The sequence below is a fragment of the Diadema antillarum genome, unplaced genomic scaffold, assembly GCF_040938485.1.
Source record: "Diadema antillarum isolate AM-2024a unplaced genomic scaffold, OU_Dant_1.0 scf00000166, whole genome shotgun sequence".
NCBI classification, from domain to species: Eukaryota; Metazoa; Echinodermata; class Echinoidea; order Diadematoida; family Diadematidae; genus Diadema; species Diadema antillarum.
This window is the reverse complement of record NW_027271055.1, coordinates 1,102,628-1,174,716: the sequence shown is the minus strand read 5'-3', so window position 1 is coordinate 1,174,716 and position 72,089 is coordinate 1,102,628. Positions and strand designations below refer to the sequence as shown.

General features: G+C 39.2%; 1 protein-coding gene across 1 annotated transcript; it reads left to right on the top strand.

The window, feature by feature from the left end:
* The first annotated feature begins 15,168 nt into the window (after nucleotides 1–15,168).
* LOC139722487 (tuberin-like) lies at nucleotides 15,169–70,728 on the top strand. Its single transcript, XM_071633777.1, has 36 exons — nucleotides 15,169–15,184; nucleotides 17,537–17,692; nucleotides 18,899–18,985; nucleotides 20,494–20,604; nucleotides 22,194–22,273; nucleotides 24,006–24,116; nucleotides 24,764–24,850; nucleotides 25,397–25,571; nucleotides 28,433–28,506; nucleotides 29,731–29,857; nucleotides 30,878–31,021; nucleotides 31,645–31,788; nucleotides 32,638–32,823; nucleotides 33,441–33,596; nucleotides 34,655–34,801; nucleotides 38,030–38,152; nucleotides 38,673–38,779; nucleotides 39,488–39,620; nucleotides 40,234–40,356; nucleotides 41,527–41,658; nucleotides 42,998–43,187; nucleotides 44,267–44,360; nucleotides 45,051–45,153; nucleotides 45,861–45,970; nucleotides 48,705–48,854; nucleotides 50,136–51,220; nucleotides 52,451–52,507; nucleotides 57,693–57,814; nucleotides 58,353–59,110; nucleotides 59,730–59,808; nucleotides 60,248–60,334; nucleotides 61,960–62,146; nucleotides 62,721–62,860; nucleotides 63,815–63,893; nucleotides 69,577–69,668; nucleotides 70,420–70,728. The coding sequence occupies exons 2-36, from the start codon at nucleotides 17,558–17,560 to the stop codon at nucleotides 70,645–70,647; spliced, it is 5,943 nt and encodes a 1,980-aa protein (XP_071489878.1). The 5' UTR covers nucleotides 15,169–15,184; nucleotides 17,537–17,557; the 3' UTR covers nucleotides 70,648–70,728.
* The last annotated feature ends 1,361 nt before the right edge of the window (nucleotides 70,729–72,089 follow it).

The window sequence follows — 72,089 nt, the reverse complement described above, 5'->3', positions numbered from 1 at the left end:
TATCAATTAGTTCGTTCCGAACTATATCAATTAGTCCGTTCCGTTCCGAACTATATCAATTAGTTCGTTTCGATGTACATTATAATATTATGTTATGCTATGGGGGCTGCACGCGAATCAAGCTACGCTTATGCTGTAGCCCCTCTGTATTATTCATTGTAGTATGTTTTGTTGTACTTTTGCTGTACACTGTACACAGGCAATGAACAAGAAAACGCTTATATATATTATCATATTTATGTTTGTACATGAATGTGTATATGTACAATGATGATACAGAAACCAATAAATCAAATCAAATCAAATCAAAATTTTAAAAAAAATACATAAATAAAGAGGAAGCGCCCCCTGCATCCGCCACTGGACATCACTATTTTAATGGCAGAAAAGAGAAAATAAATCAAATGATGAGATGCATAATATGCACGAGTGTGTGAATGTTCATTTACTTGTTGCTCATTTACTTGTAAATGACTATGATTGTGATCTGACACAAGCTAGAAGTAACTCGTCTCACCTCCCTAATGGTCAAACATTATACACACACACTCACACACACACACACACACACACACACACACACATACACACAGAGTACATTATGTGTATGTATGTGATTTTTTAAAATCTATTATGGAAGTTGCTGGAACACGCCAAAACTACCGCTAAAGACCTAGAGGACTTGAAGCAGTATTCCAGACGTAACTCTTCACGCATTATTGGTATTCCTGAAACCAAGGATGAGCATATCGATGATCTGGTGTTGGATTTCGCTAAAAGTAAGCTTATAGGTATCACCCTACAGAAGAATGAAATTGACAGAGCCTACCGTGTCGGTAAGCCCCGAGATGATCAGCAAGAGCAACGAAAATCTAGGCCCAGACCGGTCCTTGTTAAGTTTTGCTCCTATTGCACCAAAGCAGTAATGATGCGGAACAAGTCCCGACTGAAAGGAACAGGCCTTGGTCTGGTGAAGGATCTAACGGCACGCAATTTTCAACTGCTTAAAGATGCAAACACTTGCAGCAAGGTGGAATCCGCATGGACCATTGACGGTAGAATCTTTGTCGCCCTGAAATCAGTAGGTCCAAATGGCACTAAGATAAAAAAGATGATCACTTCAAAGGATCAGTTAGCTTCCCTGTAACATGCTGTGAAATTTGATCTTCCCTTCAAAGGATCAGTTAGCTTTCCTATATAAACATGCTGTGAAGTTTGTTCTTCCCTTGAATTTGCTCTAAAATGTTTCTCTTTTAATAAAAAGAGCGATTTTCAATTTGCCAGCTTATTTGAATTTCAATATTCCAACATCTGGAATCTTATTTTGGTAACGTTAGTGATGTTTGAACCCGCTTTGCCCAGCTTTGGGTAGTTTCTTTACAATCATAGTGTACATATCTTCAACAGAAAAGTACATTGTTAGTAAAATAAAATGATTTGTAGTTCATGTAGAACTATTGGATCTAGATTTAGTTACACGTACAGTAATTCTGCAACAAAAGTACAATGTATAGAATCTACTCCTATATCCATAGTGTAGAATGCTAATCTTCTTTAGCATACCATACAAGGTTGTACTTGTACATTATATGGTGTGTTTTTCTTGTTGTTTTTCCCTCTCCTCTCTTAGTAATAATATGAGGCCTTGAGTCCCTCCTAACCATGGGCGTAAATCCCGGGGGGGGGGGGGGGGGGGGGGGATATATCCCCCCTGAAATGGAGGAGGGGGGATGGCCTGTACAATCATTCCCCCCCCCCCCCCTGAAATTTGAGGAAAAAAATGGACGAAGCAGAAATGTGATTGTATCAATTTTGGCATATTGCATGACGTTCGTACGCCCGCCTTCAAACAGGTAACAGAGCTGAACAGTATTCTATCTTATAGGATCCTCAAGCGCTCGCTCACTTCGCTCGCTCGCGAAGAAAGTAATATCAACATAACGTATGGTCCAGACGTTGACAACGTCAAATAGCATAGGCTTACATGTAAACATGCTATGAAGCGAGCAACTCGGGACCATCTGCAAATTATATACGAAACAAACAATAACAAAAACTCTACCGCCATAATTGAATCCCCCCCCCCCTCCATTTCCTGAATAATTCCTGAAACGATGATGACTCTGATACATCTATGGGCATACCCAGGGATGATCAGGGGCGTCGTCAAATTTATCTCGGGGGGCAAAGGGGCATTTGCCCCGCCCCTACGGAAATGTTTGGGGCAGACAAATCATTTGTCCCCCAAGCAATTCCCGAGATGAGGACAAGTCTCGAACTTTCTTTATGGAAAATTGTACAACTACCGCCAGAATTATGCACCGGATCGCTGAATTGCAATCATGAGAATATGCAAAAGCTCCGCTACTGGGTCCCTTTCGAGAGACTTTGTACACTTTTGAGATTGACGTTTTATTTCCTGATACTTATCAAAGAGTGTGCAGCAGATCTTTCACTTACAAAAGGTCCCTCATAATATGCAGAGGAGTCGATGGAGGGGGGGGGGGGGATGGTTCCCACATAAAAGTATTGGTGACAAACAGATCATTTTGCTCTTCCTCGTAACTCCCGATATGTGGAAATGTTCTTACTTTTTTGATAGACATGATAGAAAACTGTCTAAATATTTCACCTAAAGATGGCTGAATTTAAATTCTGAAAATACAAAATCTCCCTCGCGTAAGAGGGGGATAGGCCTAACCCCTCCCATACCCTCCCCGTTCAGTCATTTCTACTTAATACACTTTAGATTGACAGATTTCAAAATGTTTCATCTAAAGTGTGCACCAGGTCTGTTACTTCAGTTTAAAGAAATGCAAATTTTCCTTGGGTGGGAGGAGATTATCTAGATACTTTCAATTAACGGAGGGTTCCCCCCCCCCCCTAAAAAAATAGTATACACTTCTGGGATTTAAATTTCCCCAGATTACATCATAAATGTGTTTACGAGATATTTTCATCTGAATTCTAAAAATGCAAAAGCACCCTCGTATGCAGGGGCATGCAGTGGCGTAATTACGGGGGGGGGGGGCATGTACCCCCCCCCCATCCGCTGTTTAAAAAAAAAAAGACTTACCAAAATGGTAATTCAAGGGTTTAGTAAACTGCTTTTCAAATCGACATGAAAGGGTGATCAAGAAATAAGATATTTTCTGAGATTTCTTTTAACCATAATTAAAGAGGTATATACTGTGAAACATTGTTCAAAAAGCCCGGAGCCGACAAAAGATTGTGATTCAGCGTGATTCCTGGTTGGCATTTGGAATATAAGCAGGATGTGCGCAGTGTACTCAGAACATCCGAACGGCAAAAAGAGTCGCTGCAATGTTGCGCAATGCAGAATGTAAACCTTTGTACCTTACGCTTCGTTATATCAAAGCTAGATCATTGATTTTGCAGTGTTGCTTTACATACTTATCTATATCAAAATGCCTTGCATTGTCAACAATACTTGACTTGACCTGGGCTATTTCCTAACTTTTCCATGCATATAAAACACACACACACAAACACAAACAATAAGGGTATGCTCTAAAGGGCAGATTTTCGACATCCTTTCCCCGCTTGGTCACTTCGACGCCACCTCGCTGGACATACCTCCCCCAATCATGAACATAAACCGACACCCTTGACTACCAGTGGCAGATCCAGGGGAGGGGGGGGGGGGGAGCGCTCCGGGCTCCCCCCTTAATTTCCAAAGTGAAAAAATGTAGCTACAAACGGCAGTTTTAGGACTGTAAAATTTTAAAGCTAGATCGCTCTCCTGATGTTGCTGCCAGTAATTGCCAGCAATTGCGCCCAGTGCGCCCTCCAAAGCGAAAAAAGTATAGCTATACAAACGGCAGTTTTGGGACTGTAAAATGTCAAAATTTTCAAGTTCACTCGCTCCGCTCTCTCACATTTAATCGTTATGTCATTCTCCTGATGTTGCTGCCAGCAAATGTCAGCAGTTGCGCCCGGTGCGCCCCACCCCCCTTAATTTCCTAAGCGAAAAAAATATAGCTACAAACGGTCGTTTTTGGACTGTACAATGCCAAATTTTCAAGCCTCCTTGCTTCGCTCGCTCGCATTCAATCGTCATGCCATTCTCCTGATGTTGCTGCGGGTAATTGCCAGCAGTTGCGCCCGGTGCGCCCCACCCCCCCCTTAATTTCTAAAGCGAAAAAAGTATAGCTACAAACGGCAGTTTTTGGACTGTAAAATGTCAAAAATTTCAAGCTCCGCTCGCTCGCATTTAATCGTTATGTCATTCTTCCTGATGTTGCTGCCGGATAATTTCCAGCAGTTGCGCCCGGTGCGCCCCCATCCCTTAATTTCCAAAGCGAAAAAAGTATAGCTTCAAACGGCAGTTTTGGGACTGTAAAATGTCAAAATTTTCAAGCTCGTTCGCTCCGCTCGCTCGCATTTAATCGTTGTATCATTCTCCTGAATTTGCTGCCAGTAATTGCCAGCAGTTGCCCCCGGTGCGCCTACCCCCTTAATTTCCTAAGCGAAAAAAATATAGCTACAAACGGCCGTTTGGGGACTGTAATGTCTAAATTTTCAAGCTCGCTTGCTTCGCTCGCTCGCATTATTTTAATCGTTATGCCATTCTCCTGATATTGCTGCCAGTAATTGCCAGCAGTTGCGCCCGGTGCGCCCCCACCCCCCTCAATTTCCAAAGCGAAAAACTATAGCTACAAACAGCCGTTTTGGGACTATACAATGTCCAAATTTTCAAGCTCGCTTGCTTCGCTCGCTCGCATTTAATCGTCATGCCATTCTCCTGATGTTGCTGCCAGTAATTGCCAGCAGTTGCGCCCGGTGCGCCCCCCCCTTAATTTTCAAAGCGAAAAACTATAGCTACAAACTGCAGTTTTAGGACTGTAAAATTTCAACATTTTCAAGCTCGCTCGCTCCGCTCGCTCGCATTTAATCGTTGTATCATTCTCCTGAATTTGCTGCCAGTAATTGCCAGCAGTTGCGCCCGGTGCGCCCCCACCCCCCTCAATTTCCAAAGCGAAAAAGTATAGCTACAAACAGCCGTTTGGGGACTATACAATGTCCAAATTTTCAAGCTCGCTTGCTTCGCTCGCTCGCATTTAATCGTTATGCCATTCTCCTGATGCTGCTGCCAGTAATATTGCCAGCTTGCGCCCGGTGCGCCCCACCCCCCTTAATTTCCTAAGCGAAAAAATATAGCTACAAACGGCCTTTTTTGGACTGTACAATGTCAAAATTTATGATCGCGTTCATGATTTTCAGTGTAAGAATTAATACAAGAAGTTTATCTAAATGATTATAGGCAAAATTGTTCAATAATAATCTACATGAAATGTACTGCTACCTTAAACATGTTGGACCGTTTCAAGTCGATAAAACAAGCAAAAAATGCATCAAATTGCACCATTTACAACATCAATATGCAAAAAGTTCTCACTGCGGGAGGGGGAAACCCCCCTCCCACACCCTCCCTCCTCGCTCGCATCGCTCCCTCGCATCTAACCGCTCCCCCTAAGATCAAATTCATGCCTACGCCGGTGATAGGCCCCACTATTTTGTAGGCCTTCACAGTGATGTCGCACAGGCGGAGCAAGAGCTGAAATACCACGATGTAGTCATTCAATTATCTATGAATATTTCTTTTTCTTACTTGTTTTTTGATAGGAAAAAGATCCCAAATTTCACCAAAAGTGTGCACCAGATCGCTGAATTTCAGGTCTGAAAATGCCAAATTTTCCTCGTGTGGGAGGGGGATACCCCCCCTCCCACGCCCCCCCCCCCCGTTAGGCCGCTCCGCTCCCTCGCACAGATATTCAAACTCCAAGTCCCCTCCCCCACCCCATCATTAAAACGGAACGATGCCCCTGGGATGATTGCTTTATTGACTTACATGTAAATCAAGAAAAGTGAAGAATACAACAGCTACAGATTATCTACTACGTTATTACATACAAAGAAATGGATATCCATTCTAGCATTTTATTGAATTTATTTGGCCATTATTCAGGACTGCGCTACGTTTTTGAAAGGGGGGGGGGGTGTCAAAATTGCCTGTCAGTCAAGAAGAAAGAACATCAAAAGACAAGAGAAACAACAACAAAAAAGTCTTCATACTTTTAAAGTCTGATTTTCGGCCGAAAGTCGGCTGACAACCAAAAAACAAACAAACAAACAAACAAACAAACAAACAAACAAACAAACAAACAAACAACAAAAACAAGAACAAAAAGTCTTCCTATTTTTGCTGCCACTTCCCTCCCACTTTGCATGGAAAAGAATGGGACATTTGATCCCTGTAAAGTATGTGTGTGTGTGTGGGGGGGGGGGGGGGGCCGTCGGTCCGGTTATGGGCTTGTAATCGTGGTGATGGTGACTATCGCCGATCATCCCCCCCCCCCCCCCCCCCACACTCCTCAGTACGGATTTACGCCGTTGCTCCTAACCCTAGATTTTGGTACTGGCTACCATGATGCCTAACTTACATTGCATCTGTTCATACTTGTACTGTATTTTGGTTATGTTATATTGTGTATATTTGCACAATAGAGGTGTGTATGTGTGTTTGAATGTATATGTGTTTGTGATTCTATAGTGTGTGTACATGTATCTGTACATTTATGTGTGGTAAGCTTATATGTTACGATTGTATTATGTGTATTCAATTCTATGCTAAATCCAGTGGCTCATGACTTAAGTTCTATTGAAATGTTATACTATGTCTCAGATCATTGATGCTCAAGTAAATAACACTCAGTCAGAAGACGACATTAGTGTTACTAGGTTAAATTTAAACTCGGCACATTTTGATTATATAATGTACATGAAGATAATGAATTACTGGTAGGCGATTCAAAATATTTCACTGAAAAACACTTTTGTGATGTTATGACTACTCACCCCCATAGTAACAAAGACCTATCCCTCATTCATTCTAATGTTCGCAGCATGAATACAAATTTTGATAGACTAGTTATGCTCCTTAAGAATCTACATGACACATGCTCTGTAATCGGAATATCAGAAACTTGGTTTTCTAGCCCTCCTAGTACAGTTTATGATCTTCCCGGCTATCAACTGCTATTTAACAATCGACATAGCAAACCGGGAGGAGGAGCAATGTACATTCCTATATCATTGAAGTTCAGTTTGTATCTGAACTGTCAGTCATGAATGAAGTACTAGAAACTTTGTTTGTTAATATTGTAATTCCTGGGGTAAAGAGCATGCTAGTTGGAGTAGTATACAGGCCACCTGGTGGCAAAGTAAATGATTTTGTGGAAGAAATGTCAAGAATTTTGTCAAACCCAATTGTTAACAATAAAAATATTTTTGTTATGGGTGATTTCAATGTGAATTTATTACATTATGGTAATGAAAACTCTGTAAATGAATTCTATAATTTCTTAAGTACTTTTTCTTTAGTGCCACTGATCAATAGGCCAACCAGAATAGTAGAGAACTCACAAACTTTAAAGGACAAGTTCACCTTCATGAACATAAGGATTGAGCGATTGTAGCAATATTAGTAGAACACATCATTGAAAGTTTGAGGAAAATCGGACAATCCGTTCAAAAGTTATGAATTTTTGAAGGTTTTGTGCAGTAACCGCTGGATAAGAAGACTACTGCAGTGTATGAATAACTCAGATGTCACATGCGTACGACAATATAAGGAAAATATAAAGAGAATTTCACAAAATTTCATCTTTTGAAAAAAAGTACACATTCCCTTGACTCGTTACCGACATATGTTATGGGTAATATTATTCCCCCTGCCTTTAGAAAGAGACAAGTCAAGTGGTCTTTTATTATGCGAAAAAAGTGAAAATATGTTGAATTTTCTTTACATTTTCTTTATACTGTTCTACGCATATGACTCACAAGCTGCAGTAGTCTCCTCATCCAGCGGTTCCAACACAAAAATTTTAAAAATGCATAACTTTTGCATCGATTGTCCAATTTTCCTCAAACTGTCACTGATGTGTTCTACTTATATTGCTGCATTTTCTCAATCCTTATGTTTATGAAGGTGAACCTGTCCTTTAATTGATAATGTATTTACAAATATGTACCCTCTCCTATATGCTGGTATTGTAGTTTCTGACTTATCAGACCATTTCTCAGTTTTTGCCAAAATGCCCATGACATTAAAGCATATCTATGATGCTCCAGGTGATCAATATGTGAGAAAATTTAATCAGGAGAGTATATCAAAGTTTAAGAGAGAACTTGAATCTACTGACTGGAATGAAGTCTTGAGTGAGACAGATGTTAATAAGTCATTTGAAAAATGTATGGAAATGTTTACGTTATCATATACGATCATTGTTTTCTATTTGAGAAAAAGCGTAAACAAAATTATAAAACAAAACCCCGTTTGCCATGGATTACAAAATCATTATTGAGGTCAATAAATAAGAAAAATCGGTTGTTTTATAAGTATAAAACAAATCAGACTTTTGAATCTAAACAAAAATATATTGTTTATAGAAATATACTGACATCACTACTGCGCAGGGCAAAGAAAGATTACTATCTTTTTCAATTCAATTCTGTATGCAGTAATGTAAAGGGAACATGGAAAGTTATTCGGAATGTTTTGAATGTAAACCCCAAAACTTCGGGTATTCCAAAGCTTGTAGTGAATGAAGAAGAAATTGAAGACAAAAAAGATATATGCGAAGCTTTTAATTAATATTCTTCTAATGTAGGTGTTAATTTATCACATGCCATTCCAGACATGCAGGACACATTAAAGATTTTCTGGATAATCGAAACCCCAAAACATTGTTTTTAATTCCTGTAGTAGAAACAGATGTGCTTGATATTGTAAGTAGCCTAAAGAGGAAAAAGAGTCCCGGGTATGATGGAATTAGCAATGATTTGTTAAAAGAAAGTATACAATATATAGTAAGACCCTTTACTCACATTTATAATTTGTCCATCGTTTATGGTATTGTGCCCGATAAAATGAAAATCTTAAAAGTTGTTCCTATTTTCAAAAAAGGAAATCGTACAGAAATAGGTAACTATCGACCTATATCTTTATTTACAGTTTTTTCTAAAATTCTTTAAAAACTTGTATATTCTAGACTTATTGCATTTCTTAAATCATGTAATATTTTTTCCACTTCTCAATTTGGTTTTCGTGAAAGGCACACAACATCTCATGCTATCTTGTGTTTAGTAGAGAAAATAGCATCTGCCCTAGATAATCATCTTCATACTGTTGGTATATATTTAGACTATTCCAAAGCGTTCGACACTGTCGATCATGATATCTTGTTGCATAAGCTCTATTACTATGGTATAAGAGGATCAGCACTTGAATGGTTTAAAAGTTATCTTAGAAACAGACAACAGTTTGTACAACTAAATGGTACTGGTTCTAGTATGCAGTCTGTCACCTGTGGAGTACCCCAGGGGTCTCTTCTAGGACCGCTATTATTTATTCTCTATGTAAATGACTTTCCAAAATCATCAAGTGTCTTTTCTTTCTTGTTATTTGCAGATGACACTAGTATTTTTTTGCTCTAACAAAGACCTGCGTGTCCTGTTGGAGACAGTAAATATGGAATTACATGGATTAACTAATTGGATTCATGCCAATAAGTTATCCTTGAATCTGCTTAAAACAAAATACATGTTATTTAGTAATAGAGACACCTTAATGCCTGGTCCTGTAATTTTTGATAATGTTCAGATTGAAAGAGTTAGATCAACCAAATTTCTTGGTATCCATATTGATGACAAGTTGAACTGGAAAATGCATACAACTCACCTTTGTAATCTTCTCTCTAGAAATGTAGGTATGATGAACAAACTAAAGTCTTTTCTTCCAAATAGCATTTGGCCATGCTATATTCATCTCTGATTTTGCCTTACTTAAACTATGGTGTATTAGCTTGGGGTGCTGCAGCCAAAATTCGCTTAGAAAAAATTTTGCTCCTTCAAAAGAGAGCTGTTAGGATAATGTCAGCAGCAAATGCACATGTTCATACTGATACGCTGTTTTATGGGAATAATGTTTTGAAAATGCAAGATATTTATTCATTGTATTTGGCATCCCTCATGTATCAGATCAATAATGGTAATGTGCCACACGCAATAGCGTCCATGTTTGTTAAGAATGATAGAATACACAATTATTGTATATATATTACAATTTCTGCAATTTATTTTCTTGGTGGAATTGAACAAATAAAATTGAATTGAATTGAATTATTTTGGGGAAGGGGGCCAGGGTTGGGGCGCAGGTAGGCCTATACTAACTAAGGCCTATCGCACAGTCCTCCCCCTCCCCCCCCCCCTCGCCCCCCCCCCCCACACACACACACACACAATCGGGAAATCATTGGTGTTGTTAATTTGCTCCTGATCCTCCCCCTCCCCCGTCCCCACCTCATTTAGGCCGCTCTTTCACCTCCCCTCGCCTCTCCCCCACCCCCACCCCCCCCCTCCTCCCCCTTCCGCCAGCTGACTAGCTAGCTTTGTGTGTGCGCAGCCACCTAACCGGAGGGCCAAACCCCAAAAAGTCGCTTACTTAACGAGTGAGTTGCACTCTCTCTACAAACTAAGTAGACCATGCTTATTTTCAAGTTTTTATTGTAACAAAAAACATTCCACTGGTCTACCTCAAAAAATTTGTTGCGAAAACCTCCAAATCCAAGATGGCGTCCACGATGGCCGCCATATTTACTGAATTTGTTATTTGAAAGATAGAATTTGATTGAAACATCAGATTTCAACAAATTTGATGTCATATGAAAGAGAATAAGATTTTCTACAAGTTGATACCATTTTTGTGGGTTATTGTGATAACTGGATTGAGATTTTAAGGAAAAACACTCATTTTTTGATATTTTTCTGAAAAAAGGAAAATCATGAAAATGCTTGATTCATCATAAATCAAATAAACACCGAAGGATTATCTTGAATCATCTTAAGAATTTTGTTTGACATATAATTAATACTTGGAGAAAATTAGGGGTCAGTACCATTTTTGGTTCAGGAGTTATAATGTCTCAAACTTGAAAACTCACTATGTAAAAATGGCCACTTTAGTTGTGACAAGACTTCGTTGGTCGTAAAAAAAGCCTGCGCGCGCCAAGACTACTACACGCAACACTGGCACTGGCGGTTGTAGCAGTGCCAGTGGTGCGTGTAGTAGTCTAGGCAAATGCAGACTTTTTCTTTGACAAACAAGGGTTTGTGCCTGCAAACTAACTTTTCATACCAAGTGGTAGCTCAGGTGACGCTGATTGCTATTATTTCAAAGTAGATTGTTCTGAAGCAGATGAGATGAAGCAAAAAATATCTTTCAAATAGAGGTAGAAGCTTGAAATAACCTTGCTATAGAAAGTTTAAAACAAAATTTGGATCAATCACTCAAAAAATTCAAGATTGCAGGTCATCAAAGCTGACATGGTGTATTGCGCCAAAGTAAATGTATCATTTCGATTTTTATACAATTTTGTCTGTTTTGGTGTATATTTATATGGCTTTTATATATTCTGAACATTTTGATGCTATTTCAAACCATCTTAGGTTTTTATGGAGACATTTGTCAGAATGCACCATGAATATTTCTCTAAAAAGTTACAAAAGATTAAATTAAAAATGTTTATGAAAACCAAGCAGAAATCAAAATCTTTCCCATATAATCAATATTTGGAGGTCAGTATTGTGTTTGGTTCAGGAATTATAATGTCTCAAACTAGAAATCCCATTTTACATAATATGTATTTGCACACATCTGTTCCCAAAGACGTCACAGAGGGTCAAATCCAAGATCGTGCTTACTTTTCGAGTTCAACTCCCTCATACAACAAAACCATACATAATATTAAGCATACTAAGCAATGTTCCGTAAGTACACCTCAGTAGATTTGTTGCAAAAACCTCCAAAGTACAGATGCGGTCCAATAGGGCCGCCATTTTTATTGAATTTAACATTTCAAACATAAAATTTGATAGAGACATTGGATTGCAACAAATTTGATGTCATATGAAGGAGAGCAAATCTTCCTAAATGTTGATACCACTTTAGCTGTGTATTGTGATAAATTGGGGGGGGGGGGTTGTTTGCTTCTCTCTTTTTTTTGGGGGGGGGAATCCATATTTTTATATTCTTTTGAAGAAAGGAAGAAATGTAAAAATGCATGATTTAGTATTTATCAAAGAAGAACTGAAGAATTATTTTGAAACCTGCGATTGAGATTGAGATTTACTGAGATTGAGACATAATTCATATTTCTGGAATTACAGGCAATATCATACACTGTTGACAAGTTAACATCTAAAACTTGAAAAAAATATATTCATGCATTATAAATTTTGCATACAATGTGTTTACCTGATGGTCACATATAATACTGTAATGGTCTAGTGACTTGCAAGTACCTGCATGCAAACTAACTTTTCATGCCAAGTGGTAGGTGACGCTGGTCGCTATTACTGTAGCATTTCATTATAGTAGATTGTTCTGAGGCAGATAAGATTGAACAGAAAGTATTTTCCAAAAAGAGATTGATAGGAGCTTGGAATTTGGCACAAATTTTTCCAATGTGTAATAATTAGCGATAAAAACAGTATCAACATAAAATTCAAGATGGCGGTAATTAATCGACGTTGTCTTTCAAGGCATTATTTACCATTAGTGCACGTAAAACGAAAAGCCAGCTTTAATTAACTCCTCAAACTAGTTCTAAACTGTGAGTTAGGGATAGAACAACTAATGTACAAACTTAAATCAGTATATTTAATGCTAAATATTGTTAGATGTACTAAATAGATCTGATAAGAATGTTTTTTTTTTTATAATTCAAATTCAAATTCAAATTCAAATTCAAATACTAAATTGTTAACAGTTATCATGGTTATGGTTTCTTGAAAAGAAATGGTGATATCTCCGTATGTTTTAGGCTTTATTATGATTTTTTTACATAGTAGAATGTTTTGTAATACAACTAACCTGCACATATAAATCGAATGTGATATCTCTCCCAATGGCAAACAATACCTTAAGTGTGTTGCGTCAAAGTTAAATCTCAACTTATAACTTATAATTTGATATATATTTTTAATCTTCTTATCTTTCTGTCTATTACATGTTTCTATACATCCGAACGATATTGTACTAGTGTAAACCATATTAAGGGTCTTTTTTTTGGGGGGGGGGGTGGAGCTCATTCCAGTGTTTGGGTAAGGCCCAATCTTTGATAAAAAAAGAAATGCTTCTGTATCAAAGATACTATATGCTTTTTTACTTGTATGTTACTCTGCTGTTGTAGAAACGTGAATGATGATAGTATATGTGTAATAATGTCTGATCCGTAGATGTCCTTGAAAGCCCTTCTGATCCGAACCCCCCTCCCCCCCCCCAACAAAAAAAAAAAAAAAAATCCGACATGGCGGCAATTTCTCTACTTTGCTCTTAAATGTGTTGTGCGAAATTACTTTTCAGTATATTGTTCGAATACAATTTTCCAAATTGATTACTCGTGCTGTATATTCACATTTACAAATAAGCATGCTGAAACTGTATTTACTGTTATCAGATTTTTCTTACATTGTTTTGGGGCTGACTTCATGTGGGTTATAGTGTCACAATTGATCTGAACTTATGCCATTGGTAGATGCTTTCCCCATATTAGATATCAGGATCACTCGAGAGTGAAAATATTCATTTTCATTCACTTTAGAGTGACCTCGGGGATCACTCGAAGAGTGACGAGTGATCCCTATTCAAAGGCAGGGCTCGACACTTACGTTGGTCCGGTGGCCCGGGGCCACCAAAAACGCATGTTGGGCCACCAAAATGTCAGAAATGAAGAATTTGGTGGCCTGATCGGGCCACCAAAAAAGGTCAGATATTTGCCTTTGGGCCACCAAAAATAAAAGTTAGTGTGGAGCCCTGCCTAAGGTCACTCTAAAATGAGTGAAAATGAACATTTTCACTCAAAAGTCACTCCAATTTCACTCTAAATTCACCGTTTTCTGTTATTCACTCCTCACATCAAAAGTAAAAACTTCCACTCGATTTGTTTTTTCTTTTTCAGAGAGTAGAATATCACTGCTTTTAAAAATGTGTCCATAAAAACCTAAGACGGTTTAAGATATCACAACAGACAAAATTGTATCAAAATCGAAATAATACATTTACTTTGGCGCAATACACTAGATCTATGTCAACTTTGATGGCTGTCATCTTGATTTTTTTTTTGAGCGGTTGATCTAAATTGTGTCTTAAACTATCTATAACAAGATTGGTGCCCAGTTTCAAGCTATTACCTCTATTTGAAATTTTGTTTGCTTCATCTCATCTGCTTCAGAATAATCTACTTTGAAATAATAGCGATCAGTATCACCTGAGCTACCACTTGATATGAAAAGTTAGTTTGCAGGCACAAACCCTTGTTTGTCAAAGATAAAGTCTGCATTTGCTAAGACTACTACACGCACTACTGGCGCTGCTACCAGCGCCAGTGCCAGTGGTGCGTGTAGTAGTCTTGGCGCGCGCAGACTTTTTTATGACCAACAAGGTCTTGGTCACAACTAAAATGGCCATTCTTACGTAGTGAGTTTTTAAGTTTGAGACATTATAACTCCTGAACCAAAAATGGTACTGACCCCTATTTTTCTCCAAATATTAATTATATGTCAAACAAAATTCTTGAGATGTTTCAAGATAATCCTTCAGTCTTTCTCTGATTTATGCTGAATCAAGCATTTTCATGATTTTCCTTTTTTCAGAAAAATATCAAAAAATGAGTGTTTTTTCCTTAAAATCTCAATCCAGTTATCACAATAACCCACAAAAATGGTATCAACTTGTAGAAAATTTTATTCTCTTTCATATGACGTCACATTTGTTGAAATTTGATGTTTCTATCAAATTCTATCTTTCAAATAACAAATTCAGTGAATATGGCGGCCATCTTGGACGCCATCTTGGATTTGGAGGTTTTCGCAACAAATTTTTTGAGGTAGACCAGTGGAATGTTGTTTGTTACAATAAAAACTTGAAAATAAGCATGGTCTACTTAGTTTGTAGAGAGAGTGCAACTCGACCTCTGCTTTCAGCTTTTGGCCCCCCGGTTAACCTGTGCTAGAAATCGAAAGCCCCGGCCCCGTGACTGATCATCCTGACCGAGCGGAGGCGATGTTATGTCAATCAATGTCAATGGCGTATTAAAGTTATGTGAGTATTTCTTCTTTCTGATATAGGCTTATTACCTAGCTAGTAGCAATGTGTAGCCCTTAAATCTAAGTAGTGGTGCACTTGTGGCAACGTAATGAAATTACATCAGCCAATCCTAATCGCCAAACCCGGAGCGCGGAGGGTAACATCGGCTATTCGTCGGCTTGTCTTACAGTTACATATCCCCACACGTAGAAAAGTATGTTAGTAGGCCTGATGATTATAATTTAATCTCAAGACTAGGTAGTCTAACACTACTAGACTACAACTTGACTGAAAGATCGGTCTGTATCTGTCCGTCGGAGAATGTTCCGCGGAGAGTGCGTCTGGCTTCACGGATCCCCTCCGTATAACAGCGTTAATGGCAAAATATAAAAAGAGTCCTCCGGACAGACGGATCTTTCTGTCTACATGCAATTTTTGGTCTAGACTACAACTAGTCTAGCCCGACCAGATACTGTGTCGCTATACAGCGACTGGGCTGTGTGTAGTTATCTCAAGGCAATATCAATCCAGACACACTTGTACATGCCATGCCATTTGGCATTATGTGTTTGGTATAGACCTAAGGACCCTGAGGCTAGGCCTGAGTAGGTCATAGTTTACACTTACAACTACATACAAGTTACAGTCACCACTCGGTACTCGCTGTCGCTTCACGACAGCGGCTGCGTGTAATAAGTCACCACGGGCACAGTCAGTTTTGCAGAGACTCCAACCCCAAGCACCTTCTGATCTGGAGATTCTCCCGCCCGAAACCCCTAGCAAACGGGAGACTCCAAGTTGATGTGTGAGAAGCGCGAAGTTCCTAGGATTCTAGATGTTCTCTGGTGCTATCTATGGCTTTTTTTTTCAACATACGATAGAAATAATTAAGAAATCCTTTCCACCGGGAGACACAGAGCCAGGGCGGGAGAAATCAAATCTCAAACGGGAGAACGGGAGATTGTGCAAAAATGGGCTTTCGGCGGGAGATCTCCCGTCGAAAACGGGAGAGTTGGGGTCTCTGGTTTTGACAGTCGGTATAAACAGTGTCAGTGCGGACTGCAGTGTTTATCACTGCAGCACTGTTTAAGTGACGTACATGTGTAGAGTAAAGCTATGTAGTGAGGTGCCCGCACCGCGCCAGGGCCGAGGCCAGGGCCTGAATACTGCCACCCTGTTTAAAATTGTTACAAGCCCACAGAATAAAAATTTATGCCTGGGACTGCGACTGTTTTCAGCTCAGTCAAGTACGCTTGAAACTTGGCAGGGTTACTGCAATCAAGCAAATTGTGGTGAAACCGAACATTTTTTCGCGAAAATCTTTTATCTTTAAATTTATTAGGAATAGGATTAGGATTACGCTTTACAAGTATCATCAGGGTCACCTGCACGCATCTTTGACATGCTTTGTCTATGCATATAGTCTATGGGAACGCTGTTGATGAGTTGCGGGCCCTTTCCTTAGTGCACAGCATTTTCGCATTTTCGCATTTGAGGACGATAGCTGAAGATTTCCGGTATTGATTGTTAGTGAACTTGTGGTTCCAGTGGAATCTTCAGCATTTTTTGTGTATAGTGAGTGGGATTTGATAGAATTTCAGTGACGAAATGTGATTCAAATATGCATAAACACACAACTATGGCAAGGTGCGTGTCACCCAACGTCTGTATAGTATACAGTAGGCCTACAATAATGAACAGTGCTACATCACATCTTTATTCAATCTGTTAATTTTCATCACTGGTTGGTTCACTTAACATGACATCATGCTTGAGAACCTGGAAAGAGTTCCTCATCTTATGTACATATGTACCCCTCACTAACCTACATATTTGTAGGACTCCAGGGTCAATGTATTGTACCCGAGGACTCTGAGATCTTGAACCTAGAATAAGTATTATCCCTGTTGCAGTTTTTCATAGTGAAGCAGAAGCTATACTATGATGGTACACGGTGACAGGTGATACCAAAGGCCAACGGACGGAGTTTATTTACAGATAACAAACATAATCAATTTTACAAATGAAAATTTGATAGGTGCAAGTAAAAATCAAGCCAGTGGATCAATAGCATCCTGGATCCTGGATCAACGTTTATACCTTTAAACCCTAACCCTAAACGTAACTCTATAGATCCTAGATCTATATTGTATAGGAATACTCTCTATAGTCTAGATCTAACCCCCTTTTTTTCAGCCTGTCATTACTGTTTGTAAGAGCATCCTGTACAGAGTTTGAATATTGCTGTATCATTAATAATCATTAAGTATTTAGATAGCATTGGTTTATGATATTAATACACATTAATTTTTTTTTTGCTACTCCTCAAATACAAAACAATATGTAAATATTTTATTCTTCCTGCAGTCTTGATAAAATGCTGCAACAATGTCTCGGCCACCGAGGGAAACACTACGTCAAAGGTTCCAAGACTTTTTTGGTATTAGGGGCCATGCAAGATCCACTGCTGGGGGTGTCCAGTTGAAGAAAGGGGAATTCTTTATCACACCTGCTGTGAAGAGGGTAAGTTTTCCATGTATAAAATTCCACACATTGTTCCTTTCAATGATACTGCAAATATTATGCACAGTGCTCATATGAAAATGATTCACGACATTTAAACTAAAGGGTAAATTTGGCTTTATTTTAAAACCTAGGGATGTGTGCTTTTTTCTCTCTGTGATTCAAACCCTGTCATTTAGAAATTGGAAAGCTTAGAATAAGATCAACACCTAAGGATCATACCACACCATCGATAATTGTGGTAGTGATGATACACTATGTACTGATTTCTATTTCGATAAACCTTGTAAAAATTTCATAAAATCCTTCTCTTCTCCAAGATAAAGCATGCCTTGGTGTAATGTCACCCCATAAGCCTTCACATGTGGTTTGGCTGCAAACTTCAGGATAATCCCCCTGATGTCGCCTATACATTCTCTATATCATTAGAAGCTCCTTATATGTGCAGTATACTATGTACAAAAATAAGCAATGTTATCGCGGTGAGGATGGGTCCCGAGTATACTCTGGCAGGTCTCTATGGGAAATATGTGTTACGTTGTAGCAAAATCAGTCCGTCCTCAACGGGTTAATGTGTTAGGGTGATAGTGTACAGGGTGTTACAAAGGTATTGACAACTGAATCCCACAAAGAGGAATGTGTTTGGTGTTCAGTGTAGATAGCCTGGTACTGATTGCACACCGCATGACATCAATGGGTCTGCTTGCAACACTGTCTTTTGTTACATACATGTATAAATTTTTTTTTTTTTTAGTTTATTTAAATTTGCTTACCATTTTGATACAATCTCTCTTCAGTATCAAGATTCATAGAAAGATTCAGAATTACCATTTTATTGACTACACAATCATAATTTCTGCCTCTAGACTCAGTTTATTTGACCCACTGTGTCCACTGCGTGTCTTGTAAAAAGCCTGTTATGTATTAGTATTCTTGAAGCTTGAGCACTGGACATGGGTTAAGTCCCTTGTATCATCATTTCTCATTCCATTAGTATGTGTACACTGCAGCTGACTACAAAAGGGAAAATCTAATTTGCTTCTCTAAAAGCGATCAGTATTGCTTTGTGGTCAAGCATGCTAAAGAGTTAGCTGTTGATTTTGCAACATGAGCACAACATTGAGTTTATTTTGCACTACTTTGATGCATTGACACAATAAAAGAAAAATGCATCACCTGTCATATAATTTTGTTCTGTGCCTGCAGGACCTTAGTCGTGACAGCGCCCTCAATGTTCGAGTGAAAGCAATCAGTCATCTGAGTGGGCTGGTGGGAGAAAAGAAATTAGAAGAGGTAAGTCTGACATGGAACATTATGGATGCTCTACTCAACCCTACTCTGTTAACCGGGTGAGGCGAGTCCCGAGTATACTCAGGCAAGTGTCTGTGAGAAATGTGTGTTGTAGCAAAATCAGCCTGTCCTCATTGGGTTAGAATTCACTATAATGTATTGCTAACTTTTGCTTGAGTTTTATATTTATGTAGGATATGCTGATCACACTGGCCTAGTTCTGCAAACTTCTTGCCAGTGTGCAGCATGAAAACAAAAACAACAACAAAAACTTGTCAAATGATCTTTTATGAATGTTGCTATTAGTATTACATTCCTTTTTCTTTGCTCAATGTAAAGATCTAGGTTGATTAAAGATGAGATAAAGCAAACAAAATGCATGGTTTGCCGCTAAATTACTTGAAAATTCATGTTTATTGTTTTCATTATATATGTGTTTTTGTATGTATTTTATACATACTTGTGTATGATTTATATAATTTATTCTTGAACTTTTTGTTTAATATGCAGTTGAGTGTTGCTGTAAATATCCAGTTTCATTAGGAAATGCAATTTTTAATAGGTCTGTGGAAAGACATTCATGTCAAATTCTGAGTTGATTTTGTGATTAACCTAATACTGGGGTGTTATCATCCAAACTGAGTGTCATGTTACAGCAACTGTGTCCCATTTTGCTTAAAGGGGATGGCTAGTAACTGATCAGTTGGAATCAGTGGGAATGCTGGAGGATGATTGTTCCAATTCTTGTGGGATTCATTATGAGTACATTATATATATCTATTGTTGTGTGAAAATTATTTGCTTCAGAATGGTCTCATATTCAAGTAATGTTCAGTTTAATGGTTCCAGGCTATCATGCCTGTACAGTGACGAGGCATTAAACTGCACATTACTTGAATATGAGACTATTCTGAAGCAAATTATTTTCACACGATAGATATATACCGGTAATGTACTCTTAAATGAATCCCACAAGAATTGGAACAAACATCCCCCAACATTTCCACTGATTCCCACTGATCAGTTACTAGCCATCCCCTTTAAGGTCATAAGATGGCATAGACAATGCTTCATGTCCTAGCTAGATTGCCAGCAATAAGATCTTGCCAAACTTTTGAAATCATTGTATAATAGTTTCATTCACCTCATCCTCCTGTATGACGTCCTCCTCCTTGAAGAATGAATGCAAGAGAATATTAATCAGAGGGATGAAGGCTGAGGTGTGAATTTTCTTCAATTTGTCTCCCTCTACAAATGAAATTTGTAATATCGCAACTGCTGATCTGTAATTTAACAAACATGTCAGAAAAACAGAACCACGGGACTCAAACGTGTCATCGCAAAGCAATAGATGACAGGTTAGAGAAGTCCCATGGTTCCTTTTTTCTGACATGTTTGTTAATTTACGGATCAGCAGTTGCGATCTTTAGTACAATTTTCATTTGTAGAGGGAGACAAATTGAAGAAACTTCACACCTCATCTTCCTCCTCGTTGTCCTTTGTATTCTCAGCATGCCATAGAAACCATCTGGGTCTCAATCTCTGACCTGCTTGAGCCTCAGGTCAGTGCCGATCACCGTCACCTCGTCTTACACTTCTTCAAGTGTGTCATCATTGGACAGGTTAGTCTCACAGAGATAGCTTCTTCATTTCCTACAGGATTCAATAAGAGCGAAGCTGCCTGCTAGTATGTTTGACAAATTTTTATTATGCTTTTTTTATGGTTCTGATGCATTTTGAGGAATTTGACTGGTCAGACAATGGCCAAGATGATGTAAACACAGATAATGTCTGTGTTCATGTATTCTTGAACACAATGGTGAAAAACAATAAGCAAAAGGACATCAAATTGCTGGATGAAGGCAATATTGACATAACATAGTTATATTTTATATCAAATTGGTCACATATTTATATAGTATTGACTGGCCTCGAGGGAGATACCAGAAAATATTCTTTCAGTGCGGGCAATATCTATCTGGTATCTCCCTCAAGGCCAGTCAATATCAAAATGATTACCTATCCCTTAGGTAAATTAGGAAAATATGTGAATACGGCTATACACTATGATATAGATCAAGCCACATTTGACTACCTGTATATCATCGCCAACATGTCGAATAATTAAAAAATTGTTCATCAATGTATATCACTCAACTCCAACTTCAAAGATACATATGTAGTTGTAACAGAACTTCAAACATCTGAACGCTTTTACACTTTATATTTGCTTCTGTTTCAATTTATAGAGTTGTAATAACTGATGGTCACTGTGCAGTTATTGAGCACAAATGGACTAATCATTGTTTGACGCGTAGTGCTGCTGGAAGCGGTCGACCTTGTATGAGTTGATTTATCGGCGTTCTTCTGCGGTGCGTGTAATCGACACCAGCGACCTCCTTGAATGTTTTCTCTTCATGGTCGATCGGAATGTTTACATGTAAAGCAGGGAGGTGGGGAGGAGATTCCACTCCTTCTCTTCCCACCTCCCTGTTTTACAGTGCACTCCTATTACTGTATAATGAACACGGTTATAACAAAATTCTGGTTATAATGAAGTAAAAATTTGGGCTGCAATGTCATCCACTGTATGTATTTCTATTGTTTATTTGTTCAGTTATAACAAAATTCCGATATAATGAAAGAAACCTGCCGGTCTCGAGGATTTCGTTATAACAGGAGTCCACTGTATATGTAAAACCCTGAATGCTCGTGATATGCTCTAATGTCGCCTGCTGAACTCCCGACCCTGCAAAATACCAACTGTAATTGCCTCGCAAAACTACCTCGTATAGGTAATAATTGTTAATAAGACATGAAAATCTATTGTGATCTCATGCCTGAGGGAAAACAATGTGATTGTAGAGTGTGGCTGGTCTCCATGTATTCAGTACATCTATACCCCTGACTCCTAGACAAAGAAGCCATGTTCGAGCTGACTGACCAGCTATCAAAACATTTATTGGAATATGTTAACCACTGAAATATACAGTTGTTTGTCCAGCCCCATCTTGAGGAATTGTGCTTTGACCTTTGACTCTAAGGATCACCAGAAGTTGTTAGCCAAAGAGAAAGCAAATGATGACAGCAAAACTATCATATTGTAAATAGCATGTGTGTTGAAGATTCCTTTGCCGTTTTAGAATGTGAATGCTTTACATTACAGTGCCTGTTACTCTGCCCTTTGTGATTTTGTTCTCCTTGCTTGCAGTCTGATTTTCTTGGGCTAATGAGATGTCATTTCTTCAATGTCGTCAAGAATCATAACATCTTTGAGGATTTGCCACAGAGGTACAAATTTGTATGCTATCAAAGTCTGTGTGATTAGGTGGAAGTGGGGTATTAACCTTATCAAACCAAGGAGGACTGTTGTCTGCAGACTTCAAATATTTGTACTTCCTGTATGATATTGGGAACATCAATGTTACAAAACTTTAAGGGGGGGGGGATGGATTCCACCCCCCCTCCCCCCGAGATCTCGGCCATTGGTGGCGCGATCGCGATGAAATTTTGCATGCGTGAGACCCGCGTCATAATCTACAAGATTGTGTCATAAGATATTTTGAAACAATCAATTTCTAATTTTAATCAATTAATTATGCAAATTAAGCTCAAGATCATATTTTAGCCTAATTAAAAGCATTGAGAGTCTAATTTTTGATCTGTAAATCTGTTTTAGCATATTCAACAATTGTACATCACACAAACTTCCAAAATTCATTTCAGTTCTTATGTATTTTATTGTTTTCAGAATTTCTTATGTATTTCCTTGTATTTCAACTTTTGTTTCTTCTTTGTTTTTTCGTTGCAAATTGTCACTGACCACTTTTCTACCCTAATTGGCACAAAACTGATCAATGAAAGTGATTAATTGTAAAAGTAATCAGATTTTTATGACTTTCATGACAGCACTGTTTTCCATAGGCAATGTACACAAAATCACAAAATTGTGCCCGTTTTGGGGTGACATTCTGTTACAAAAATGGGCGTGGCTTCGCAAAAGTATGCGTGGATGTCGCAAAAGTATGTGTGGATGTCACAAATTTGGTCTCAAAAGTTGCGCGAGACTTGAACAAACAAAGTCAAGAAGCCTTGCGACGAGGCCTTCTCGCGTTACAGAATTATAGCGCGAACCGTCGAGGGGGGCGGATTTCACCCCCCCCCGGCCCTTTTAGGGTTAAGTTCCCTCAACCATACATCTTCATCATCTCTACTGTTGATGATCTGGACATTTTCTTAAACCCTTTCCATGCGGGAACCTTGTGGCCTGCATATAAAGTCTATGGGCATTTAAGAATGCAGTATGGATCGGGTTATGTTCAGTTCAGCCCTGTAATTTTCCCACTGCCTGGCAAGCAGAAAGTGAACGTAATGTCCGAGTTTGGCTGGTCCCTTGTATCTCGTTTCACATGACCGGTCAACCTTGTTCAGCATCTCCTTGTGGAAATGTGTGATAAGCTTTATACAAATGATAATTTACAGTTATGTAATTAAATTATATGACACCAAACTGCAAAAATGTGGTTCCTGGGAATTGGTGAAAGCTAGAGCAATGTTCAGAGGAATTATCTGTCCTTTCTGGTCAGCTTTAGCAATGTTCAGAGGAATTATCTGTCCTTTCTGGTCAGCTTTCTTCTGATAGTTATGAAACCAATGCCTCAGAAGAAAGTTTGAGCATGATCAATATCCTGTCTTGAGATCAATTTCCTGTCTCGTCTATACTTGCTTGTAAGTGTCCCTATAATGCTAGAGATGATAACAATTATAAACTGATAAAAAAACAACACCGAATATATTTGAAGAGTAATCATAATAGTAATATTGCAATGAAGGATTTAGATCATTGGACATTTGCTAAGATTTAAATGCAAAGATATCCAGCTGTGTCCAATGCTTTATACAGATTTGATTGATGTGATGACATTCAGTGAACCACACTCAAAGAATTGTTATCATATACTAATATATTCAGTTCTAATAATGAAATCTGGGGGCATTTCTCTCATTTCCGTGATGTCTTCAGACTGGACATGTTCCGTGCTCTTAGTGACAACGGTAAGAATCTCTTGGACTTTGAGGAGGAAGCTGGCCCGTTCCTCATGCTGTGGATGCCGGATGTGATCAGCTATGGAAAGTGAGCCCTCTGTTGTTCCTTTCAGTCTTGGTTCTACTTGTGCCCTTAATTCTCTCATTTATTTTAGTTTGGTATAATGGCAAATATATTGTTGACTTCATGTATTTTGTTGTAACTTTGTTTATAGTGCTTTGAATCTTTTGAAAAGGCACTATTAAAATACTGGTTATCATTTCTTTATTCTTTTAAAGATTTTTATGACTGTAAAACCAGAAATGTTCGCGTGCATTTTAATTTTGGAAATTTTGCTACAGCCAAGATTCGGGAGATTAAAACAAATGCGAAAGTTCTTGTATACACGATATGAAAGATGCATCTACAATGTAGAAGTGAGATGTTGAATTAGACAACAACTACAGTAATTTGTTATTGAGTTCAACTTCAACAGAATTGGTCATTCTTATGGTGATATGTTGGAATGGGCAAGTTAAAAAATGCATTCATGATATTCATGGATTTTATCCCTTGAGGATTAAGTATCTAGGCAATTGGTTTGGCTGCTCTAATAAATATATTTAATGCTTTCATTATGAGGTCATGCATCTGTCAGTAAAAATAGTTTTTGATGTTTAACTCCAATCTTTCATTGCTGTAGTGCTCTGGCACATATAAAGTCTGACCTCATGTATTTACTTTTCTATTTGTAGAACTGCAGAGTTTCTTCAAGTTTTGGTGAATGTCATCAAGTATAACTCATGCTATCTGGATGACCACATAATAGCTGGACTTGTACAGTGAGTGACTTTGTTGGTGATTTTGATAGTAGTTGTTCTGTAATTTCTGCTTTCACCTATTGTTTTTGTGTAGGTATACTCACATACATGCAAAGTTATCATAATGTGTGATTTTTGTATGCGTGTGTACATTTTGTTATCACATTTGTGTTAGTCACATCTAAAGTTATTTGTGTGCATTTTTTCTTTTAGCTGAGAAAAATTACATGCATTTAAAATCTCCCACAAGGAGTAACCAGAGGATAAATAAGGATTATATCCAGCAATCAAGTGATTACATTATGATAAGTAAGCTCTAGTGTGTGATCACTTATTCTTTTTGACCAGAACTCTTTGAGATTTAAAGGATATACAGAATTGTCATTTGTTTGGACCCAAGCTCTTTGAGATAGACTTATATGTAGGACAACGAGCAATATTTAAAGTTAGCAGTGGCGGAGAGTTTTGTTGTGATGACTGTATCCCACAATGCACCATGAAGTGTTGGTAGTTTTGGCTGCTGATGTTTTCTTAACCATTACGACTCCACCCCTGTTTTCTTTGCAGGCACACGTGCTCAATTTGCAGCCGTACGGAAAAGGAGAGAGACATTGAGCAAGCTCTCCACGTTCTGGAAGCAGTCGTCTGCTACAGCTGTCTGCCGAGCGAGTCCCTCTACCACTTCATTACCGCCCTCTGTAGGACAGTCAGTGTCAAGAAATTCTGCCAGTCCTGCTGGAAGGTAACATATTATTCAAACTTTAGAAGTAAATTATTATGTAAAATCACTGAAGAAGGTGCCCCAAAGACAGAATGAGAAGTTACTTTAAAGCAAGACATTTTCGCAGCATAAAATTTTTTGTGTATTGGAGCCGATTTTTCATGGCAGGAAATTTTTTCGAATTGCCAATGCAATGGCATTCAGTGCATTTTAGTGTAGACAAGAAGTTGCGCACACATTTTTATTTTGCGAATCTTGGCTATAGTGATATTCATGAAATTAAAAAGCATGCGAAAGTTTCTGGTTTTACAGTATTGTCATGTAGTGGAAGTGCCCCATCCCCATCCCCTCAACCTTCTCCACCAGATGCTTTGAACTATTATTGTCAGCTATGCATGAGAAGAGCCAGGGGCGGATCCAGAGATTCTGTAAAGAGGGGGCGCAACTAATATTCCTGGTGCCACTTCCGAGTTTTATTTCATTTTTATGCCTCCGCAACGAAGTGGCCGGAGGCATTATGTTTTCGGGTCGTCCGTCCGTCCGTCCGTACGTACGTACGTACGTCCGTCCGTACGTCCGTCCGTCCCGTTTTGTTTGTATCGATATCTCAAGAACCGTGTGGTGGTTTTACATCAAACTTGGTATGAGGGTATATCTTTGGGGGATAATACTTTGTGTGGATTTTAGGGTCACAGGGTCAAAGGTCACAGGTTATTTTGTGAAAAAAAAATTGAAATTTCATGTTTTTCTCCATATCTCGCAAATGGTTCAAGGTATCTTCATGGAACTTAGTATATATGCTTGTACCGATGGGCAGTGATTATCTAGGGAAGTTGGGGGTCAAAGGTCAAGGTCAACTCCTCAAAATATCACTACTTTCCATTAAATGCAATATGCCTGAAGGTTTTTTTTTTAAACTTGATGTATGGCATGTATTACCCATTATATATTTTTGGGGAAGTTTCTTGCCAAAAGGTCAAAGGTCAAAAGGTAAAAGGTCAAGTGAAAGTGCTAAATTGCACTTTTTCCTGCATATCTCGGAAGTAACTCAAGGTATCATCATGAAACTTACATATTCATGCATGTTCAACCTAACAGTGATTCTCTTTGGAACTGTGAGGTCAAAAGTCAAAGGCCAGGTTTAGATAATGCTATTTTCCCATTTGATACTGAAATTATACTTTTTCTCAATACCTTGAAAATTACTCAATGCATAAACTTATAAAAGGGTCAAAAGTCAAGTAAAAATCATCAGTTCCCCAAATACCTGCACTCTGACATTTTAATCATTCATCCAATTGAACCTAGTTCTAGGAAAGTGAACATTCAGCACATTTGTGTCAAACCTGTCATTTTAATATTTTGCCAATTGTGTGAAACTGTCATCACACATTGTCAAGACATTGTACTATAGACCTATTAGGAGAACCATGCATTATGGCGGAGGCATATCAGTAGCCGTAGCGATATATCTAGTTTCCTTTTTGTTTCTTTTGTTTTTAACGAAAAATAAAGGGGGGGGGGCGTGCACCGGTTGTGCCCCCCTCTGGATCCGCCACTGAGAGCCATTGTGTCATGTTGTGTGCTTCCTCAAGAAAGTGCTCATATGGGAGATTACCTCAAGAAAGATTTGTGACCTTAAACAACAAAAAAGATCGTAAAGTCTCTGATGGCTGGGCCGAGAAAATTGAGTTTGAAGTCAGATCATCAAAATCCGTCAAAATGATCAGATTTCTGTTTTTGGCATAATTTTGTAGTCAAATGTATCGTCTATGATCTGCGGAAATTTTGAAGCTAAATGATTTAAAAAAGGAAAGGAAAGAAATTAGTATTTTTCTAGGCCATGATTTTCCAACTTTCAGTGGAACAGAAATGTGTGCGAAGATTCGGATTTAGCGCCACAGCTAGACTCCGCCCCTAGCAACGAGGGAGTGATCTTATTGGTTTGTGCATGGCATCCTGGTTACTGATTGGTCGTGCATAGACTGCTAGCACTATAAAGCTTGGATGAACATTGCAGAGGTTGCTAAGAGCATACCTTTTATTGTAAAGAGGTGAAAACTGTCTTGCCTCCCCTTGATCATGATAGCGTCAGAAGGAAAACTTTGAAGATAGTTTTCTCGTAACGCTGATTTCGTAAACCACTCAACATTTGCTAATAAAGTCATCAATATCTCTGCAACCGAGTACTTCTAATCAATGAATCGTCTTATATGTGAAATTAAAGTCGAAGAGTAAGGGAATAATGTCATGTCAGTTTCAGAAAATTGTCCTCCCCCTGACTTTCGGATCCTTTTGTTGTAGCTGGTCACATATATCTACTTCATTGCTATCACCCCAAAGGCCATGACTGTTGTGCCACAACCTAAAGGCACAGACAATATGTGGAGATGCAGACTGATGTCATAGACATTCTTCTCTGTTTTGATAAATCACTCGAGACACAAGTCATGTAACAGTTTCACAGGGTCTTGTCCGGAATGGAATCTTGTGCCCCATAGAGGCTGTTAGCTTGATACAAGTATTCAATCTGTTTTGAATGGCTATGTGAAATAAATCATAATTCAATATACTGGTAATTCAATTCAATTCCACACTTAACCCGTTGAGGACGAGTCCTGAGTATACTCGGACAGGTCTCTATGGGAAATGCGTGTTGTAGCAAAATCAGTCCGTCCTCAACAGGTTATTGTGCTAATGCAGTTTTCGGCCTGTGGCAAGTTGCTAATTGTCCAGTGCTGGATCTATTTGAAAGCCAGTCTTGTAATATCTTTGCAGGGCTTACAAGTTGTCTGACCTTGGTTTTGATTCTACATCATTTGTACATTCTTCAGCCCTTGTCCAGTTTGAATGACAGGTGTCTCTTTCATCTCCTTTTACAGTTGATGCGGAACCTTCTCGGCACTCACCTGGGTCATAGCGCCATCTACACCATGTGCTGCATCATGGAAGATATGTAAGAATGAACGTGATAATACACTTCCTACCCAGAATTACATATCTAAATATACTAGATACACTATCTTTAAATTCATGTGAACTTGAGTCCCATTGACATAAGAATATAAGATTATGATTAATGCTGGTTGAGAATCCATACGAGAGGTGATAATCACCTTTCTTCTCTATTCTTACGAAATTTGTAAGAACGTAGGAACATAGTGTTACACATGACATGAGTTGCATGGATGAACAAGGGAAATTTTACTTACATTGTACCAGTCTCATATTCACACAGCTTCATCTTTCATTTCTACAGTGATATAATGATATATCTGTAGACTGTACAGACTGAAATAATTGTGGTTTTACTTTTGTGACTTTGTTGAATCCCCTCTGAACCGTAAAAATAACCAAGTGTGACTATAAAATGTGTGAAAACATTAATGAGCAAAATCTCATTTCTAAAAGAGAAAAAAAAATCAAGCTATGCAAGCAATAAATCTTGCACAACGAGTAATTATTAGTAGGTCTAGCACACCCCATTGGCCACAGCAATAGCGATATCTGGGGCATAACAATACACCAGTATTGTACTTCATATGCAAGACAGACTACTTTTTTTGCAACATGTAGGTGCAAGGAACCATCGAGTAAAAACATTTAGTGTTAGTATTGTTGCTTGTTACCCAGTTTTATTCATCTTTAGAAAGGTGAAGTAACAATTACAAGACCCTCACAACTGCAAAATCAAGAACATGCAACAATATCTGATAAGTGGCAAATCGTGAAAATATCTATGAAAAATTTTCAGCTCATACAGTATGGATAAAGTACAGTGCACTCCCGTGATAACATACACATTAATTTCAACATTCTTGTTTCAGTGAAAGTGAAAATTCAAGTCCCCCCAAATTAATCTATGTATCTTTATACACTCTATTTGTTCGGTTATCACGAAATTTTGACATAACATATCCTGTTATAACATACAGTCACGTTTATTACAAAATTCTTGTGTCAGTGAAAGTGAAAATTCAAGTCCCCCCAAATTAATCTATGTATCTTTATACACTCTATTTGTTAGGTCATCACAAAATTTTGACATAACAAATGAAAACTGCTGGTCCCGAGGACTTTGTAATAATGGGAGTTGACTGTAGAAAAGTGAATGAACTTACGAACTGTAATGATTATTTGAATGGATGACTGAGATGAAAACAAAAGATTTCGATTGCAGTCATAACACAGGTGATGTGGTGCTCCTCCGGGGTGCCGTCTTCTTTGTCGGTATGGCCCGCTGGGGGTCCATGAGGGTACAATCACTACGCCACGACTATACCTCCGTCCTCCTCTCGTTCCACAAGGTGGGTTTGCTGGACATTGCTTTAATGCTGTGAAGTTGGTGAATGATGCAGTTATACTGATGTTAAAGGGACTGTTCAGTACTGGTTGAGGTGGGGATTCATGTTTTTAACATTCCTAAGTGAGATAATGACAAACCTCTTATGAAATATGAAAGAGCATGTAATTTTAAGAAGGATTCAACGTTTATTTGATGAAAATTGGTTTTCAAATGGCCGAGATATCCAAAAAAGTGATAAAGATAAAAGGCGACTGGCCACGCCTTTTATTGGGATCTCTTTGTTTCACCTTGTTTTTGGATATCTCAGCCATTTCAGAACCGATTTTCATCAAATAAACTTTTGATACCCTTTAGAATTGCATGCTCTTTGACATCTCAGCAGAGAGTGGTTTCTGAATACCTTGCAAAACGTTAAAAGCTAAATTCTCACCTCAACCAGAATTGTACACACCCTTTAATAACAGTGGTAGTAATAACTGTAATGACAGTGATTAATAATTGCTGATGATATTAATGATGATAACAGTCAAGAGAATAATGATAATGATACCAGTAATTCTGTTCGTACTACTAATGGCAATTACACTGAGAAGCTACTACTTCTACTGTCTACTTCTATAACTGCTTCCACCACTAATACTTCTACTTCTATTACTACCACTACTACTACTACTACTACTTTTACTACTCCTCCAATTTTTACTACTACTCTATATTACTACTACTGCTGTTACTACTAACACTATTGCTACTCCAGCTAATACTATTGCAGTGCAGCAAAAAGAACACAAATAATGATAAACAGAAAAAGGAGATGAAAGAAAAGAAGAGTATGAAGTATGACATGTGTCTACAAGGGCCTGATTTAAGTAAGTATAGATATCCGGTGAGACAGACATAATCTTAAATTTCATGCATTTCCCTGAATAGGAGAAGCTAGCAAAAGTCTCCTTTGATCAATGATTCCAGTGTTGTAGATGATAGAACCACCTGCTGGTTTGTTTTTATCTCCCATTGTTAGGCACTGACCTGCAAGCATGTCATTGTCGCACACGAGGTGACTCTCTCTCTCCAGAGACTGGTCAAGAAGTATGGCGTGGATCTCCAGGCCGTGGTTTGGGACGTCGTCCTCCGCATCATCCACGAACTCTTCAAGCACATCGAGGTCTGATACCAGTTTGTTTTCCATTATCCTTTTTTTCTCTCTTTTTCTCCACAACATCCTCACTTAACCCATTGAGGACAGGCTGATCTTGCTACAACACACATTTCCCGTAGACATTGCCCAAGTATACTCGGGACGCGTCCTCAACGGGTTAAGGAGCAAATTATTATTTATTCAGGTGTCATTCAGTCTAGGATCTCCTTGGAAGCAGTGATTAAGAAATACTCTCCACTTAGTTTAGAGATTATGCACATGATGTCTGAATGTAAATCATGATGAAGCTTTGTGAAAAATAATGGAACGTATGGAAGAGTGATTTATTCATTAAGATTGATCACAATAGATATGTATGATGTCACCCCGCAGCTGTGTTAACACAAGCACCGGTTTAATAGTATGCACACTGTAATCATAATGTAGGCCTAATGTAGAATGTAGACCACCAGGGGAGATATACTCCAAAATGTGGTATTGTTGATGGTGATGCCCTTTAATTCATTCCCTGTATTTGAGATGATTTTTCAGTGTGTATTTCTCTAGCTGGCAATGCAGTTTTTTTTTTCCTTGGAATCAACACTTGAAGCATCCGACTCCTGATGAAACTGTTATCGCCATGACTACAGGAATATGCTAGGAGCAATGAGTACCTCCAAACTGAGCTGCAAGACTTGTTGAACGTAGTGGAGGACTTGTATGAGAAGAATGTCTTCAATGGTTCCCCAGCCCAGCTCTTTGCCATCGTGGAGGAGTTTGCTCACCTTAGACCAGTAAGCCAGATGGAGATTGTGATATCCCTGTTCTCTGTCAGTCTTGCATCACTTTCGATATCAGAATTTCTTGGTTCATCATACCTTTTTAGATTACCTACACCAGATGTGTAACAGTGTTTTTACAGGTGATGTAAAGCAGCTTTTGACAAGTGAATCAACAGCTTAGTACAACCTTATTAAATACTCGGTCGGGCGGTCGGTCGGGCGGTCGGGCGGTCGGGCGGTCGGGCGGTCGGTCGGGCGGTCGGTCCGTTGCAAAGATACCCGAGAATTGACAGAATATTCAGAGACAGAATACATGAGATTGTCAGGATATTAAACAAAGTCACTGTAAATGTTCAAAATCACAAAGATAGAAAGCAATCAGTACGTCCGTCAGTCAGTCAATCAATCAATCAATCAATCAATCAATCAATCAATCAATCAATCAATCAATCAATCAATCAATCAATCAATCAATCAATCAATCAATCAATCAATCAATCAATCAACCAGCCAGTCAATCAGTTAGTCAATTAATCAATCAATCAGTCAGTCAATCAAGATCAATTATCCTGTTAATCAATCAATCAATCAATCAATCAATCAGTGCATTGATTGACTGATCGATCAATCACCCAAATGGGAATACATGTAAATGAGCAGAAGAAGGGAGAAAAGAAAAAAAGGAAGGAACAACAAAAGATGTGACATCGTAGAAAGTTATGAGGGATTGAGAAAGGAAATGGAAGAATTTAGAAAAACTATTAAAGGTTGCAGAGGTATAAAGAATAGATAGGAAGAATGAGACAGTGAAAAAAAAAAATGATTAGAGCATCTCATCTCTCGTTATGCATCCTCCTACAGGACAGCTCGGTGCGCGACCTCCTGTCCTACCGAGCCCAGGCCATCCATCCTACCAAGGAGGATTGGATCCCTAACCTGCAGAAACTCCTTGATCGCTACTTCCATGCAGAGAGTCGGACCTCGATCCGAGAGGCTGCCCTCGGGTATCTCTCTTTGGCACTCAGATCAAGTGGTTGTGTCTATGAGGTGGGTATAACAAGTTCTGCCCTACTTGGTTGCAATTCTATATTTGAATTACTGTCGGTAGAAGCTCTAGCGTACCATAATGCTTGCAAATGTTTAATCCCAATCCAAAAGTAATATTCTAATAATTGTATCTTGAAAAAAGATTGTGTACTTTCCACAAGCAATTCTTTTATCAGTTGCAATACGAAACAACTTGATGCAAAAATTTGATGAATTTGAATAATTATGCAATACCCACTGCATGCTGTAAGGATTAGAACTAGCACTGGCTGTCAGGTGGAAGCTAGGTGGTCTTGTGATCATGGGGTCATAGTTTTGAATCCAGCCCAGTATGTAGGCATATGATTTCTTTTTATCATGGCTTCTATTAAACACTGATCAATTCAATGCTTATTTAGGTTGATGTAGGACAATTTGTCACTCAGTTGCAATCTTTATTTTGCTTTGTGTGTAGCATTTAATGGCGTGATAAGAGTCTACCAAGCCACTCTTAAATGTACCCATGGTATGGAAATAGGTTCCCTATTAAGCACAATGTGCAATCTCTCTTGAATGCAAAAGTGTTTTGTGTAGTATTTAGCTCTTGTGGTGTTGGCCATGTCATCATTAATTGACAGGATGACCTGATTAAGCTGGTGGTGTTGCCTCAACTGAAGTCCATCTGTGATGACCGGGACCCAGTGGTCAGGAACTGTGCTGTCCAGCTCCTGGTCAGCTCTGCACAGGTCTGTCAGAGTCAGTTCTGTCTGGACATACTGGACATCATTGAGAAGGTCAGTATGTGCTTGGGAATGAAAAATGAATTCCGTCAATCGCTTATAAACATTCTGACTTCAGCCAGCAAGTCGCAGAAGCCACATTTGTGTGATTTTATGCTGTGTATATTTTTATGATGTTATTGTATCCATTGCTTTTTCTTTTCTTTTTTTTTGTGGGGGGGGGGATTATATACAACCATGGCAGGAACCATTACTTATTTCAGATGCAGAATTGATAAAACCGTTTAAATGGCTACATAATTTCATAAGTGATCTTTGAATTGGCAATGCATTTTAGAAGATTAGAATAAAATTTTGTCTCTCTCAAATTTGCAAATTGTTTTATTCTTGCAAGATATACTGCAGATATAATGAATTTCACCAGTTCCATCTAGTATTCCTCCCGTATAGGATTCACAGTAAAATACAGAGTTGCCAATTTCATGATGACATGATGATTTCTTTTGCAAAACTATTCTTGGTCTAGAAGGTTTAATGGTTCACTTAATATTCCCCTGCCACTTATGCCTGGTCTGCATTTAAGTCCACGATAAATGATTTTGTCATTGAAGGTTGCAGTATTTCATATGCTGTGATATTATCACTTGACAGACATTGAGAAAGAAACATAATTAAATAGTTATTTAAGTTTTGTTTCTTGATCCTTGTAACACTATAGTGCTGTAAAAGTAGTTATTTCGCACTCGACTTGGTAAGACAGATTTTGCGTGTTGTTGATTCCGTGGAATCAAGGCATTTATTCATTGACTATATGATATGCAAAAATATTAGCATGTTCATATTGTCACAGTGTTTTCCGGTCACACAGAATGCATGAAAATTTCCACACCATGAAAATTTCCACTTTTACAGTACCTTGATAAAGAATAGAATGGATGGTGTAGCATACATAGGCAAGTTACTGAGTTGACGATGAGAGTCAAATGTTGTTCAGTTTCTCTGCTTGATTGTTGTTTATTGCTTACTCTTAGTATTCATTAGTTGCATCCATTTGTTTCATGTCCATGTAGTTTTATGTCATTTTCTGGTTTATTCCTTTGTGATGCTGTCAGGTGGTGATGAAGAGCATGCATCTTGGATCCAAGGGCGGAGCAGCAGCTGATGCGGATCACAAGTCTCACCATGGCAACCCCTCCAAGAAGGAGAGCGATCTGGTTGATGTCATGACAGCTATGACTGGACTCCTTGACATTTTCAGGGTTAGCGATGATGAGATGACAGTGAGGAATGAGGATGGCTTGGAGACAGACAGTAAAGTGTTATACCAGTGACAGTATTGATGATGGTGGTGGTGATTATGATGTTGCTGTGTCGATGAAGAAAGCTTTGATACTGAAATGATGAAGTTAATGCCGTTGGATTATTATACCCCCATTCCACAGAGATTTTTAGCTCACCTGAGCCAAAGGCTCAAGTGAGCTATTGCGATCGCCCTTCGTCCGGCGTCCGTCGTGCGTCGTGCGTCGTGCGTCGTGCGTCGTGCGTCGTCCGTCGTCCGTCGTCCGTCGTCCGTCGTGCGTCGTCCGTCGTGCGTCGTGCGTAAACTTTTTACATTTTCATCTTCTTCTTGAAAACCCCAAGACCGATTTTCATCAAACTTGGCAGGTAGCATCCCTAGGGGGTTAGGAACTCAATTTGTTAAAATGGGCACCATGCCCCACCCAGGGGGCCCCCAGGGGGGCCCAAACCCCCCAAAATTAAGGAATCTGTAAAAATCTTCTTCTCTAGAACCAGAAGTGATAGAGCTAAGTTAATACTATGAGTTAGTACATTGATGACTGTAGTTTCAAGTTTGTTCATGGCAGAATCAGGGGTGTCCCCCTTGGGACCCAGGGGAGGGGGGTGGGGAAGGGTTCTAATGGGGCCTAAATTGTACATTTTCATCGTCTTCTTGAGAACCCCATGACCCATTTTCACCAAACTTGGCAGGTAGCATCCCTAGGGGGTTAGGAAATCAATTTGTGAAAATGGGCACCATGCCCCACCCAGGGGGCCCCCAGGGGGGCCCAAACCCCCCAAAATTAAGGAATCTGTAAAAATCTTCTTCTCTAGAACCAGAAGTGATAGAGCTAAGTTAATACTATGAGTTAGTACATTGATGACTGTAGTTTCAAGTTTGTTCATGGCAGAATCAGGGGTGCCCCCCTTGGGACCCAGGGGAGGGAGGGGTGAGGAGGGGTCCTAATGGGGCCTAAATTGTACATTTTTATCTTCTTCTTGAAAACCCCAAGACCGATTTTCATCAAACTTGGCAGGTAGCATCCCTAGGGGGTTAGGAACTCAATTTGTTAAAATGGGCACCATGCCCCACCCAGGGGGCCCCCAGGGGGGCCCAAACCCCCCAAAATTAAGGAATCTGTAAAAATCTTCTTCTCTAGAACCAGAAGTGATAGAGCTAAGTTAATACTATGAGTTAGTACATTGATGACTGTAGTTTCAAGTTTGTTCATGGCAGAATCAGGGGTGCCCCCCTTGGGACCCAGGGGAGGGGGGTGGGGAAGGGTTCTAATGGGGCCTAAATTGTACATTTTCATCGTCTTCTTGAGAACCCCATGACCCATTTTCACCAAACTTGGCAGGTAGCATCCCTAGGGGGTTAGGAAATCAATTTGTGAAAATGGGCACCATGCCCCACCCAGGGGGCCCCCAGGGGGCCCAAACCCCCCAAAATTAAGGAATATCCGCAAAAATCTTCTTCTCTAGAACCAGAAGTGATAGAGCTAAGTTAATACTATGAGTCAGTACATTGATGACTGTAGTTTCAAGTTTGTTCATGGCAGAATCAGGGGTGCCCCCCTTGGGACCCAGGGGAGGGAGGGGTGAGGAGGGGTCCTAATGGGGCCTAAATTGTACATTTTTATCTTCTTCTTGAGAACCCCATGACCTATTTTCACCAAACTTGGCAGGTAGCATCCCTAGGGGGTTAGGATCTCAATTTGTTAAAATGGGCACCATGCCCCACCCAGGGGGCCCCCAGGGGTCCCAAATCCCCCAAATGAAGGAATCTTTATAAATCTTCTCTAGAATCAGAAGTTATATATAGAGCTGAGATAATACTATGAGTGAGTACATTAATGACTGTAGTTTCATGTTTGTTCATAGGAGATCCAGGGGTGCCCCTCTTGGGTAGGGGGGGGGGGGGGGGGGTGGTGGTTGGAAGGGTCCAAATGGGGGCCTGAATTGTACATTTTCATCTTCTTCCTGAAAACCTCATGATGGATTTTTGTCAAACTTGGCAGGTAGCATCCCTAGGGGGTCAGGATCTCAATTTATCAAAATGGGCACCATGCCCCACCCAGAGGGCCCCAGGGGGCCCCAATCCCCCCAAATTAAGGAATCTTAAAAAAATTGGGCCCTTATTGTACATTTTCATCTTCTACTTGAGAATGCCTGGTCAAATTTTGGTAGAGCTGTGAATAATTTAGATTAGTGACTGCGTGAAAGGTGAACTTGCGATACTCAGGTGAGCGCTAGACCCGCGGGTCTCTTGTTTTTTTTCTCATCAGTCATTCGTCAGAAGCAAAGTTTTTTTTTTTCTTTCGACCACCCACTAAAGTGTATTGCATTGCAGTCTGATGATCAGCTTGCAGTGGTCGATTATCAAATCTGTGTTAGACATGTCGTTCGTGATCCAATGAGGCAAAATTGTCCAATGAGGGGATGAAGGAAATTTTATGCTCAGAGCTTAGTTTGCCACCAGATGCCATTTCCAGTCGCAAGTGCAGTCAGTGTGGGATAAATGTAGAGTTGGTCTGACAAGTGTTGAGTCCATTCGATGTGTGTTAGGCTTGGGTTGTGCGACTATCGGGCATCTCCAGCTGATGTCCTATGACAGTCTGTCGAGTTTCCAACGATTAAACAGGTTAGACAGGTTAACTTGAGTCTTGGTTCTAGAGTTTTTCTAGCATTGGTATTACCCTTGGTGAACATTGATGAGAGTCTCTGGAGCTTGCCAGATCAGATTTGACCGGAATGCTGACATTTTTGCATTTGGGGATCAAATGAGCTTCCGATGATCAGTGGAACGGGGCTTTGAGAGACAGTACTTGTAAGAGATTTAGTATTAATGGCTTGGGAGGTGATGATAGTAATAATGATTCAGGTTGTAATCGCAAAGAGTGGTCATCATAGCAGTGACCGTGGTGTTGGTATCAAGTACTGTTTCATTGACAAATATTAATTGGTATAATTGGAGATGAAGATGATGATGATGAAGACAAAGTTTAGGATGATGATGCTGTTGTTTCTAGTGAAGTGATAAATGTGCAAACTATGTCAGCATATTCTGTTGTAAATCAAATCCACTTGTTATTGTCACAGCATATGATGGCAAAAGTGTGATCATCATTGTTGATATATAAATGTCCAGCTCTGTATTTGTCAAGAGGCAACCAATCCTGGAGGTTTGATTTTGATCTCACCAACAGACCAAGCTTTGCAGGATTCCCTCCAGCCACGCCGTTATCGCCTTTGATCTCCTTGGCAACCACATGCAGCAGCAATACATGGTTAAATATGACTCGGAGATGGCTACCAGCATCCGGGCTAAGGTTAGTGACCCCTACATGAACATCCATTGTAAAAGTGCCTGTTGACCTCAACTTTTCAAGTCAAAAAGTCAAATGCTTCATAACCAGAGTAACTAAGAAGTAAAGCAGTTATACCCCTTCTACCAGATATTATCTTAGTTGAAGAGTTGTGGAACTTTATAAAGAGAGCCTGCAAAGCCAGGTTTACCCATCTCTGTTACTTTATTTGGAATACCTTGTTCACATTGCTATGTTTTCACAAGAGATTTGGAAAGCCAAATTCAAATCTACCCCAATCTAAACTTTATTTTAATTGTAATTAGAGTCCGATGGCAGTTCAGTTTCCAAATTCAACTTTTAACCCATCCCAACCCAAACTCTTATTCCAATTTTATTACCAAATATTAGCTTATTTGACATTTTTTATTCATATGGCGGCTCAAATGCCAATGCCAGTACCTATTCACAATCGAAATTGAAATCCAAATCCAAATTCAAAATTCGTTGAGGCCAGTACTCAATATTTCTCACCCCCTTTCAGGTGTTTGAGTTTCTGCTGCAGCTGAGGGCTGACTCGCTGTGTCGTCTGGGCCTACCAGGGGAAGATGGTGTCTACAAGTACAGTCCCTACGTCCTGTGTGACACCAGGTGAAGTGTAGGAAACAGTGGCAAGCAAGGTGTTGGCAATCACCTGGAAATGAGGACTACTGTATATGCCAAATATTTCACGAGATTTTTATTTTCGCGAATTTCGTGAGTCAGCTGCAATTTGTGAATTTAAAGACACATGAAAATATTGACTCTGAATCCCAATATGAATGTGATGTACACGTATACATTTCTCCATTCAGTACTGGACTCCACGATCGCGAATTCAACCACTCGCGAAATCATTTGGAAGTCTTGATTTGCGAAAATTTAGCCTCGCTAAATATATGGCATATACAGTAGTTTATAAACATCAAAGCAGAGATGTAAGAATGTGTATGTTTAGGTGTGAATTTTCTTCAATTTTTGTCTCCTTCTACAAATGCACTGTGTAAGATGGCAACTGCTGATCTGTAATTCAAAAAACGTGTCGGAAAAAAAGGAACCACGGGACTCGAACCTGTCATCTACTGCTTTCCGGGCATCGACACTACCACCAGGCTATCCCTGGTTGTCGGCAGTGACACGATGAACTTAGAGCAAATACCCAAGCTCCAAAATTCCGACACTGTTATGTTAAGTACTCCAAGGCAGACAAGGCACTAATGACAGTGAAAGAATATTAATCATAGGGGTGAAGGCTGATTTTGATAGCTTTTAAAGTGATTTTTGATGATTTTGTTGTTTTCAATATGTTTCTTTATCCAGGCTTGAGACTGATTTGGCAGGCAAGACCTCACCCCCGGTCTGCAGTTCCCCACCCCCAGGGGAGAGACATCTTAAGCCAACTATCATACCGTTTGTCAAGGCGTTCAAGATTGTCACCACTTGTCTGAGAGAGGTGAGAGAGGGGTCAAGCAAATGCTCAGCTTTCAGACAATTACAAACATTTTGCTGCTGTTATTCCAGTGGAAGGGAACCAGTGCTCTATGGTGTTTGCTTGAATTTACATGATTTTAACACATTGAAGACTAAGGTGAGCGGGAAATGCGTGTTATAGGAAAAGTAGTCCATCTTCAGCGGGTTAAAGCATTAAATTATTTTGACTGATTTTAAGTTCAGAGCTTCACTGTACCTTTGGCCAAAATTGGAATCAAATTTCATTGTCAGGGTCTTACATTATAAGGACTTACATTAACTGTGCTTTGTTTTAATTTCCTGTTGTTATTTTTTTTTAAAGCAATCATATGGTTGTTCTATGTTGCAATATGTGCCAGTAAATGTACAGTATGCAAATATCAGTTTATTCCACAAAATCGAGTACCTCGTATAGTTTCACCTTTGGAGAAAGAATAACTATATTCTTTTGTCTTGTGTTCTAGTTTGTTTTAGTTGTGTATTTTGTTTTCATCTTTTGATTGAAAGTTGACTGATCCTCATTGTTACCATGGCAACAATGAGGACAACAATTTGATAACATGTCACACATCAAGTCAAACTGTTGTTCCCTTTAGGAAACTCAGTGGAAAGTTCTAGCGCTGGTCCTCCCTGGTCTGACCCAAGCCCTCCAGAACAAGAACCTGGTACTAGCAGCCAATGCAAACATGGAGAACCTGTGTCTAGTCCTGTGTTCCATGGTGAGAATCCTTCTACTTCATTTCAAACTCTGATCCGTGTTCAAATGGACTTTACTAGATAGAGTTATATCACACAGAGAGGAATGATAGAAGTTTCAGTAGAATTAAACATGATAGTAGACAGAGACAGATTTTAGAGTTTTATATGTTTGTAAAACAAAACATCCATATCAGTTGCAACCACACATGCAAATCAGATGTGTTGCCCATCTTCTCACAGTTTATCTCAACAAGAACAAGAACAAGAACAAGAACAAGAACAAGAACAAGAACAAGAACAACAACAACCTCCTCATCAACATCAACAACAAAGACAACAACAACACACAAACCAAACCAAACAAAAAACTATGTAAAGGTCATGATTTTAGTTGATAATTCAGCAAATGCAACCCCTCCCCTAAATATCATTATTGCCAAGCTGCTCATTCCAAAGATGCTATTTGTTCTCTTGTTTCATTTAAAAATTGGACATTTAATGAAGTATTGTGGACCAGCTAGTGGGTTGTACTGTTCATTGGTTTGATGACATCACTTTGTTGTATGTATGTTTGTGATTGTGACAAATATTATCATTTTTTGAAAACATATTTTCATAGCTTTCTTGATTCATATCATACATATGTTAGTGGTGTTCTTACCATTCCATTTCCTTGAATTTACTTAGTTCATAAAAAACCAACAACTTAAATGTGAATTGCCGTTGCCGTTTTGGGTCTTGCAGTAGGAATACTGATTTGTATGCAATTATACCATGCCATCTTTCTTTCTCGCTCTGTTGGGCATATGACAGGAAAACTGGTATAATTTCACAATTTTACTCATTTTTTTTTTCTTTTATGTGTGCCTATTTTGTAGAACATGTGATCCTGAGGTGTAAATCATGTAGCAGTGGACTTGTAGATGTTCTCATTAGCATTGGAAACAGGCTTAAACCCACTTGGATGTGCTTCATGGCTTACACTATTCCAAAGTTAACTTGTGCCTGTAAAATTCATTAATCTGCTGAAGCTTGTGCATTATAAATAATTTGACCACCAGATTGGTTGAACAAGAAGGATGCACAACTTTATTAATGAGGCTCAAAAAATGTGACAAATCTATTAAATCTAAATGTTAGTCTCTAATGATTAATGAACACGAACCTATGGTGACCTTTAACCCTCACAGGTGGAAGACAGAAGTCACATAATCCGTCTCCAGAGGTCGGAGGGTTTCAACAGACTGGATTTCTACACAGGAATCTACAGTGCCCTGACTGCTCTGGTCCCCTACCATGCTTTGTTGGACCAGCAGAAGAAGGTAGTGATCATCACAAGCACAGACCTCCCAACCATTCTGAATTTGGAGGAAACAAATCTGAATTTTGACCCATTCCCAGCTCATGTTTCAGTAAGGGTTTTCTATTTCGCTTGATGATTTTACTACACACTCCTACTGCTCTTTCTTTCCTACTTTTGAGCCAAATCATCCCTATCTTTTAGTCAGAAAGTTTGGGAGGTCTGTAAGCAAAAATGTTCCTACTTCTCTTTGTATCAATTTTCAGAGTGATATTTAGCTATATTTACAATTTGCAATGATGATATGACTCTGATTTCCTCTAATTAATCCTCTTTTGCCAAAGATTAACTTAGTTTTCTCAGACACTAGAAGATTGCATGCCATGACTTCCAGAGAAGGCAAAGAGAATACTTCTTGTATTTTACATGTGTAACATGTTAGGCAAATCTTAACATATTCATTATTAAAACAAAAGGAAGGTTTGTGAAATTCATGTAATCATCATTATTTTCATCATTCATTATTGATCTTGGTTTGTCCCTGATATCATTGATAGCCGGATTTACCTCACTCTCTATACTTCACAGCAACCACTCTTACACCTTCTCTTCACCTTGCCCAATTGGGGAATGCTCCTTCCTGAAGCAATCCTTTCTAAATTCCTCCTCCTCCTCCTTCAGCTGTCTGTTTCTCTTCTTCTTCGGTCGTCCTTGCTTTTATGCCTCATTCACTTTAAACTCTAGCACTAATCAATGTGATAGTTCCAGTATATTGTTCTTTTATTGCAACATCACAAATTGCTGTTTAGTTTTCATCCAGAGAGGGCAGCAAACTGAAGGAACAAAAAATGTGAATATTCATAGCCTTTTTGAACAGAGTGTCAATTTTTGTCAATCTTTCAGAGTGTTTTACAAATCTTTCTGTATTGGCTTAAAGGGATTGTATAGTTTTGGTTGAGACCTAACTTCAGGTTTCTAACATTTTTGGGTGAGATAATGAGAAACCTCTCATGGAGTGTGAAAGAGCATGCAATTCCAAGAGAAGTTCAATGTTTATTTGATGAAAATTGGTTTTGAAATGGCTGAGATATCCAAAACAGAGCAAACCTAATCAAAGGTGGGACCCACCTCTTATTACGATCGCTTTGTTTTACTTTGTTTTTGAATGTCTCAGCCGATCCAAAACCGATTTTCATCAAATAAACTTTGGATTCCTTTTAGAATAGTGTGCTCTGTACAATTTCCTAAGTGGTTCCTTGGTATCTCGCAAAAGGCTGAAAGCCCAATTCTCATCTCCACCAATACTATACCGTCACTTTAATTCGTACGTATGTTTGGTGAAAACTTTTTCCATCAAACAGGTGTTGCTTATCAAGTGTTTTGAGGCGGGTCTGAAGCTGAAGTGTGCCCAGCAGTGTGTGGACGGCTTGACCCTCTGTGTCATTGAGATGCAGGACACCATGCTGAAGGTCCTGCCGTCAATCATCCTGGTGATGTCACAGATGTCGGCCACGCCCACCATGGCCATCCCAGTGCTGGAGTTCCTGTCAAGTGAGCCCTCCATGTCAGGCCCAGTGACACAATATTTGCTCCTGCGACAATTGCTCAGGGCACCGTTTCATGAAAGTTGTCGGCCCTGACAAGTTGGCAGTTTCTGACAATTTCAGGAAAATCCTTGGTTTTGATTGGCTGAGATGTTATGGTCACTGACTGTTACTATCATGGTGATTGTCAGAGAATAACAACTTTCATAAAACAATGCCCAGGTCTTATTTTATCCAAGAACTTTGGGTTAAGGTTGTGATTGGGTTTTAGGCTTAGTTTGATGGGCGGATTTAGGATTGTGGTTTGGCCTATGTTTGTTGGTAGAAGTTATGTTTGGCTTAATGTGCAGATATTTCATAGGAGCAATTGTTGCAGGAGCATAGGTCATGGAACCATCAGTCCCATGTACACACAGAAAGAATTTCACACGTCTGCCAATCAGAAGGGTATCATTACTAGCTCTTACGTTCGCATACCTGACTCAGTTGTCAGCTTCCCAACTTTTCATAATTTTGCTTAAATGCACTACTGAAACAAACCAATCGATAAATCGCAGTATTCCACAGTGCATTGGAAGCATCATAGCCATAGCTTTGTGATTGATTTTACATTACGGCAAAATTTGAAATTGTCTTTATGATTTGCTCTATTGCATTTTCTAGCTTAAATGCTTCTCTAAAAAATTTCATGGCTATGAAATGCAATAATGTTCCAAAGGATTCATGGACTGCGGTCTATGAATAATGTGCCTTACAGGTGTTCACGCTGAGGCACACAGAGAGCTACATGATGCTCAACTCACTAGAATGTATTTAAACTTGCTTGAGTCTTGAGTTGCTTTTGTCACGTGTTCAAGGATCACGAGAGTCATACGTATGAGATGCTCCTGACTTAAAAATGAAGTCATTAATTGCCTCCTACATACCAGGAAATGAAATCGAGTAGAAAAAAAGCTTTATAAATTTACATCAAGAGGTTCTGATTAGTACTCACCACTATGTGTACCTTCTTTACTTGTGGAAAATTTGGTCAATTCTTTGTCCTTGATTGTTAACGAACGATTTGTCATTTTCCCTTTCTGACAGGTTTGATTTGGTTCCCACAGCTGTATGCCAACTTTGTTGAGAGTGAATACATGAGTATCTTTGCAGTAGCCCTCCATTACACCAACCCATTTAAGTGAGTGCTCAAATGAGGATGGATTCATTGGCCTGAAGTCACAAAGCTTGTTTGAATTTAGCCCACAGATCATGCAAGTTTAATCTGTGTAAATATAAATGATAAATCATGTACACCGACAGGCATTCCATTATGAACAGGCTCTAATTTACACATGTGTGAAAAGTATAACTAGTTCGTGCTTGTTGTAGTCCATGGACTGAATTTAAACCATGGATTTGAAACACTTGCAGTATGTTTTACCAGTTGCCATTCACCAGCATTGAATGATGCACATCCAGTTTTGCTTGTTTTTGTTGAAATCAAAGAATTACTCCTTAAAATTTGCTGATATATATATATGATCTAAAAGACTGGTGTATTTTGAGAAACAGCACTGTTCTTGAAAGAAAGCAACAAATATATTGAAGCTAATATTCCACCATTATCCTTCAATTACTTGGCACATTTTATGTGGAAGTGTTTAAATCATGATAACTCACCCATAGATGTAATCGCTCAACTTTCTCTAAATATTGGCAACTTTTTTTCTAAGTAAAACTTTTGTTGTGTGGATGTCTTGATAGCATTTGAATGCTGTCAAATTTACACTGTGCTCGATTTTGTGAATTCCTTGAAAATTAAGTGGAATGATCTACCATCATCCACAATGTTAGAGAACTTTTTGCCATTGATGTTTTCACTCTGCAGGTTTTCTCTGTACGTAGTGTCCCTGGCTCACCATGTGATAGCAATGTGGTTCATCAAATGTCGTCTGCCATTCAGAAGAGAGTTTGTCAACTGCATCACTAGGGTGAGTTCACACAATGGGAAAACATCCAGAAAGACAACCCCACAAACCAGTAACAACACCAATGTTTTTTTTTTTCGAATAAAAGAAAATAGCATTTGTTTGTTTGTCTGTTTTTCTGTTTTTTCCCCTTACTGACCCGACAAGAGAACATTGTGGTATTTTGTTTTCATTTTTTTTTAAGAGTCTTGTTGGAACGTTTCGAAAATGTCCAAATTGTTTATTAAGATTTTAGATTTGGGGTTGCAATCTTCAAAGATACAGGATTGATATTTGATAACATTCTATTACATACATGTAACAGGAATAACATTATTTTTTAATTTGACTAGTCCTCATACACTGAGACCATATGAGTTATATAAATTCAGTTCACTTCGTTTCAATTGAGTTTTGGTGTTTAATTGTGTGGAATAAACAAAGAACATAACAGTAAGTCTACAGAATGATATTGTCATGCTCATTTAGAGAAAGACTACTGTTATCCATCATAGCTGATGAACATAAATTCACAGTCACTGAGCATTATAGGGATTAAATGTTAGAAGTGCAAAATATCTCATTCATTTCAACTCACAGTGTTGGGTATGTATGGACTGTAAAATTTATGTTTGCAATTCTGATCTCCAATCGCTGATTTTGCAAAGTGGATCTTGTAATTCAGTATGATCAGAGCACCCTGAATGTCTTTGTTTGTCTGCTCCCACTAGGGTCTGCGAACTAATGCCCTGAAATCCTTCCCAGACTTTGACTCAAGTAGCTCACCGCCCTCTATTGTCAAGCTGAGACGCAGCAGCAGTTTGACAGAGCAACTCAGCAAGTGAGTCACCAGGGGGCGATATATAAATTTCTCTCTTTCTCTCTTTTTTAAGGCTCAAGTGAGCTATTGCGATCGCCCTTCGTCCGGCGTCCGTCGTGCGTCGTGCGTCGTGCGTCGTCCGTCGTCCGTCGTCCGTCGTGCGTCGTGCGTAAACTTTTTACATTTTCATCTTCTTCTTGAAAACCCCAAGACCGATTTTCATCAAACTTGGCAGGTAGCATCCCTAGGGGGTTAGGAACTCAATTTGTTAAAATGGGCACCATGACCCACCCAGGGGGCCCCCAGGGGGGCCCAAACCCCCCAAAATTAAGGAATCTTTAAAAATCTTCTTCTCTAGAACCAGAAGTGATAGAGCTAAGTTAATACTATGAGTTAGTTCATTGATGACTGTAGTTTCAAGTTTGTTCATGGCAGAATCAGGGATGCCCCCCTTGGGACCCAGGGGAGGGGGGTGGGGAGGGGTTCTAATGGGGCCTAAATTGTACATTTTCATCTTCTTCTTGAGAACCCCATGACCCATTTTCACCAAACTTGGCAGGTAGCATCCCTAGGGGGTTAGGAACTCAATTTGTTAAAATGGGCACCATGCCCCACCCAGGGGGCCCCCAGGGGACCCCCAGGGGGCCCAAATCCCCCAAAATTAAGGAATCTTTAAAAATCTTCTTCTCTAGAACCAGAAGTGATGGAGCTAAGTTAATACTATGAGTTAGTACATTGATGACTGCAGTTTCAAGTTTGTTCATGGCAGAATCAGGGGTGCCCCCCTTGGGACCCAGGGGAGGGAGGTGAGGAGGGTTCCTAATGGGGCCTAAATTGTACATTTTTATCTTCTTTTTTAGAACCCCATGACCCATTTTCACCAAACTTGGCAGGTAGCATCCCTAAGGGGTTAGGATCTCAATTTGTTAAAATGGGCACCATGTCCCACCCAGGGGGCCCCCAGGGGGGCCCAAACCCCCCAAATGAAGGAATCGTTAAAAATTTTCTCTAGAATCAGAAGTTATACAGCTAAGTTAATACTATGAGTGAGTACATTAATGACTGTAGTTGGGTTGGTTAGGAAGGTCCAAATGGGGGCCTGAATCGTACATTGTCATCTTCTTCCTGAAAACCTCATGATAGATTTTCGTCAAACTTGGCAGGTAGCATCCTTAGGGGGTCAGGATCTCAATTTATCAAAATGAGCACCATGCCCCACCCAGAGGGCCCCAGGGGGCCCCCAATTCCCCAAATTAAGGAATCTTTAAAAATTTGGGCCCTTATTGTACATTTTCATCTTCTACTTCAGAATGCCTGGTCAAATTTTGGTAGAGCTGTGAATAATTTAGATTAGTGACTGCGTGAAAGGTGAACTTGCGATACTCAGGTGAGCGCTAGACCCGCGGGTCTCTTGTTTTTTTCACCTTGTTTGTGGTTATCAAATTTGAGATTCAGGTTGTATACAACCTTTTGAAGCGGTTGCTTAAACATGTGGAGAATTTGTTTCATGATCTCAAAAAGTTGATGTAAGTAAAGAGTACTATAAAAGTTGAAATTTTCACAGTGTGGAATTTTTGCGCCTTTCGTATAACCCAAAAGTGGCACAAAAATGAAAGCAAGCAAATATTTTAGCTTTTTAAATGTAACACTATTTGATGTTTTGATTCTGTGGAATTAAAAACGCACTAAATTCATCTTATCTGGCCAAGCGCAAAAAATTACTTGCATGACGATATCCACTGTTACAGTAGATTTTGATATTTTTCAAATATTGCATGCAAAAGTTCTAAAACTGCCACCTACATAATATCCTGCATAGTAAAAGTGGAAGTTACTAATCTGTGATATGACTGGGAGCTTTTGAAATGTTAAGGATCGATCCATACATCATCTTGTGATGTGAATGAAAAACAAACAAAACAGATATTAGTTCAGTATACGCTAAAATGAGTGTGTGTGTGTGTGTGTGTGTATGTGTTAAAGGGACTGTACAGTACTGGTTGAGGTGGGGATTCATGTTTATAACATTCCTAAGTGAGATAATGAGAAACCTCTTATGAAATATGAAAGAGCATGTAATTTTAAGAAGGATTCAACGTTTATTTGATGAAAATTGGTTTTCAAATGGCTGAGATATCCAAAAAATTGATAATAATAAAAGGCGATAGGCCACGCCTTTTATTAGGATCTCTTTGTTTCACCTTGTTTTGGGATATCTCAGCCATTTCAAAACCGATTTTCATCAAATAAACTTTTGATACCCCTTACAATTGCATGCTCTTTGACATCTCATAGAGTGGTGTCTGAATATCTCGCAAAACGTTAAAAGCTAAATCCTCACCTCAACCAGAACTGTACACACCCTTCAAATGTATAATTGTTGTGATTATCTCAGGTTTTCAGCTGTTATATAAGGCCTCAGCCTTTCTGCTGATTCCTTACACTTGCATAATTCTCTCTTCTTTTTTTTTGTACATGAAGTGTCTTAATCTTTGTATTGTCTTATTTTGTATGGTGTATCTTTGTATGTTTTATGCCAAGTGACAAATACGTGTAAAAGAACTTGAACTTAAACTAGAACTTGAACTTAAAATTCAGATGTGTTTTATGTATACTCTATAGCTTTACTTTGGATAAGATTAATGTTTGTGCATGGATAGAGGCTAAAATTACTTGTGTACAACCATCTGTGTAATGAAGGATTGATACAGGATTAAAAATTTTAGTATGCCCACACCGTGTGTCTGTTTGACAGGTCAGAGAAAGGGAGATTAAAAGCGGAGGATGCAGCGTCCAGGGCCAAGGCAGATGAGGCGCTGGACACTCTGAATTATCAACTGACCCAAACCTGTCTGGACATGATGGCTAGGTACACCTTCTCCACTCTGGCCACTCTCCCTAAGAGGTATGTATCAATCAGGTATCTCTTCCTTGTTGCTGCTATTTCCAATGGAGGATGTTTAATACTGAAATCAATGTGATACTGCAGCTTTTTTTTTAAAAAAATTAAAAAAAATCTTCAGCTCAGTTCAGTTCAGTTCAATTGAGATTTATTTCCATTCTATTCATTCACAAAATATGTAAAACAAAAGTACAAAGTATACATTATACAATCATTATTTTGTCATGTTCTAGAAAATTCATAATAAGATATCATAAAGTATAATAAATTATAATATATGCAATTTCATGAGATAACCAAAATAACAACGTACACTTATAGAATTTACCAAAAAAAGTAAGCATTGGAATAGAAAAAAAATGGCCCACTGATAAGCAGGGCTAGTAAGACATGGGTCACTTGAGACGTAGTTCATGCTAAATATCATCTGGAATTAATTCATATATAACTAAAAAAAAAAACACATAATTAACAATAGCTATATTTGAATTGAAAAAAAAAAAATTATAATTTACAAAACAAGACACTGACATCTATACAGTGTTACAAGCTAGTATACAGACACATGACAGGCTCTTGACAGGCTAGTCTTTGTTTTGTGAAATATTTCATATCAAATAGAGCTATTGCTGATATATGGTATGACAACTTTGTAGATTAACCAAATAATTCAATCAGGAGGAAACCTGTAAGTTGGTATGTACCATTTTCATATCAAAGTTTAAACATGTGATGTGAATTGCATAATGCCCACCTTTAAGCTTGAAAACAGGAAGAAAGGAACTTGCAAAAAGCTTGTAAGCCTTTTCAGAATAAATTTTATCAATACAAGTATATTGACCAGGATAGCTTCACAGTTAACTATTACACCTTGTATGTTGAAGCTTTGTGTCCACTAAGCGCAGATGCATAAAGAAGTAATTCGTCGCTGGGGTGACAAGACCTTGTATCTGAAACTTTGGTGAAATTGACTTTTTTTTATCAATGACCAAATAATGGGTTAAGTGATGTCCTGTCCAAATCCCAACTGTCTTACTCCAAAAATAAAGCCACCGTGGCATGTCAAAGGAAAGGCTATCCCATTTGCTATGGTGCTTTGGCCACCATGTTTTTTGGCTCTCCTGAACATTTGACATTTTGTAGATACGAGGTCTTGTCGCCGCGCGACGAATTGTTTGTTCATTGTGTTGTAAATCGATGATGATTAGTCACACTACACACATTGCACACACACAGTTTCTTTGATGGATGCATGGATGGTCGTTTCTTTCTCTCATGATTTAGATCACCTGTTGCCGAGTTCCTCCTGGCTGGTGGCCAGTCACAGAGCTGGTTGGTAGGCAACAAAGTGGTTACCGTGACAACCAGCGGTGGCAGCACTCGACTCCAGCGCAACGGAGTCTGTGAGAAGTGCAACGCCCTCATTCAGCAGCATGTGGAGATGACCTCTGTGACCTCCCAGGAGAAGGGTGACGCAGAGACTGCAAACTGGAAGCAAGCAGAGGTGGCCGAAAAACCGGTGCAGAAAGCTAAAGAGCTGACCAATCGCCATCCGAGTGGCTTGGGACGGCTGAAGAGGCAACGGTCAAAGTCTGGGAACACCCAGAGGGTGGACAGCAGCGGCAACACCATCCAGAAGGTGACGAGAACGGAGGACCAGGAAGAGATCAAACACCTCTCGCTCTTGAGTTCTGTGGTGCCAGAGGTGACCTCAAAGGTCACGGAGACTTCCAGGGGGTCATCCAGTGAGAGCTTGAAGGGGAGTGAAGCGGGGATGAGTGCCAGGCATCCAGCCAGAGCATCTCCTAAAGTAGTCTTTGCAGGTAGCACCGAGAAGAGCCAAGGGACAAGGTTGAATCAGAGGGATCCAGCACCTCTACCCAGTTCCGGAGAGGCTGATAGGGTAAAGGTCATGTTTGCGAGTGCTCCTGATAAAGATCAAGGGTCAAAGGTCGCACAAAGGGACGCAGGAAGTGCAGGTGTGTCCGGAGAGTTGGGAGAGGGTGCAAAGGAGCCGAGTGGAGATGAGATGCGGTTCAAGCCGCGCTTCTCATCTCGCATCTCCTCCGCCTCTATCTACCAGTGCACCTGCTGGTGCCAGGGATGGGCGGAGATCCACGTCAGGCGTCCGACGGGCAACACCTCCTGGATCATGCGAATTCAAAATGGGGGCGCCCTGCTGCCCTGTCCGGAAGAATTTCCCGTGGCCGACATCTCCGCTCTCCTGCTCCGCAACCGGGACCTGGATGCAGACGTGGACATGGTGCTCCCTGACGACAGTAGCTCGGAGACGGAGGGCGAGATGACATCGTCGGGCGGAGAGGAGGACGAGGAGGATGGAGATGAGAAGCAGAATCTTGGAGCTACAGGTCAGAGGTCGAACCACTCTGTGTTTAACATCCATGGCATTTGATAAATTTTTGTATTCCTGAATGGCAGACAGGCTGAAGATTTTTTCATGTGATGTTATTCCTATTAACGTTCGCATGGTTTCCAGTCCCAGCGTCTAACTCTTGTCTGCTCCCTCAGCCTGAATTTATTGTATCTCTCTTGAACTTTCACCCTTTCAGCCACTATCAGTAATGTTGTTATCATTCTCATATTCCTGCTTTTTCTGGGGCAATTGTGTGGAGGAAAAATAGTTTCAAAATAAACAAAACTGACAGCTTAGGTTTATGACACTAAGGTTTGGTATTAGTTTTGTATTTTGTGACTGTAGTGTGATTGCAGCACAAAGAAATAGTAGTCTGAGGGTTTGAAATTGAATAATAAGAAAAAAAAAAGTGCTTCTACATGCTAGACATGACTAGTTGAAACCTTGGCTTTGTGGGATGGTATGACCAGAGAGGTTAAAACTCTGATAAGTTGATGTTTTGTCATCTTCATTCGTCCTCATGGAGCCTACTTGTGTTAAATGTCTTGGATACATCCGTCTGACATATTTTTCATTTTGTCCCATAGAACGTGTTACTGTTTTCATCATTTGTGATATACAAAATGATACTTTATTTGATGCAATGCAATCTTTTCAGTGAGCTGTAAAATTCGCCACAAAGTCTTGCGCAACAACTTATACATTTTTCAAGCTCCACAGGAGTGATAGTATATCCTTCAACAAATCTGTAATATGCAATAAATCTCAAGTTGATCAAAACGTTATTGGGTGACACACAATTGTATATCTCTAATAGCAGATGTACACTTGATTATCGTACTTTTCATTCACATCTTGTAAGTGAGTGAGCATTGATGAATTCCCCTAGCATGATCAGCCACTAACGCTTACAAAAAAAGAGAGAGCTAATAATAATATCTATTCAAAGTGTTCCTGGGCCCTGTTTCATAAAGCTGTTCGTAAAGTTACGAACGACTTTGAAGAATGACTGGTGATCAGTTCTGATGTGCTATACTTATCAAAATGTCCATAATTCAGCACAGGAACTGATCACCAGTTGTTCTTAAGTTGTTCGTACGTAACTTTACGAACAGCTTTATGAAACACCCCCCCTGGTGTGCGCCTCTTGCATATTGGATGACCTTTGTTTCGTTGTTACTGTTGTTTTTTGCCCCCTCCTATTTTATATTCCCTCCATAACCAGGCTTGTTGGATTTCAGCAACTCTATGCATGATGATGATCTTTTTGCTGATGTCATTTGTGAGTTGGATTTTTCCCCGTCTTCACCAGCCGTCATCCACATCTCATACTAGCGATCAGTGTCTTGTCCACTTTGTGCTTTCAGTGTAACACAATTCAGCTTGACTCAACGTAACCCTTTCCTAATGAACGGCTAAAGTGCAGAGATGGCATACAGTTTCATGCAACCAGCCCTCACTCTTTCCCGGAACAAAAAAAAGGAACAAAATACAACAAAACAAAACAAAAAACAACAAGAAAACCAAAATCAAACTAAAACAACAACCACAACGAAGACACAGATGCACTGACACACACACAAAAGAGTGCTGCAAAGTTTTCTTACACTTTCATATCAATTACCGAAGAAAATGTTGATCAATCACATTTCAGGGTACTGTTACAATAAGGAGATGATACCGAAAATGTTTTTCATTCTTTTTGTAATGCGAATGTGGATGTGATGTACTGTAACTGCAAACATGAATTACAAGGATCCACAATACTTCCTCCATTAAAGAGATTAAGATTAAGATATTGATATTTTGTATTATAAGATTATTTTCTTACTACCAGTTTATGACTTTTTTTAAAACTGTCAACAAGTCATTGTAGTTCCCGACAGAGATTAGTGAGAATTTGCTGAAATGTGTGGTTGATGAGTAAATTGCTTCTACCAACTACACTGCTGATTTTAGTTTTCAAAAAGGGCAATTATTAAATGATCTAACCCAAAATGATGTTTAAAGTACATATATTTCATCACCATGTGTCTTGTACATGGCAAGTTTTTATGTGTACATATACTACATGAATAGTATACCTGTCCCTTAACATAACAGCTTTGTGCAACATGAATTTGATTCTTCTCCAAGATAACAAACTAAGATTACAGCGCTTTGCACGTATACATTGTACGCATCTTTGAACTAGGTGAATAAGATGAAATTCTTCAGACACATAACAGAGGAAACCAAACCAAACAATGAAATGACACATTTCTCACATGAGTTTTCCCTAGTATGTGCTCTCCCTGCTCTTTTTAATTTACCTGGTTAGGTAGTTTTTGTCTGAGGCAATGCTTGCTTGATATCCTAATTCTTCATCTCGTCATTATGTGCATGTTTCATGTTGTTGTTGTTGTCATCTTTTTTTATATCAATAATTGACACCCACACCTGTAATCAGAAGAAGCATTATTTATTTCCCCCTTTTTGTTCATGAGGCATCAGACTGATAGGTCCGAATTCAGGAAGGTGGTACAATCTTTGTCCACGGTTTAAACCATGGACAAAGACCGTAGTTTGTATGGGGCACCAAGTGTCGCATGGCCTATTTCGTTACAAAATCAGTCATTTCGTGGACGAAATGGTTGACGAAATGTTCACATTACTTTGACGAAATGGTTATTTCGTCAACAAAATGACTAATTTCGTAACAAAATAGGCCAGGCGACACTTTGTGCCTCATACAGAACTACGGTCTTTGTCCATGGTTGAAACCATGGTTTCAGTTGTACCACCTTCGTGAATTCCGGCCATTGATTATCCAAACAAGAAAAAGAAATTTCTCTTCCCAGTCTGTGATTACTGTAAAAGTGGAAATTTTCGCGCATTTCGCGCAACCCGAAACTAGCAAAAAATAAAAGCACGCAAATATTTTTGCTTGCCATTATGTTCCTGTGCGTAATGTCCTGATTCCGTGGAATTAAAAACACGCGAAACTCTTCTTGCCCAGCCAAGCACGGAAAATGAGTTGCGCGAAAATATCCACTTTTACAGTATCATCTAGAATTTTTCATGTGATCTACAAATTATGTTTCATGGCAGAACAAGTTTGTACAGTGTGTTCCATGTGCCAAACCCTGTACCGGTATTTTAGTTGGCCTATCGAATGCATGTTTGTTGATATAGTGGCAAATCAGCAGCTAGTAAAGTACACTCTTGTAAAAAGTGTGTGACATTGCTTTTAGTTTGTTATTTCTAGTTCAAACAGAACTTTTTTTTTTCAAAGGTGCTGCAAATACAGGAAGCATGTACCCTACACATGTAATGTTGCCAGATGTAGTACCTTAACCTGTTGAGAACTGGCTGATTTTGCTACAACACACATTTCCCATAGACACCTGCCTTAGTATACTCAGTACATGTCTTAAACAGGTCAAAGCTACTGTTTGATATTAGGAGTATTGATTCAAAAAATGTTCAAATTATCACATTTGATTCATATGTATAGGTCAGTTTTATCACAAAACACCCTATTACTGTACAAAGATTTCATAATAAATTGAATAAAATATGTAAAAATATAGGGAGATATCACTTTTAAATTTTCTCAATGAGCTGTCACGGTGACGTTTTATCCGTGAAAGGGTTTTTGATAAACTATTGTTCATATATAACATTGAATATAGTGTTTTAACATTTTCATGTTCATTATTTTTATCCCTAACTCACAATTTAGAACTATTTTGAAGCACTGAAGCTGGGGTTGCTTTTTTTTAATCTGCAAATGTTAGCAAGGGGCTTTCAGTGATATTCCTTCTACTCCTCAAAACAATGTTAGCCATAAAAAACAAACAAACAAAATGTAATAGGAGTCAAGTTATAAATAAGGCATTTGAAACATCATTGAACACAGAACCAGAAAAAACAGTTGGATTAGGATACAGGAAGAAATTTCAAGTGTCTCATAATATATCCAAAATTAGGAAGAAGTAGAAAATTATCAAAAGAGGGCATTATCAAAGCCATCAGCCTATATTCCTAGGTGCGCTTAAATTCAAACCTTTGTCTATAAAGTGGAAAGTCTAGTCAGAGTAGGGTTTCTATTAGGTATTTATATAAGGTGTGTAACTTTCAGTTTCATAGCTCCAGACCATATAGACCATTAATGAACCAGGTTTAATTAAAAGATTTGTCTAAGCACCAACTTGAGGTGTTTCCAACTCTCAGGGTATCGTACGTAGACAGTTTAGATACAAGCTTGAATTTGAAGAATATTGAACTCAGTTGGGTGCCTTTCCCAACATGTCCAGGGCGGAGAGGTCAGAATGTACATTAGAGATTATGTTCAGAAAACAACAAAAAACCAGCAAACAAATGTACTTTGTTAAAATGTTTTCTGTTTGAAAATAACCATGTGATGCACAATGCCAGACATGTAATTAAATACAAAGTATCATTAGAACAGACTTGAATCTACACTAATAAACATGGTATCTCCCTAATCCTGACTTTTAGATGCTGAAATTCACTCAGAACTAATTTAGATTTTTGTCATGGTCAAAGTCACGTTTGGTTTTAACAATATGTTTGAACTCCAGTGCCACTATCTTGCTAAACGGGACTGCAGAATATGGGCCAATTTGTTTATCTTTGCGTGCATGTAATTTCTCTAGTAAACTGTGTATGCCATATATTTTAAATAGTGAGTATGCCATATATTTAGTGAGCATAATTTTTCGTGATTCGGAACTTCACAAAAATTTCACAAGTGGTTTGATTTGTTATCACGGAGTACTGCAATTGATTGAGAAATGTAATAATTCAGCCATGCATGTCACATTCATGTCAGGATAAAAGTTATTCTTGGGGCATGTTATAAAATTTGTGAATAGTACTGGACTTGCAAAATTTGCCAAATTAAAGACCCTGCAAAATATGTGGTGTATGCAGTAACTAGCTTTGTTAGATATACATGTATTTGAACAGTTTCCATGCGTAACATGTTGAAGTATTGATATGTGTGTAAATTTGTGTCTGTGTGCATGTGTTAATGTTCACATTAGGGTAGTACTAAATTGTTTTAAACATGTTTTAACAATGAGTCATCACATTTTATGTATCAACTATTGTTCTGTAGCTCTAGATATTACCATAGATTTCCATCATCAATAATTTAACAGTATTATTGAATATGTGTCATTTGGCTGTCTCGATTTCCATAGTTCAGAGCCCCATTTCATGAAAAGTTGATATGATAGCAACTCTTGCTGAAATGGCAATTGTCATAGTAATGACAAGAATCCAGCTTCCTGATTGGCTGTTGCTATGGGAAGTTGTCATTCCAGCAAGAGTTGCCATCCTAACATCTTTTATGAAACGGGGCCCAGGATCTTTGTTTCACACATCGGAGAAAATTTCTCACCTCACCATCTTTTTCCAATGTTTGTTACTTTTGTTTAGGAGTCATATCTAGTAGATTTTTTTTTAATTTTAATTTTTTATATTTAGGATGCAGGTTTCTCAAGATACCAATGTGACAGGGAGAAGGATATAAATTATGAAATTATATAATTTTTAATCAACAGCCTGTGATAAATGACCCTTAAGTTTAAGTTTGTGATCATACATGTATATGTGTTTCTTCCATGTTTGATTAATAGTAAACTGAAGTCTCATTTAGAATTTTATTTGTTCATTAATCTCATCACTGTCATTTTAACGACAGAGAGTCTAAATGTAGAATATTATGTCATGAATGGTGCCATTTTGATAGAAGTTATTCAAGATTCAAGTGTTACATGCTTTTACTTTTCATCAAGCTCAAGAAATGCCATTAAAGCAGTGAAGAGGGGGCGTGTTTACAAAATTAAAGGGGGGGGCGCACGCACCCCTCCCCCATTTTTTTCTTTTTATTTCTTTTGTTTCAACAAAAAATAAAGGGGGGGGGGGGGCGTGCGCCGGTTGCGTTCCTCCCTGGATCCGCCCCTGGTATGCATGAAACAATATCACAGGTCACATATGAGCCCAATCACCTTTCACATCCTTTGCTTTTAAATCATGATAGAGCTCCATAGCTTCACTTTAATCAAGAGTGAGTAGAGTTGATGAAGTACTTTGGTACCGTACTGACTTGCATGCAAGTGATAGTACAATATTGTATTAGTCTCAGAAACATAATAAACTGTTATAAAATTTTCATGAACTGATGTAAGACAAATCTTTATAATTCATCTACAAAGGTAAGAAATTTGAAATTGGGAAGAGTTTGTTTTGTTTAATCTGGAGTGTGAAGAAATGAGTGTATTCAATAAAGAACTGTGATAATCTTTGGATATCCCCTGTAATTACTCTGCAGCCCGTAGTAGTACATGAACCATGTTAATGTAACAAGTGGTTGATTTTTATAAAGGATACTTGTACTGGGCATTTGCACTGCCAAACAGTTTTAATTACTCCACTGTTTCTCGGACCATCACTAGGCCTGCCTTCGGGCCAACAAGCTCTGAGCTTCCCCAGACCAGAGATGGGCCTGTCTCCAGTTGGACCAAGCTTTATGCAGGACTACTCCAGTCTTAGGAAGAGAGACCTTGGGGAGGAAGGGGTGAGGAGCTCATCGTCATTTCTACTTTTACATGACATTTTTCACCCTGGCAATGTGCACCTTCTTCTTTTCATAATGACCATCTCCTTCTTGGTCAAGGATTCTCTTTGTCTAATAGACTCTTTCATTTTAACTTGCCCATGTATTAGAAGGACTTTTAATGAATTATTCTACTTGTAGACTTATGTGATATGTCCCAGGCTTTGACCCTTGTCCTTTTTTTTTTTGTTTCACCTAAGTGTGCACACCGCTAGACCATGTCTTTTGGACTGTATGTTTTAGCTTGGACTTATCATAGATGGCAACAATTGTAGACACCTCATCAATAAATAGCATGCTTAAAGCTTGGGCTTGTTGCCTTCCTGTTGCTGTTAGCATCAGCTTCTATTATTCAGACCTTGTGCTGCTGTTGGAAATGTGTCGTAAAGTTAAGACCAGAATCTGAAACTTGCGCCAATTCTGAATGATGCTCTTCTGCTCATGATGAAGTCAATTGTTTACAGGGTGTTTTGATTTTTGCGTTCATCCTTGATTTCAGGAATCTCAATACTGCCGTGTCTTGAAGGAGCTAGAAACCAACCCAAGCACCATGGATGATGTTGCCATGTCAACCAGACCACAGCTGGTCCGAAGTAACTCATCCCCAGCACTCATCCCCACCAGCAAGCAACGGGCAGGGGATGCAGTCTCGGCCATGTCCCCTCGCACCGTTGCTAGGTCCTTCCTGGAAGATGCTGCCCAGAAACCAGGCTCCTACAAGGATCCCAGCTTCCTGGAGAAGCGCTACAGTCAAGACGCCCTGGAGAAGAAGCAGCCGGACACTGGTGACCAGAGTGACCACAGGAGTGACCGGGATGCCGCACTCCAGAGGAGTGGATCCTCAGACTTCATCGACATCAGCTACAAGGACATCGAGCAGGAGGACAGGGCCAGTGACCCCCAGCCGCACGAGCGTGCTGCCCAGGAGACGAGTGCTCCGTCTGGCAGGCAGGCCACTGATGGACCTTCATCAAAAGCAGCTCCCCCCAAAGAGAGGGAGGAGGAGCAGAAACCGGAGAAGCCACAAACGCTGGCTGTTCCATCCATCACGCGTACATCCACACTGCAGGACCAGTCCCTGTCGCTTAGGGACGAGGAGCGGCTGATGGCCCCAAGGCGCAGGGGGCACACTGTCTCTATCATGGTACGCAGGAGGGACTGGCAGAAGGCTCAACAGGTGGACACAAGGAGCAGACGTCCTCCAGATCACAAACCTACTGCACAGAGAGACTCCTACCGATCGGGACTGAACCCAAGGTTTGCACGGCAGCCTAGATGAAGGTTCTAGGACAATTACCCCCTGGACAATTACCCCAGACCCTTCCCTTGTACCCTAACCCTAATCCTAATCCTGCACCTAATCCTAACCCTAACCCAAATTATAACCCTAAATCTGACCCTAACCCTAAATCTAACCCTAATCTTTACTCGAACCTTATCACTAACCAGTATTAACCCGGGTGGGGGGTAATTGTCCTTGAGGGGTAATTACCCTGGTATGATCACACCAACTCTACCCTCAACATCAGGTTTTTTTTCAGATTTACATTTTACTGTCCACAAGTATTATCATTACATCTCATCAATTTTATTGTGTGTAATTTCATTTTGGCTCCATATGAATCCTGTGTTTTATTTCTTGACCTTATAAGCAAAACACAGAAAACTTTTTTCAGTCCAAGTGTTCTTGAGACTAACTAAGTCAATTCTGGACAGTTGAAATTAAGCTGAAGGCATGCCTTTCCTACTCCTGTTTGAGGAAATAGCAGGCAATTACAAGCTTACAAATTGTGAATGAATAATGAGACATCTATGAGAGATTTTTCTCTCCACTTCATGCTAAATAACTGCTCTTTTTGTCTCTTTTTTCTTCCAGTTTCGTCTTCCTGCAGGTTTACTTCTCCCCTCTGTTCAATGAGGGTGCGGACAGACCGGTAGCCATTCCCCTCTCTGCTGTGAGTAGATGCCTAATGTGTCTTCTTAACTCATTTCCAGGACAAAGATGTGAATACCATGTCAAGAAACACAAAGGTCTTTTTGACGTGTCAGTGACTTTCTTTTTTATGCAAGTAAACAAAACAACTATTAATATGTGGCATCCTCCAAAATCAAAATCAAGGTAAAATGAATGAAGTGAAGTCCATTAAATAGCATACTAGCCGATTGAAAAAGTGGGTTGAAAAAGACTACATAACAATTTTCTATGATATTGTCAGGGTAAAGAAAATGAAAATTTGCTACAGAAAATTTTGTACCAGTTTTTTGTTCGAAAGGTGTACTGCAAAACCATGCTACAAATGTTTCGATACTAGAGGCTGTTTTAATCTCCATCCATTCACTATTTCCATTCATATCCACCTCTAATTTGACCACACTTATTTTATGTCTATGTAGGTCGGTCAGCGAGCGGTCAAAGTCTTGGACAGGATTCCTCCACACGACACTCACAAGATTGGTGTCCTCTATGTGGGAGAAGGACAGGTACCAGAATCTCTTCACTCAACTTCTTCTAAACTTAAATCCTAGCCGCTTAAAACCCATATTTGGTTATATTTTCTCATCATATCTGTTACCCATCACAGAGCTGCCAACTAGGTTATATTTACAGTACAGTCGAATCTGCTGTAGTGGCCACCTGTGTATAACAGCCACCCTTTCCGTCTCCCTTAGGTGGCCGCTATTGACAGGTTTGACTGTTTTTAGCATGTCTTTTCTTCCCCCAAAATACATGTAGGAAAGCATGTTTTTTTCAAAAATGAAAAATGTATCTTTTCTGAATTTTTGATCTAGCTTATAATAAATGCAGTTTTCACATTTTTAAACCAACATATGATTTTCTGTGATAGAAATATGCTTTTCTTGCTGTTGTTGTTGTTGTTGTTTTTGTTGTTTAATACTGTACATCATCATGTGATTAGATCTGCGGAGTTTACCAGCCCTGCCAATGACAATTACAAGAACAAAATTGTTTACATAAAAGTAAAGTGTAAATCGTTATTACGGTTATCATTAAAGTTTGAACGGCAAAATGAAAATTGGAAAAAAATGTATGTGAATCAAAACAAAAGAGATGGCTGAATTCAGCTAAAAGTATTCGCAGTGTAGGATAGAGCAAGAGGGGAATGGGGAGAGTGTAAGGCCCATTGCTAGACATGAAACTAAAAGTAAGAATGTTTAGTCTTTGGCAAATTATACACAATAGTGCCACAATAAACCATGAATAAGAAAGGAAAGTGAAATATGATCTAAAACTTAGAAACACTCAGAGATCACTAACCTCCGCCAAGGCTGCAGGTCACCGCATACTTGCCAACTAATAAGATTTTATCAGATTCAGTAAGATACATACCAAAATCAGATTTTCTGTCAGAGAAATAGGATTTTAAAAAAATGTTTGGATATACTTTCATGTGTAGAAGATTTGACTGAAAATAAGATTTTTAACTTCAGTTTGCATATAAAATAAGATTTTTGCAATCCACAAGAAAGATATTTCATCTTGAAATGTTGGCAGGTATGTCACCCGTGCCATAGATCAGCACTCTGCATGCATCCTTAAAAACACATCCCGAATCTGACACATTGTCCTGATCACCATCACAAAATTCAATAACCTCTTTCTTCCTATGAAAACAGACCCATCCTTAAAATTACACCAATATCCCATCTTAACCTCGCATGAATAGTTCTAGCAGATATTATGAAAGCAAGCAAACAATATCAAAGCAAAAACATAATCTCCTTGGAGGAGGGAAAAAAAAAATAGAAGTTTGTAATTTACTCCTCTAGAACTGTATGGCTTGTATTCACGAAAGATGGTTTAATTCTATACCATGGTTTGAATTTAGTCCTTGGACTACAGAGAAGCGTGAAATAGGCATACTTTTGACATGCACGTATCAATATGCGATTGTTATTGGACGTCTGCCGGCGGACACAATCTGTCACTTGCATTTACGCAGGAGAAATTTGCATAAAACATGGTCTAAATGTGAACCACCTTCATGAATACAGGCCTATGAGTCTTCAACATGTACTAAGTGTTTCCAATGTATACGTCATGGTTGGTATTACAAATGAGTTTTGAAATAACTTGACCATGACAGACTAAGGACCAGACAGCCATCCTGTCCAACGTCTACGGGTCAGCTCGCTACATGACCTTCCTGAAGGGTCTCGGTCAGCTGGTGTCACTCAAGAATGTTGACCCGGACGAGGTGTACACAGGAGGGCTGGACAGGACGGGGTCAGATGGCAACTTTACCTACTGGTGGAAGGATGACATCATGCAAGGTACTTTCCCTTTCTCCCTCTCTCTCTCTATCTCACTCTCTCTTCCTGACTTTCTTTCAATAGACAGCTAATGGTAAAAACTCAAAGCAGAAAACAGAACTTGCTTTGCTTTCCTGCCGTGGATCCTTCAAGAATTATCATTTGTTTTTGAAAAAGTTGCAAATGATGTAATAATAGGTAAGCCAGATCATTCCCAATGTAATTTATGGTATATACATGATGATATGGAATTGAATGCCTATCAGGTTCTTTTAATGATTTTTTTAGTATTTTCCTAGCCTGTGACCCCCTTTAACATGCTACTTTTCACATTTTGGTCAGAATTTAAATCTTATGCTATTATGCCCATTGCTGAAAAAAAAAAAAAATAGCATGTCAGTTTGATCACTGATAGTCAGCTGAGATGTGTGCTATAAGTATTGTGACTATGGCACAATGGTGCAGTAGTTGTTGAGTAGGTTTGTGCATGCTATTGCGAATTACACAGATTAGTAGATTTCCATTCTTCCAAGGAATAATGAGGGAATTCCCCATGAGTTTATGCAGTCGTTCAATGGTGTATTGTGTTCAACAGTTATCTTCCACATTGCCACGCTGATGCCCAACAAGGAGTTGGATCCAACCTGTAATGGCAAGAAGCTGCACATTGGTAATGACTTTGTCTCTATCGTCTACAACGAGAGTGGACAACCCTACCGGCTTGGAACCATCAAGGTATGGACTCTATACCAGTATGCCTTAAAATTTTCCATGAATCCAACACTTTCAGTCATTTCACTTTGTCTTTGTCACACTCCTCCGTCGCTCTCTCCCGTCACAATTCTGTTCTGCCTTCCATGTACATAAGTAGTTAAGTTTTCTTTTCTCATGTAATAGTTTCATATTCTTTTCACATTACTGCCTGTCATTTTATCTCTGTATGTATATACTGGGCAGTATTGCAAAGCAGTTTCCTACCCTGTAATTTTAAGTGTGGCATTCCTTCTTTCACTATTCCCATAAAAACTGCCTGTACACTGTACTTGCTCCTCAAATTATATCTAGGGCTCGACATTAGCGAAGGCCTAGCGTTGGGGCCACTAAAATTGATGTTGGGCCACCAAAAATTGATATTGAGAAACCAAAAATTGATGTTGGGCCACCAAAAATTAATATTGAGCCACCCAAAATTGATGTTGGGCCACCAAAAATTGATGTTGAGCCACCCAGAATTGATGTTGGGCCACCAGAAATTGATGTTGGGCCACCAAAAATTGATATTGAGCCACCAAAAATTGATGTTGGGCCACCAAAAATTGATATTGAGCCACCAAAAATTGATGTTGGGCCACCAAAAATTGATATTGAGCCACCAAAAATTGATGTTGGGCCACCAAATTTTGATGTTGGGCCACCAAAAATTTGTTGGGCCACCAAATTTCCAAAAAGGTTATCTCTTGGTAGCTCGTTAAGATTTGAGATGGGTTGTTATGTTTCCTTACATTTTGGGCCAAATCATGTGTCTTTTTGTGGCCACCAAAATCTGACATTTTAAAGATATCTGTTTCCAGATTGGGCCACCAGAGGAAAAAAGTTAGTGTTAAGCCCTGTTGTATTTATCAGTGGAGGATTCTAATTCTTGTCCGCTTGTTAAACCAATGACAGTTCTCTGTACTCATTTCTCTCAAGGGTCAATTCAATTTTGCCGAGATTATTGTGGAACCCCTGGACAACGAAAGCAACCTGGTGTCCATCCAAGCAAAACCAGGTAGGATGTAGTAACAAGACTTTGAAAAATAACAATTTAAATGTTAGTTGTCATTCTCTTTGTTCTTGCAATGAATCGTACGTAATTACATGATGCAATAATGCACTGTAATCAATGTTCACTTCACATCAGGTAGATGGGTTTTTATTACTGATACACGGAATCATTTGTTGTAATTACCTTGCATGTAGACTTATTATTTAGCTACTATGAAAGCACTCAAATGCTAATGAGCAAGCTACCGCGGAACTGTTGGAGTCCCTTCTAAAGAATTAAACAATGGGCAAAAGTTCCCTACATGCATTGCAAGTGCCCTGCATAGGGGCACAGCTGCTGGTAATGGAGGACTTGAACCATGGACCTCAAAATTGAGTGTCTGTAGTCTTAACCACTGAGCCACAGCAACTCCTCATTCAGGGGGAATTAATTGCTATCAAAACTTTTTATGGCAACCTCTCAAGGCAAACAAAAGGGTATCCTTTGTAGACAGGTGGCCACTTTGAACAGGTTGACATCTCATTCCATTTATTTTTTCATAATACCTGTAGTTAACGTTATACACATGTCATTTGTACACACACGACTGCAAACGATCTAAACACAGTACTGAATGCAATATTTTGTTATCTCAGAAATAAACCGGTTATGTAAAGGCCCAGTCACACTGCCCAAAAGTCGCGTAAACGCATGAATCACGTAAGAAATTCGAGCCTAGGCGATACATGCGCGATTTGTGCATTTCATGAGTTTATCTGACGTGGAACCTTCGTAGTTGTCCGCCGATGTGCGCTGGATTGGCGCTTTACGTAATTCCAGGTTTTGAGCAGCTCAAAACTCGGCTTCGCGTAAAAGTTTACGCAGTATTACGCTGTTTAACGTAATTTTTGCGTAGTTTTTGTAGCTCTTACGCGAACAATGCGCGAAATACATTTTGTATGCATAGAATATCAGTGATCATTCGCGAAAATGTTGCCGCTATCATGTTCATGCGCGAATCATGCGCGATTCATACGCAGTTCAGTAGTGATAATGCGCAGATTATGCATGGTTTTCCGTGGACCTCAGTCTTCGCGCACAACCATGAATTCGCCCTATTTGGGGCCTTTGCGTGCCTATGCGCTGAAAGTGCGTGGGTTGTTAGTGATTTTTGCGTGATCCTTCCTTAGTTCTTGCGCAATTCATCGGTGATTTTCATTGCGTAAATCAGTGAAAATTCTTGACGGACAAGCACGCACAACCAAATTTCTTGCGTGATTCATGCGTTTACGCAACTTTTGGGCAGTGTGACCGGGCCTTGAAGCTGTTCTTTCTCTCTGTCATCTTTTCATCTTGATTGTAATATGGTTGGGACTAATCAGGCTGTTAGACAAGATTCAAAACTCTAGCGAACAGGAAATCAACATAGAAAATTAACAACAAAAGTGTCATACTTAACACTGGGAGACCATCTACTATTTGTAGACGGCTTGTTGTTACACCGATGGTTACTGTATCATGCTAAGTCTTCAATCCATAATTTGTTTTTTTGGGGGAATTTATACATGTAGTTGGTGCATATACATCATAGCAGGTGACCACTAAAATCTGTTTGGCTCTATCATAGAATAGCTGATGTTATTGCTTGTCACTTCAGAATTTCTATTCAATTCAATTAATCTATTCCACATGCTGAAAAATACATAGATTTACTTACACTTGTTGCACATCATATCTGAAGGAAAGACAGAAGAAAGAGAGAAGATTTATAGGTCGTGAGAGAATTGTCACAGGTGATATGAGAACTATTGAGGCAGATTCCCATACAAGATGAATAGGACCCCGTTTACAGTGCGAGACTGGGCAGAGCCGCGGCCGAGCCGCGGCCAAGCCCAACCTCAATTGCGAGGCTGAGCCCTGCAATTTTGTCCGTTTACACTGCCGGGCTCGGCCGTTCTTTTGATTCAAACCTTTCAATATTTTGTCATAGTGGCGCTGTGCTTTTAAACAAACGCAATTTGGTATTGTCTGGTTTCCAGACCCTTTGCCAACTGAATTCCATGGCAACGAAGTCAGCGTTCGAGCAAAGGCCTTTGCAGGACAAAACCACCTTAAATTATACTAGTTTTCGACGTTGAGGGGGTTAATATCCTGAATAGCGAAATAGTACAGGCAGAGGGTTTGGAAGCCAGACTAAAATTGGCCGCGCATTTGGCCCAGTTTGCGTTTACACTGAGAAAAGACCGGGCTCGGCCTTGGATGAGCCATGGCCGAGACCACCTCCAGAGCGTGGCCAAATGCGCAGCCAATTTTTGCCTCGCATTTGGCCTTTTGCGTGTTTACACTGAAATGAAGGTGGGCTCGGCCGCGGCCGAGCCTCGCACTGTAAGCAGGGTCTACAGGTTGATAAAAATATACACACTAAATAAATGATAACAAAGGACAACATAACACAAAACCAAAAGGGCAGATTCGTACAGAGATTATTCATTTGCACTCTCGATCAAAAACATCTTTTATTTATCTGTAACAGATTTAAAGTCTTGGACATTCTTTCATAGCAGCTGGTAACTCATTCCAGCATTGGATTCTGTTGTATTTGATTGTAGTCTTTGAAAACTCATATCTGTACAAAGGTAAACATGTATTTTATGAGAATATCTAGTGATATGAGTATGGAATGCACTCTTTGAAGTAGATAAATTATGGAACGTGACAAGTGAGGTACCTTTGATGTAAGAGAGCATAAATGTAGCCCCGTATCACTGCACTATTTGATCAATTTGTAAAACCTAGTTTGTTTGAGTAATACCGCAGTGTGTGCAAAAGGATTTATATGACAGAGTGATGTTATAGCACATTTTTGAAATGATATATGGTGCAGAAAGTATGATGAACTTTGACCCCATATTATTACTCAGAATGTTATGTGTTGGAAAGTCATAGTGTGATACAAAGTAAAAAGGATTTATAAAGGAAGTTTATGCTCCAATCAGGCTGCTCCAAATGATTCATAACACCACCAATTCTGCTTATATTAATTAAAATGTCACTTATACAAACAATGTATGATATTAAGTTAAGCTATGCCATCATTAAGTTAAGTTAAGTCAAGTTAAGTTAAGTTAAGTTAAGCCATCATCAAATTTCACACCAAAATATGTTGGTACTGTCAGTTAAGTGAACCAGCTTCAGCTGGGTTTATCTTATCTCCTTAAAAGATTAGCCTAGAGTACTGTTTCACTATGTTTTGTCAGGTCATAATATCCAACACAGCAAAGAGATGATAAAGATTTCATTGGCAAGTCATAAAATGCCTTTTATAGGCCTAAAAGTTTATATTGTGTGAACTCTTACTGACTTGGGATAGGTGAAAAGGAGGTCATATTTTGTGTTATGTAGTTCAGGTTACAACCTGCAAACATAGGGTGATGATGGTACTATCAGGTGAACAAATATTGATTGTCTGTCTGGAAAGTAAATAAGGGAATTCTTGTGTTCCTTTTGATTGTGGAATCAGATAGAGTAATTTTTGTGCTGATATGTGTCTTATTTTGTATTTGCGTACAGTAAATATTTCATATCCTGTTAAACAGTATAGAAATATTTATTATTTTACAAGGTTAATGGTACTTTGCAAAGTACACAGTGGTATTGATTCAGCTCTGGTGTGTAATCATACAAATAGCAGAACGAAAATCCAGAGAGAAAGATACAGATGTTAATGTACACCATTTATGATACAGCAGGCTTTCCGAAATTGTTGGATGAACATTTTCTGACAAGCACTTATGTAAATGAGCTAAAGTAAGCAGGAGCAGAATCTCTTAAAAACATGGGAAAAAAACAAACAAACAAACAAACTTGTCATGTTAACCCGTTGAGGACGGGATGATTTTGCTACAACACACATTTCCTATAGACACTTGCCAGAGTATACTCGGGACTCATCCTCAACGGGTTAAAAGGCTATCACTACTCACTCAGTCTGAGTTGCAGCTATGTAGCAATTAACAGTGTGATGAAGTGTAAAGATATACCCCAGTACTCAAAATTTGGCAGTGTGAGAGATGTTATGACCTTTTGATGATCATAATAGTGTTTCATATGTGGACATTATTTACACGATCTAAAGTCTTGAGTGGACTGCCCAGTGACAGTAATATAGAAGCTTGCTTCCTGTGACAAATATATCAATTGGAAAAAGCAAACAAACAAAATGATGATGTATTTGTGGACAAACCGATAGAACATTTGTGAGTTCATGACATCATCTCGAATCTAACTTATGTAAGTGCTTCTAACCACTGTCATTGTTCAATGAAAACATGCAAAACTTTAAAATATCAAAACTATCTTATTTCATGTCAGATATTAAGGAAATTTCTTTCATTCTCTTGTTTTGAATTGACACTATTTATCAAGTTGAAATAGGACTTGGAATTACACTTCATGTCAAAGACTACAAAATTTGATGCTTTGAAGGAAAGTACTACAGTTGAACCTCTCTTATCCGGCCTCCCTTTATCTGGATCTCTCTATTATCCGGACGCAATCTCCCCGTGATTTTTTTTTATAATAATTACGGGAGGAAAGGGGGATTCCCAACTCCTTGAGAAATCCTACACAAACACACATGAATTACACATTACTTCCAACATGATTAACATACATTACATCAAATTTTCTTCCAAATTGCTACCTTCAGACATTTTAACATCACCCAAACATCCCCAAATCATCGCAAGAACATGGACAGATTATGCGCTCGAGTCCTCTCATATCGCATTGCCACATATAGGTCCATACACAGCCGTCGATATGACTAGATAGACATTCATTGTTTCGAGTCATTGGCTGAGCAACGAACGATATTAAACACTCAAAAATTGTTCACACACAGTACACACACAAAGAGAAAGAGGGAGACCATCTAACAATGGCGACCTACAGTCGACTTTGCCGAGCCGTGATGATCGAATTTGGAAGCGTAGTTTCGTCGACCTGTACTGTTTATTTTCAAGATCTACTTGATACATTTCTTAATAATTATTTAGGTAAATCATCCCAAGAATTTATTTAAAAACCCGAACCTCTATTTTGGGGTCTGTTACTGAGTGTAACAATGAAAAGGTTGCAGTATACACATTACTACATGTGGTACTACAATGGGCTACATCAGTACATGTGTATGTATATGTACATGTATAAAGCATTGAGTCTCACGTATCCGGCCAAATCCCTTATCCGGATGAGCCCCGGTTCCGACTTGTCCGGATACGAGAGATTCAACTGTATGTACATTCTGAAGCCTGAAAAGCTAGATAGTTTCCAGTCTGAATCCAATATGCTGTCTATCTACTTTCATTATTACTATCATTTTTTTTTTTCATGGAGGGGGGGATGGAATGGGTTGGATTATGCCTTTTCTTTCAGTGTGATGTATTTCTGATCCAATGTGAAAGCATTAAAGCATAGTCAGGATGACAGGAATAGAAAGAAACACAACTTTTTGATGTTAATTGGCCTTTCAATAGATCTTTGGTTTTCTTTAGATGTGTAAGAAAGATCGCTAATGTTTTAAAGAATGAAATATAGAAAAAGTCTATGTGATGATAGGCAAAAACTAATGAGATGAAAATATACAATGTAAGTTACAGAATGAGTCTTTTCACAAAGTTTTGCACTTTTTGCTTGATTACGCCAGAGCTGCAGCAGATGTTAGGGAGGCGAGGTCCCTGGATGGTGTCCGACCAACGAGTGGCACTCCTAGTGAGACAGATGGCCCTTCATGCTAATGTGAGTTCACTGGTCGTCGTAGTCATGACAACCATTTAGATATTTCCAGTAATTCTGATATTTGCTGAGGATGAGTAGAGGGAATCTGCATTGGTGATGGTGATTGCAGACTTTATTCTCTCATTAAAGCTTTGAAATACCTTCCTCACCAGATTTGAAATGTTTCATCAGATGAGTCTTATCAGACACTGCCTGGATGCCTACATAATGTATGTTTTCAATTTGGCCTTATTTAGAATCTTTTTATCTCTCCTCTTCTCTCTCTCTCTCTCTCATTCTATATTTCTTTCATCTATCTATCTGTCTGTCTATCTGCTTGTTTATCTCTCCATCTATCTGTCTATCTATCCATCTATCTAATAGTATATACATGTACCTGTCTGGCTTTCTCTCATCTATCTTTCTATTTATTTATTTATTTATCTATCTATCTATCAATCTCATTTTCTAATCTGCCTACAACTTTGTAGCATCTGTCTATCAATCTATTTATCAATAATCTATCTGTCTTGTAGTCTATCTATCTATCTATCTATCTATATATCTATCTATCTATCTATCTATCTATCTATCTGTCTGTCTCTCTGCCTGTATAGCTATTTTGTTTCTATGTGTATCATATTTCTTTCTTGATTTTTCATATGGCATGTGTTGATGATTTCCCTTCATATCTTGAGCTACATACCAGTTGGAGTTAGTACCTCACCAGTCATCATTCTGATCATTTTTCCATCCTTGAATCTTCCGACAGCTTGCCTCCCAGATCCATCAAAGGAGTCCCTCAGAGGCCTACTGCTCCAACTGGCTGGAGAGGCTGCGGCAGATCCGTCGCATCCACGACAAAGTCAGTCAAATGGGGGCGCCCTCCAACCCCATGCTCAGCATGATGTCCTCGCGCTACCTCCACCAGACGCCGGAGAAGAAGTCTGGCGGTCAAAACAAGCCGGGAAAAATCAGCGACTTCACAGACTATGCCTAGATCATGAGGCCGGCATTCATTTTAAGAAGGCATGCCAGGACCTACGCCTTGTCTGCTGATAATGTTCAAGTGATGCTAGAAGTGGATTGTAGGCAGTGGCTTTGCACCATATAATGGTGGGTTGTAGAAGTGGTCAGACATACTATCACCATTGGAGCTGGAGTCAGTATTGATATCTACAGCCGAGAGAGTTTGTGGGGTGATGTGGGGGCACTGTGACATAGCGGACAAGACTCTTTGACTTTCAATTGGAGGTCCCGAGTTCAAATCCCGTCAAGTGCATACATCATTGGACAAGATGTTTTTGCCCTCGACTGTATGTCCCTCGATCTCAACCCAGCCAATCGTATGGACCTGTGGAGTTGATATACCCAATGCCTATGTCATCTATTATTGTAGTCGAACTCACTTTTGTGTATCACTGTTTTCAAGATGTGTGAGAATGCACTCCATTTATTCATTGCCCTTTCACAAGATACAATCATTAAGATTATGTTAGTCAAAAATTATCTTTTTATAATACTGAGATATAATGCTCTGAAGTCTTGTACTCCATCTGGAATTGTTCAAGAGAGATATAGATAGAGATAGATTTAGAGACAAATAGAGAGAGAGAGAGAGAGAGAGAGAGAGAGAGAGACATACAGACAGAGGAGGAGAGAAGGAGAATATATGAATATATGTGACCCGCTACAACAAAATGATCCTAAAGTCGGGCGAGGTCGATTATTTGAAAATTGCATGACACAATTCCCTAATCTTTCTGCTTTAAATTGATATATAACACATCTTATGAAAATAATCTGCTGCGGAGATATGGATGTTTAAAAGAGAGCATGTCGAGACGTCTGGGAAATCACTGTTTCGAGAAAAGCGCCCTTAAAGTTCTCCTTGCGATGCAATCACGACCAAGGGACACGCAAGTCAGTATTCACCTCCGGACAATAGAAGGTACAGGTACGTAAGCCCTAGCAACCCCCCGCAATGCTCATTCAAACACAGCGTCGGCGGTCTCTTCACCGACCAATCAGCGACCAGGATTCCAGGAGAAGCGGCTGGGCATAGCGCACCCCGCCACCACGCACCAGTCGACTGGGGAGTATGCGAGCTTCACGCTTCGGTTAGCGGCAAGCAGCAAACTGACCAATGAGATCACTCTGGTCGTTGTTAGGGGTGGAGCCTATCTGTGGCGCTCAATCCAAATGTTCGAACCAGTTTCTGCTTCGTTGAAACGCCAAAAAACATGGCCCAGAAAAACGCTATTTTTTGGTCTTTCCTTTCATCATTTTGCTTCAAAATTTCGACAGATGATAGAAGACATGTCAGACTCTAATAATATGTCAAATTCAGGAAATCGTAAGTTTTGACCAATTTTGATGCTCTGACTTCAAACTCGATTTTCACGTCTTTGACCGTGCGCGACTTTAGGACCATTTTGTTGT

Coding starts and splice junctions, on each gene's coding strand:
- LOC139722487 (XM_071633777.1), top strand. CDS start 17,558: ATGTCTCGGCCACCGAGGGAAACACTACGTCAAAGGTTCCAAGACTTT. Junction 20,605..22,193: donor AGTGTGTCATCATTGGACAG/GTTAGTCTCACA, acceptor CCTTGCTTGCAG/TCTGATTTTCTTGGGCTAAT. Junction 38,153..38,672: donor CTACCAGCATCCGGGCTAAG/GTTAGTGACCCC, acceptor ACCCCCTTTCAG/GTGTTTGAGTTTCTGCTGCA.